The 65923-nt window shown below is 42.2% G+C and overlaps 1 protein-coding gene across 1 annotated transcript; it reads left to right on the forward strand.

Moving 5' to 3' along the window:
- The first annotated feature begins 29312 nt into the window (after positions 1 to 29312).
- On the forward strand, positions 29313 to 58769 carry DUSP16 (dual specificity phosphatase 16). The gene is made up of 6 exons (XM_009701307.1): positions 29313 to 29543; positions 30748 to 30886; positions 46096 to 46259; positions 52679 to 52838; positions 53535 to 53658; positions 57593 to 58769. The coding sequence occupies exons 1-6, from the start codon at positions 29313 to 29315 to the stop codon at positions 58767 to 58769; spliced, it is 1995 nt and encodes a 664-aa protein (XP_009699609.1).
- Positions 58770 to 65923: the final 7154 nt, after the last annotated feature.

Below are 65923 nucleotides of genomic sequence, written 5' to 3' on the forward strand. Positions count from 1 at the left end.
TCTCATGGTTGACACATTGTGAGCATGCTGTCAGCTTCTCAGTCCTGCGTTCTGCTGGTTAGGTGACCCATGTTTGGATACAGAATCACAGAATCGATGAGGTCGGAAGAGACCTCTGGGATCATCGAGTCCAACCTTTGCCCTAACACCACCAGGTCAGCTAGACCGTGGCACCGAGTGCCACCTCCAGTCTTTTCTTAAACACCCCCGTTCTTACCATCCAGTTGACAAAGCCTGTTTCCTCTGTGTGGCTCACTTTGCCTGTCTGCTGTGATTTCCAGGTGGACCTATTTGAAGGTGCCTGAAAATTCTGTTTATCGAGCCCAGACATGATTGTATGAGTGGCCTGGTTGTTGCCTGTTCCCTCTCAAAATATCACCGAAAGAAAGTTAACTCCTCCAAGCATGAAGTGGAGGAAAAAGAATAGTAATACAAGTGCAAATCTCCAAGATACTAGTCAGGACAGCAAAAGAAATATCGAAATACTAACTAATACTCATACTGTCATTGCACGTTTTCCCAAGGTACGCCTTCCATGAAGAGACCCACATCTTTCTGCTCCTTCAGATTTACAGGACTCGAATATTTTTCTCCAACTGAGGCTTGCATGAGTTGCCATCTCTCCTGCATGTGTGACCTGTTTTGGAACGGGGAAATGTGGGGTGTCTTTTCCCCCCGCTGCCTCATGTATGGTTAAACCTATAGAAAGCTGTAGAGGAAACTCAAGCATGCTGTTCCTCTGACAGCCTTCTGCAAATACAAGCTATTAATGACCATTGCCTTTCATGGGCAAAAACAGTACTGGCAATTCCTTTGTGCACTTTATTTAATGGCGTAACAGGCAAGCACATTAGCTATTTTTATTCAAACACCCAGACATAAGCTGGTACGGCAAAGTGGCTATGAAATGTCTGCATAGCTAAGTGAAAATACAGCTGCTGTTTAACACGAAATCTTTTTCTTTTAGTTACAGGATTTTGAGAGGGTTCAACCAATGATCATCTAATCTTTCTAATTGAGTTGCGATGAGGATTTTCAAGATTTTGCATGAAAATAGGCGCAATGTTCTTTTCAGTCGCTGACTTTGTCTACTGTTTCAGTCAACAATAAGGAGGTAATGCAATAGGGGAGGTGGGTGGGTGGGGAAGGGGGGACTGATTCAGGTTAAAGGTTCAGGTCTTGTCCTTTCGGGAACCTTTGGGACTATCTGTTCCTACGTGCTGCTTAGTGGCAGGCACACAAAAAAAGCTGAATACAGTGACACTGTTAGCAAATGCTAGCTTAGAGAGACGCAGTGTTTGTTTTGGGAATTTTTAAAGGCTGCCAAGTTCTTCGATGGTGGTTTTTCCTCTTTTTTTCTGTTCGTTTTTTTTTTTTTTCTTCCCCCTTTTCCTTGAAGAGGCTGTCTACTTTGGCAGAAAAATGCCTTTCATGGCTTGATGAATGAAATAAAAAATTCCAAGATGGTGTTGATGATTTAAGTCTTTGAATATTTCAAAGCCAAGAATTTATGTTGTGGATTAACTTGGGAGGGATTTTGAGCATTTAATTTTTTGTGTGTGTTCAAGCTAAGCAAATAGTTACAGCTCAGTATTGACATGCGTGGTCTACAGTACAATTTTGGTTTAAAAAAAAAAAAGAAAGAAGACAAAACTTTAAGCATATGATAGATGTTAGAGGTCCTAAGGAAAAAAAAAAAAAAAATCACTTAGTATTATGCTTTCCCTGACCTAGAACCTGCCTGATAGTGCAGTAGATATCCAATAGTAGCACATTTTTGTATATATATTTACTTAACTAAATTATAAAGTACACTTACAAAAATCTTCTGGTTATATCCACCAAAGTAAGGCATTTCTACTGAGTGCTTAATATTTGGCCCAACTGGTGAGATTGCTTTTCAGTACAGTCGAACATTATTCTTACTTAGCTATTTATTGCTTATTTACCTGTTTTTTACAAGTGTAACTTGCTCCTTGAAAGGGGTTTCCCTTTCAAATATAAATTGTTACACGTCAAAGCACAGCTGGAGAAGTCAACCTGTTGGTACTTTTACTATTACTTTTTTTGGACAGGTGGAGTGGGACGGGCATCAGGTAGATCAGCTGCTTTGGGGCATGATGAAGGTAAAGTAGTTAAACCACCAACATAAACCCACATCTTTCGGCTTTTCCACCAGCAGTAAAATAGGCTTCATTGAGTTCAGAATTCTGCAGAATTTGTTCTGATTTATGTTTAAATGGTTAACTTGAAATGCAGTACTATCTTCTGATGTCTGTGGACAGAGCTGTGATCCTTCTGCTTTTACTCAAAATGTGGTTAAATTGCACTAGAGTGGAAAAATATTCAGGCTTACCACTTTCTGGAACTGAAGTTTCAAACTGTATGTCCAGTTTCAAAAGTTGCGTGGTATTAGGGTCAACTTCTGTCATTGTGAAAATACTAGAAAAGGGAGGTGTGTGTAAGGAACAGAACTGGACAGACAGAAAGAACAGGGAATAATGAAAAGAAGAGGTATTGATTACATGTTGGGAAAATATACATATATGGGCTAAATAAAGGAGGGGAAAAAGGAAGAAAGTAAAATCAACGGAGGTGAAAAATATTTTTAAAAAGGAAGGAAAGTTCTGCATTAGTTGCACATGAAAATGAGCCTTTTAAATCACAGAAAATGTAGTTCTAATGTGACAACAGGATAGGATCATTCCACTTTGGCTAGTAATACTAAGCCTGTAGTAGCAGGTAACAGAAGACTTACCTTCTGTGTGTACGAGGAAAAGCTGTTTGACGGGCTATCTAAATGAAGTCTAATGACAAGTTATAGGAAGTATAGGAAAAAGTGTACCTTCCAGTGGGTTCATAGTAGTAAATACTATTTGTGCATGTAGAAAATGTATATTAAACACTAATGAGTTGTGCATTTTGTCTTTCTGAGTCTGTATTTTGGTTTATAATTCATACATATTAGAAACTAGAAATACTAGATTAGAATATGTGGTGGCTGTTGAGAGAATATTGTGTGGGTTTGTGTATTCAGTCTTTATAGCTAGGCATTTGTAAATATTTAAAGAATGAGTTGATTTCAATGTGTTCCACTATAGACCATATCTTCACGTTGGAAATTTGTAAGGTTCAGAGACCTAAGCTTCAAATAGCATGCTCTCGAGTCCACATAAAGATGTGTCTTTCAGTGCAACTGAGAGAGTGGGAAGGAGTGGGGAAAATGATCTAAGTATTTCTGTTGTGAGTTGCCATTTTTCTTCATGCTGTTAGTAATTTATTGTTGGCTTTTTTTAAATCGGGTATGTATGTAGTTACTCTGGATAGACAAGAAGCTTTTATCTTTAAAAAAAAAAAATTGGTAAATTTTGTGTTTGCTTCTAGAATAGGTGCAGTTCAAGAGGCTGATGTCCTCTAGCTACATTGCAGGTACAAATGTACCAGCTTCCCCCGTGTAACGTTTTTGGGTTATGTTATATGCTGCTGGTGGTACGAGTGCTTTCTAAGTACAACTGGTCAGTGCCACAAGGAGCTTTAACCTAAGTACAGAAAGCAGAAGAACAGTAGTCTAAAGGCTAATGACAAAGTGTCTTTTTCCAGCTGTGCTAGTAGAAAAGTTTACCGAGTCCAGCTGCTTGACACGGTCCCTCTGCCTTTAGCTGCTGCCCTGAGTCTGCTGCTTCGAGTAGTTTTTATGACTGCTCATCCTTCACTTGAGGCCGAGTCAGAGAATGAACTGACAAGTAGCGTGTTCTGCTGTTTGAGCTAACCTGTTTGTTTTTTGTTTGAAGCAGACCAGAAATCTATCATACTGTTTTCTCCATAGGCTCTGGGTGGTCATTTGCTCCATGCCAGACCTTAAATTACCTGCCTTTTTGACACAAAGGCAAACCTAACTTAGAAGTAAAATACTCTGTAGACTATCCTCTCCTTTCTTCTGCCCAGCTTGCTGTTACCCTTGTTGTCCAAAAGAACTAGGTTCAGTAGCAGTAAAAGTGAAATGGGAGAACATTAGCGTGGATCCACTGAAACTGGTGGAGCAGGTCAGTGCAATGTAGCATGTGTTTTTATGGCAGGTAACGCCAAACGCTCACAGTTACTGTGATTCTTTTCTTGTCTTCCCAGCCACTGTCATTGCAAACTCACTCTTTTAGTGGCTCTCAGGATCCCACAGTGAGCCAGAGCCAGGAAGCAAAAATGACTGAAAATTGTTTGAATGTGGTTTATTTATGTGTTTGTTTATTCTACTTGTTTGTACAGTTAGTTTGTGACTGATTTAGCTCTTTGAGTCAGCTCACTGAGTTAACATCAGAGCTGGCATAAGGGACATAGTTCCTCTCTGTTAGTCCTGGCTTAGCTTGTTTTAAGCTGTTGTGGAGCGTACCCCCTCAGTCTGCCGTGTTGGTTGGATGCGTGTGTGTGAGGCTCTGAAGCAGCAGTTCATGGAGCAGCCAAAGATATGATGGGCTTTGCCTCCTGTTCATGTGTCTACCTGTTGAGGGGGCAGGAATGGGCTTTGTGGTTTAGTAGCCAGACGTACTCCAGCAAAAGAATTTCCTCTCGGTCCAGAGACCTGGCTTTTGGCCTTGTTTGGGGGTTTCCGATGCGCTTGGCCCGCAAGCCAAGTCTTAAGTTGGGGTTACCTATGTCCTGCAGTGCAGGTAAGCCCGTTACAGTCCGTGGCAATCTGAAAGGAATTGTTGAAACTTGGAGGAATTCCTTTCCAAGCTTGTCTTCTGCAGAGGCAGCAAGAAGTATATTCATTACATGGATTTACCCCCTGGAATCTAAGGCTTGAACCATCCATTCAAGCAAAAAAACCCGATTGCCATTTGTTTGGCGTTGTGCATTCAAGTTGGGTTGGGTTGGGTTGGCTTCTGAGAACTCCAAGAGCTTTGTGGTCCATTGGAAACTCTTGCTTGTTTGCTACCTGACAAGTTTAGATTTCAGTGCTGTCAGGGTGTTTTTTCTTTAAAACAGTGGCAGGACATATAGATATATGTGTGTTTGTGTTTATTTTTCTATACATAGACCCACATACAAACTGTGTACCTATACAGACATGAACATGCACGTATCTATATATAAATGCATACTCTGTCCAGAGCAGCTTATATCTTATAAAACTTTCATGGAAAGTGATTTCTTGATATTTTAGATGATAAGAAAAGCAATTAATTAGCTAGCGAAGCAAAACAGCCTTGCAGATAAGCCTTCCTGGGCTCTGTCTGGGTATAATGAGTTGAGAAGATCTGGGTACATGGTCTTCACAGAACAAGTAATATGTAGTTTTAGTGGTTATCTGCCTACTTCAGATAGCTATAAATTTTATGCATTCAGTAGCTCATGGTGTATCTGTTTGAATATGCTTGTGATTTCTGACTGTTACTTTGTCTTTCAAAGGAAATTGAAATTAAAACCTCATCCATTTCTGCTGAAAACTTGAAAGCACTTCTTTTGTATCATACATTTTTGGTAAAATGAAAAATCTCTTTTCTGCTTGGAGAACGGATAGCTAGTAATGTCTATTTATTTTTTACCCTGATTTTTTTTGTTCCTTTTCTTCTCATATTAATTTAAATGGTACCAGGGTCTTCAGAGTTGTCATACGGAACTCTCATTTTCCTCGCTTGTTAATTGCTTGTGTCATCTTTGCCCGCTGCTCTGGGGGAGGTGTTGATTAAAGCTACATCTTTAGGAGTTTTAGTACTCCTATTCCTCTTTGGGGGGGCCTCCTGATTTCTTTTTAATCATAACACTGTATTTTTTGTTTACTTTCTGTCTCAAAATCATTTGGGTTTTTTGAGTGTTCGTTACATTTACTTTGAGTATATAGTATGCTGATACTAGGGTCATCTTCTTGGGGTCCTGCCTAGAGTAAAAGGGTTCTGCTGGTTTAACTGGAGCTCTGCAGAGGTGGCTGCTTGCGTTGCTGTGATGCAATGGCATCCACGCTGGAAGAGATGGTGTTGCAGAAGATCATGTATAGGGCAGGCAGGAAACCAGAGCATCCTACTGATGAAACTGCTGTCCCTACAGCATGTCGGTGCTAGTCTTGTTACTGGTGGCATTTTGTCAGCTGAGGGCTTTTGTCATTTAGGGAAGAGATTTTTTTTTTTTAATCCTAGACCATCCAGACTGAGTTTTGCTGACTTCTGATCAAATTTGCATGTGGGTTTGTGCAAACAAGTCAACTGAAGTAGCCTGAGTGTTGACACAGCTCTTCCATTCAGCCAGGTGCAAAGCTAAAGAATTAACCTAAAAAGTGGTTCATTTCCAATAACTTTGTCCAATATTGTTTCTATCAACAGAGACATCAATCTGTTTCCCCCCCCGGAATTTTTTTTCATTTCCTCGGTGGTGGGGAATGGGTGTGTGCATATGGTTGTAAATACATTTATCTTAAAATTTAGATTCTTTGGAAGTTTTTGTTATAGGCTACAAAATGGATTTACTAGAAAGTCTACATAAAATTCCTTTAAACAATTGAGTTGATGTGCTCAAAGACACATGGGCAAATTTAATGGTGGGTTTGGGTCAAATGGAGAAGGGTGGTTCTGTGTCCTCCCTCATTTCTTGCCTTATGCTCCTTTATGCCTATCATCAGGTCTGCAAGAAGTTCTGTGTGGGTAGTCTTAAGTAAGTTTTTCTAGCACTGAAGTTCACAGATGTATTTTTTTTCTTTCTTTTTCTTTTTTCTGTCACCTGTAGCATGTTTTACAAACACTTTGTACCTATGCTGGAATAGCTCACTTGAATGAGCATTTCATATTTGTGTTTTCTGCTCAGCCCTTACATTCTTTAATTCCCTCATAAATCTTGAGGACATGGTGGGTTACTGTTAGTTAAATAATTTTTTTTTAAATTCTCTTCTTTTGATACATCAGTCCTGACAGTACATCATCTTAGTCCATCTCAAACTTATCTTTTGCCAGCATCCTGTCTGGGAGAGGCTCTTGCAAAGGAACCTATTTTTGCTTTCTCAGCTATTATTATCTAGTTGCCAGTAGCAAATGTAGTTGTACCCTTCTGTTTTTGTGCACCAGCTCTTAGGATTTTTCTTACTGTTTTGATACGTTGTTCGATCTGATACTCTTTGCTCTTCTAAAGCTACCCCCCCAACGCCCCCCCCATCTGCTGTCCCTTACTCGCTTTCTGTTTCTTTATCCAGGCTTGGATTCACATTTTTCTGGGATATGCTCATTTGGCCTGTGTAACCCCACGAAAATGTTACCGTTTGAACATAATGACTCTTTTCTTCCCTGGCTTCCTGTTCCCTTTCCTTGTGAAGCGGTATGTATACCTTCCGCAACTTTCAGACTCTGCTGGGAGGTAAACATGCAGCTTTTAATTTCCTCTCTCTTCTTGAATTGAGGATCTTTTGGACTGGCGGTGTCTTAATCACCATTTTCTGAAACGTAACGGCACGGTACTAGTTTTGGTAGGATTCTTTCCATGAGTGAGGTGAACTCGGTTGTATTATGGCCACTGTCGTTTAGCGGTGAGCTACTGCAAACAGTAAACTGCCTTTTCGACGTTGTACTGAGATCACCCTAGTGAGGTCGCAGGGGGAAAGCTTAGTTTCTTATTTCCAGGTAAAGAACAAACAGGGAACAAAAAATCTCCCTTGGCATATCCTGCTGTGATTCAAAGGCTAAATTGAAATGTAGATCCTCCTTCATCAAATTAAATTCCTCTTGCGTCTGGCATGGTATTCCCCTTACTTCCTTCTCTAAACCGTGTTGGCTTGACTCTTCCCAATTTTCCACAGTAACTGTGTGATTCCTTATTTAGTTTGTGGGAATTGCAAGAGCTCAGATCTTTTCCTGAATTAAAGATGCCAGATTTGTAGTGATTTCTTCCTCCTTCCTGTTGTTCCTCCCTTCCTCCCGAAAGCCACATACGGACTCTTTTGGGGGTTGGTTTGTTTTTATTTTCCCTTAGGAAAAGACTCTTCCTCATCAATCTTCATGGCAACTTATGGTTCCTCATATATGGTGTGCTTCAGTTGACTTCAAATGTAATGCCAGTGCCATTTTACCACCTAAAGGAGTAAGAAAGTCTGGACCGATAATACAGTGTGCTCTCCGCTTCTGTATCAGCTGTCTTCCCTTCATTTGGGGAGCATGATTCTCTAAATTCCTTCCTGATGGGTTTCCATTTTGAAATACATTATGTCCAGAATCACAGGATATCTCTGCAAGCATAAAAGTGTTCTGAAATGCTAAGCACAGAGAACTTGTTATCAGAATACTTGTTTCCTCATTTTTTTTGTTAAGGTCACTGTTGTGAAATTGAATGATTTAAGAAGCGTTACTCCAGAAGTAGAGAAAAGGTATTGGAGATTGCATCTTTTTTCCTGCAAAAAACAGCGCTGTCTTGAGACCCCATTACTCAAAACCAAGTTGTAATGAAAATATACTAAAATCCTCGGCTTTAGCTTGGTTGTATCGAGTGCTTGGTAGAACTCCAAAGTGGTAAATAACTCAGTTATTTTCTTTATGGAGTACTAATCTTGTTTGCTTTGGCATCTAAAACCAAAGTTGCAGCTTGTTTTTTTTACTTAATATACACTTTTTTTAGAGTATCCCTTCCATGCGGTGATACAGATATTTATTACAGAACCCAGGAGGCCAGTCACAGACCATGGGCTCTGCTGTGTTTGGTGGTCCCAGAGGCAGAGAGGAGTGGGGTTCACCGAGGCAATTCTGGTCAACGTAATGGTCTTAGTACTGATGCCAAAGTCCTTGGAGGCATTGTGGCAAAGTAGTGGTTTTGAAGCAGTGTTCAAATAGGCGAGGGTCTCATGTTATCTCGTATGGCTTAAGAAGAAAGTAAAGATGCAGCTGGTCAAAGGAACAGGTCTGGAAAATTACATTTGCTGCAACATTCTGCATAGGTGTGAGCCCGCATAGCCAAGACCAAAGGAAATGCTACTGTGCTTCTAGAAAAAAGCTCGTGTGCCTAGGTGAGCGTTTATTCATCCATCTGTGTTATTTAAATTGTCTTAATACCAAGTGGAAAAATGGGCAGGGTGCAGCTCTAGCTTTGATGTAGAAGTCTAGGGAGAAATCCATCATGAAACGAAGTAAGTTGATGGGAAAGGGGAATGCAAAAAGAGGAACCTGCTGGCTGTAGCAGATTCTTTAGTTCCTTCAGGAGGATACTAGAAATTATTTAAACATGCAATGACTTGATTTATCATTGGCTAGTGATGCGTTTTTCTAGATTGGCCATCGGTTAATCACGTTTTCTTTCTGTCACCTTTTTTATTGCAATGCAAAAGAAAGTGTAGTAACATCTTAAGTTGCCTGTCTTTTCAGTTACTTCTGTTAACAGCAAGAATTTATTTTTGTTGATGACTGCCAACAGTTGGCATGCACAAGATGACATCTTCAAAGTAAATCTTACACAAACAAAACCACGTTTCTTCTGTAACTTCTGGTGTTAATTCCCGTCTTTCTACTTTTTCTTTTGAGATTGTGTTAAAAGCAGTGGTTGTTTCCTCAATGTATGATTAGATTTGCTGTGGAGGTTTTAACAAAGCTACATTTTGAGACAGCAGTCTAAGACGAGATGAGGTGTCAAAGTGATGGGTTTACACGTGGTAGTTCCTGACAGTCCCCAAGTCATAGTTCATGTAAACTTGTTTCTGCTCCAGCAGGAGACATCCCTTTGACCACTCTTGTTAACTCTGTTCTCTGTGAACTTAGTGAAGTAGGGCACATGTGTGTGTTAAAATGAGATTTGCTTTCAGAGATTGCAGGGTGGGGTTTTTTGGTTTTGTTATTGGGTTTTTTTTTTAGGAAACTCAAAGCTACAACAAATTGGCAAGTTTTCTGATTTGCATTTTCAGATATAACTGTGTCTTTAAAAGGCCCATCAGGTGCCGATATGTAATGCTGGGTTTTCACTGAACTATTTGTATAGGATGTCACAAATTCATTTATTTTTTTAGTGTGGCTGTCAACCTCAAACAATGTAGCTATGTTTATAGTTTTATAACGATTTAAGTAACTCTCCTCTGGATTCCAAAAGTAAAATCAAAATGCAGTTGATCATGATAATAATATAAATATGGTAACAAAATTACCAGACCTTCCAGGAGGCTTAATCTCTTGTTCTTTATGGTTTAGTTGAAACCTAAAAAAGGTGGCCCAGAGTTGCTCTTCTCCTTCGTAATTATTTAATTTTAAGGTTTTCTTAATTGTTGTGAGACAATTAGAAGATGCCTGTGTCACTAAATCTGACAGCAGTGTCACCTCCAGGCTCCTTGCACGTCGGCTGCTCTCTTTGTGAAGTTCTGAATGCTTCTACCATGGTGGATGCAACACACTGTTCCTACTTGGGGCATCAGTAGTCTAGAGGTGGATTTTGCAAGTTTGTCTGTGCCTGAAACTGTTGGTAATCTGATAGTAACTATCGATAATCTAATTGCTGCGTTCAGACATGGAACTTACTCTTTAGAAAAGCTTTCTCGTGGATAAAGCTGAGTCCATTTAAATGTCTGAAAAGAGCAAGGGTTGGGTAGAGTACCATGGGAATTGCCTTCAGCCTTGCTGGATGGGTAGACAGTCTGTGAAAGGCCCTAGGAGGATTTGATCATGCCTTAAAAATACTAAGAGAAGGTACACATATTTAGATTCTTAGTCTGGTTGTCTGCAATCGTGTATTCCTAAAAAGAAACATGAATTCTACGTCCGTAAATCATTTACTTGATGTCAGTTTTTCACCAAAAGAATTTTGGATATGACTATGGTTTTGTCAAAATAGACACGTGCTAAAAGCTACTTACCTAGACTACTCAGCGGCCTGTCTTGGAGTCACTGCTTTAAGTCATGGGAGGTATATAGTAGTAGGGAGTAGTACGGGAGTGGTAGGTGCAAGATGCAGTGAAGGAGTGGGCCATTTTATTGCACATCTCTATCTTTGTTGAGTGGTGAGAGTATGAGTGTTTTTTTCAGATATTCTTCTTGGAGCTGGTGAGCTTTGTCTGTTCACTCCTTTTGGAAGAAACACCTCAAATGCCTTTAAGGAGCTAATGCAGAAAGGGATTATGTTTTTCTGTGGCTACAAGCTCAGGTGCTGGTAGTAAAGGTATTTCCCAGGAGTAGGCAGAAAGGGAGGCTGGTGTTCGTGGGTAGATGTGCACCACTTCAATTGCTGTCTGGAGTGGGGCAGTTTCCCTTGGGAGTCCTTTTTGTGTTTGTGAGGGGCTAAAGTACAGCAAGAAAAATTTTCTTCCCCGCTGTTTTCCTCATTCCAGTCTACCTGAAGCAGAGAAACCATGGTTCCAAAGTTGTCATTAAGCTTCCTAAGAATACTTTTATTAGTTGTAATTGGCTGTACAGTAGAGTTTGACAAGATTAGCGAAGCATGGAGAGCACTTCCTACTGTTAGGCTTAAAGTTTTTCTTTTAATGACGAAGTTCTTTGGATTTGGCACGGTTGGTCTGCTGCAAACTTCTGAAGTACAGACAGTGATGACCTGGCAAGCAGCTCAGCACTGCTAAGAGGATATTTGGGGCAAGGACTTGTAGCCAAGCTCTTACCTTTTTGCATAAGATTTTCTTTAACAGCACTGCAAAGCAGATGGGATCGTGGTTAAATAATTACTTCTCGGTTGAGAGAGTACTGCCTCGAGGAAGGTGCTTATGTAAGGAACATCCCTATCGTGCTGCGTAAGAAGAAGGACACTACGCTGAGACTGCGTGAGCAATCATCATGCTGGTGCTTTCGCTTACTTGACTCTACAGACTTGTGCTGAAAGGAGTTATTAACTTGAGTTTTATCTTAACACACCAAAAAACTATGGCAGTCTAGCATAAGGGGCAATGGTGTACTTCGCACTGTGCCACAGCGCTTTGGATCTTTAGACCCAGACAGCAGGCGCTGTCTGTTTGTACCAGCAGAGCAGGAATTCTTTGTGAAGTCCCCCCTTCCTATTCAAGCAGTGCATGCTCTTTTTAAAACCAAAGGTGTATCAACTGCCAGGGACAACTGTAGGTTTTGTGGATTAATATCTGGTGGCTGGGTTCATCTTTTTGGGGCAGTAGTGTATTTTTCCTCTCCTCAGTTATTCCAGCATACTTCTCACTCAGTTCTGTATACAGACCACCCCTGCTGTCAGCAGCGACTTCTGTGTGCTGGTGGTAAGATTATTTTCCATTCTTCATGCTGTCTGCGTGTCTGAGCAGAAGTAATATCGCAAGCTGAAGAGATCATCTGCTTTCTCTGGCGCTTGGTACTGTAGTGGCACACGGCAGCAATTGGAGAACAAATCGTTCTGGATGTGGCAGTGAGGGGAACAGCGCAGCTTGAGATGCTCAGCGTAGTCCATCTGCCCTATGCCGTGGAGAAGGTATTTAGTCTGGGTATGGAAATCTCTGTAGCTGTGCCGTCAGGTGAGCCTGCACAAATAAACCCTCCTTTCTATCACGGCTAGTTTGAGCACCAAGTTGGTGGTTTGGTCCGCAGCTGGCTCGTGAGTCTTAGATTTAAGCATCTCCTCTGCACACTGTCTGTCCGTGCACTGAAGCATGCATGGAATATCAGGAGAATTTAGCTGCCAAACACGTTAAAAATAAAAAAAATAAAAATCCCTGCAGCTTCTTGCTTTTTGACTAAAATTTAGGCATATGGCTGTAGGCATACCTTTGATGCCAGGTGGTCTCCCTGCCAAACCTAAAGCTGGTTCTCAAGAAGATCTTATGTGGTTATGCTTTCAGTAGAGTGCCAGAAAGCTGAACCTTGGCAAAACTATGCTTTAAGCTGATGGTGAGAACAAGATTAGGAAGAATGTTTTAGTCCTGGATAGGCATTGTAGCTACAGGTAGACTAGATAAATTTTCTTCTAGGTCTAAGTCATAATTGTGTGGTTTTTTTTTTTTTTTATTTTACCTGTTCCAAAGCAGTCTAAGCTAAATTAAAATTTAGATGCTCTAAAAAATTATTTTGATTTGTGCTTGACTTTGCTCAGGTCCCAGGTCATGGATTATTTGATTTCGGAAGCTCGTGCCCTAGGCATTGACTGCTCTAGCTTGAGCCTGGTGGGATGGCTGCAGGGGAAGAAGGCTGAAGGGGTGGGAAGAGTTCTTCTCCTTCCCCTCTTTACTGCTGACCTCCGCTTCTGTGCTTGCGTTCAGCTCTTTTCCTCCACATTTTGACCTGTGCTATAATCCTATCAGAGAGGGCAATTGCAGTCAGGGATGAAGTCTTTTCTGGAAAAGATTTCTCGCCTAAGTCTGCGTATCTGAAACGCTTTTGGCATTCATTGGTAGAAATCGTCTTTTCTCAGGTGCTTTTTTGCCATGACTCCTCGTACTCTGTTGTTCAAACAGCCAGGGTCCCTCTTTTCATGCCACTCAGAGTTCCCGTGGAGAACCTACTGTTTCTTTGCAATCCAAATAAAAAGCCCAGGTAACAAACACATCGACTGCATCTATCACTGTCATGGCTTTATAAAGGCAAATGTGTCTAATCTCACCTCCTATCTTTATCACTGATACCTGTAAGTCAATTTGGAGCTGAAGGAAAAGAAAATAGATTTTACTTTGAAAGAGCTAAGTTACTGCCTCCTTGTAGCATTGTAGAATGAAACTTCTAGTTCTGTAATTTTAAGTAATGCAGTACATTTTTAGTTGTAGCTGGAAATGGTCAGACTTTTTCAGTAACCTTAAAAATACTTTTAAGGCAATTATCATTTTTGTATGGGGTTTTTGTGTGCTTTGTTTTGCTTTATTGTGTTGGTTTTTTTTTTCCAGAAAATACAAACTTCTTTTCAGACAAGCTGTAAGAAAGATTTGTAAGGAGAGGGATTTTATTTTTTTTTTCAGCTGTTTAAACTAATTAGTTTGGGGAAGACAGGCAGGGTCTAAGGAACACAAACCCCACTTAAAACTTGAAACAGAAGCAGTGAATATAGAGCTAAATCTAGGTCAAGTTTGAGTTAATAATAATAAACAACTTGATAATCCAGAGAAAAGTTTGTTTATGGGAAAAATGTACCACAAATCTAGTAACTCTGTGATGACTCCAGGATTTTCTTGTGTTGATATTAACTGCAAGAATTTGGGGAGGGGGTAGTGTTCTTTCTTTGACGATATCTTAAAAGTTTCTTTCCGTCTTTTATCGCTTATTTTCAGTGGTGTGACTTCAGCCAGACAGTTTCCATGAGGAATATGATTCATTGGGTAATTTATGACATACTTCGGGATGTGCTTTGGACTTCTTCTTTTCCTGTTTGGGAAGAGGGACAGGCTGGATGTGGAGATGTTTTGGAAGCCTTGGCTTTTGTTTCTGTGTCACGGTTTGGTTCTGTTTCACATCCGTGTGTGCGAGGAAGGGCTTGTGCTTTCTGGAGTTCATGCCCTCCCTCGTCTTATTGCTCCGTATTAACTGGTCTCATAAAAGATGTCAGCTCTCCCTGCAAGAGTTGCCTTTCCTGGGGCAGTTGCAGATACAGCAGTAATAGTGGTGGGGATCTGTTGGATACGCAGTTCTTGTGAACCATGTCTGTATGTTTTCTTTCATAGAGTAGCTGGAATTTACTGTGGTGCTGGAAATGACTGTGAGATAATGCGTCTTTTCCTGAGACGGAATGGGATGCTTTTCTAACCACATCAAGGATTCACGGAATAGCATTGTTCCATGGATGTATAATATAGGTTTGAACATACTGATGTGATAGTTTAAAACAAACAAACAAAACCCAAATAAAAATATATTTGTACCAGTTGGGAAACACAGCACCATGAATAAGAGAGTGGGAGAGTCTGGGCTAGTATTATATCTCTCGTAGTGTAGCCCCAAGAGAAATCCTTTAGCAGCATATAAATGGTCGTCATCTTTTCCTCTTTTGCTTCTGCTCCAGCTGAGTGTTTGTGAGGTAGAGTTTTTGTGGTGGCTGGTGCAGTGGGAAACACAAATTGGCTGCGGTTACGATGCACACAATGTTAATTATAGATATTTAGTGACAAGCATAAACGAGTTAAATGGTGAGAATTAGGGTCGCTAAGAATGAGCTTGCAGATGGCTGTTTTCAGTGATGTGTTTTTTTTATCTACCGTTGTCTTTTTAGATGACTTTCCTTTACTCCCACCTGAGATTTTTTTTGTGCCCTGGAGTTAAGAGCGCAGCCATGCAGAAGGCTGAGTGGGTCTATCCGAGAGGATGAGGGGAAAAACAGTGGGCGAGAGGTAGGGTGGCACCTCAGAGTGGGTCTTCTGCTGGCAGGCGAGAAGTGGAAGGGACTAATAACTGCTTTTAAAATACCTCCTTTATCTTTTTCGGTTTAATTTTGCCATTCAGGCAAAACAAGCAGTAGTGGTGGTTGAAACAGCTGCTTCGCTTAGGTCTAATTAAAGATGCTTGCTGGGTCCAAGGCTCATTTGAAGTTTTGTAGCTAGACAAACTTACAATATCCTTGTGCTTCACAAGCTGTCATTTTTGCTAACATGCTTAAAAACCCCACGGCAAGTTTTGTGTCAGAAATAGTCATAAAGAGATATCTTCCTTGAACATCAAAAGTTATGCCAACAGATTAGCTTCTGTACATGAGTGTGCTTTGGTTTTTTTGGGGTGGCTGCATAAGAAGCATTTCTCTACGAAGTCCCATTTCAGTGGGATGGTTTGCATCCTCAAGAGTTAGCTGAATTTGGGTAGAGTACAGGGACATCTAGGATTTCTTTAGATCCTAGGATGGGGAAATATCATAGAATGGTTGATTGGAAGGAACCTTTAAAGATCGCCTAGTCCACACCCCCACCATGGGCAGGGACACCTCCCACCAGACCACGTTGCTCCAAGCCCCATCCAACCTGGCCTTGAACACTTCCAGGGATGGGACATCCACAGCTGCTCTAGGCAACCTCTTCCAGTGTCCCACCACCCTCATTGATAAAAAAAAAAAAAAAAAAAATTTTTTAAAAAAAAAAAAAAAAAAAAAAAAATTTCTTCTTTATGTCCAGTCTACACCTACCCTTTTTCAGTTTAAAACCATTGTCCTTTGTCCTGTCACTGCAGGCCCTCGTAAAAAGTCTCTCCATCTGTCTTAGAAGCGCCCTTTAAGTACTGAAAGGTGGGTTGAATTAGCTCAAAGCACCTGTTTCCCACACCCTTTAATGGGCAGTTCTCTTCTGGATGTTGTCTAATGAAGGGGAGGCCTAAAACAATAACCAAAATGTGGCCACATGTTCTTAAACTTCTAGTCAGTAAAGTATAAAACAAAAAAAGAGGACAAACCCCCCCCCAAACTGCAGTACTTGACGGGAAGCCACTGTAACTCCCTTGAAGCTGGAGTGGCATGCCTGAGTCAGTGAAGTATGAGCTCAGAATCTGGCAGAAGCCTTTTGCACAAAGGAAGGCTGAGAGAGTCTCTCAGGAAGCCTCTACGCTGCTAAATGTGGCATGTTTGAACATGAGACTGACATCATCGTGAGTTCATAGTAGTGAAAGAACAAAGTATCAGCCACAAATTAGACTGACCTAATTTTTAAGTCACTTCTAAAAACTTAATAGCCTGCACAGTCTGTTGCTTGTGCAAGCTGTTTATTTCTATCCGAACCTCCGACTCCTTAATTCAAACTACAAGTTAACCCTCTAAACCGTCGAAGGAGTTGTTCAGGAAGGTGTGTGTGTATGTATGTTCGAGGGGTGCTGCAGACTTCCTTCCTTGGCTCTTTTTTCCACTCTAACTTCAATCTTTGCATAAAGGAAGTGATTAAGGACCACCCATCATATACCTTTATCCTTCAGGATCAGTTTCCTGGAGGTAAAAACCTCAGGATTGCATACCAAAACCTAACTCGTTCCTATGGGCTGCTCACGCGCCGACTGGAAGTCTGTCTGAAAATGATCAGAACACTTGCCAGCGGTATCAACAGGAATTTATGTATAATCGGTAAATTATTATAAAACCAATCAGTATTATTTATTGATGTATCTGTGATCATTGACAAATAACTGGTGCTTCTTCCATTGCCGAATACCTAAGAAATACAAGGATCTTGCAGTTTGCAGGTGAAGTACTTCTTTCCAAGTATTTTAGTTGGCTCTGTGTGCACTGAAGTTGATCCGTTCTGTTGATATATTACTTCAGTTATTGCAAAAGTATATTGAACTCTCCTAGCTTGGGATTTCTTTGACAACAATCAATGCCTTTCTAGTTGCTTTTTAAAGAACTGTGTAAAAGAGAGCACCTCTACAAATTCTGGAGAAGCATGAAATCGTGTTTATAGATTTGTATGGAGCTGTGCGTATGTGTAAACACACTTCAAACAGGATAATACGAATGTCATTTAAGGGAATACGTTTTGTTTCTCTTTGCTATTCAGAATCCTGTTAGAAGCCCAGCGAGGTTGCTACAGAACATTTCTTGTTGACCCTGGTCTTTGACTAAGGCACATACGAGATAATAACAACAGAATTTACTCCCTTGGTTTGGTATTTCTTGCCTTTGCTCTTCAAAATCTAAAAAATCCTGGTCCTCTTTAATTCTTGCAAACTAGATGTAGTGGCGGTCACATTTGTCAGTTGTTCTTAAGGGGGATTAATGTATTTTGCGGTTATGTCACTCTTCTTCCTCTGCTTAAATGGTAATGTTTACAGTGATGCAAGAGGCACAGCTGGGGAACATAAGTCACCCTCTGCTCTCTCCTTCCATTGTAAAGATATATGGCTTCTCTTTTCAGCCATGTAGTTACCATGCTAGAAACGTGGCTTTGGCACCGCTGCGGGTCTTGTCTAACACGATTCAAATTCAAAGAAACACTTGGGATCCTTTGGGAAAGACGTACCCGGGCATGTTACCTGGAGCGTAGCTCAGTGAGATACCGTGACTTCTGCTTTTGTTCCTGAGCTGAGGCCCTATTGGTACCGTCTTGTTCATTAAATTAAAATTTGAAAGTAATTGTAGTAAGCAGGCCATCAGAATTACCTTTGTGGCTACAAATTAGGTGTGAAAATATGTTCTGTTCCCAGTGTGTGAACTATCAGGAGTCTTACACCGTGGTGAGAGATTTGGGTCCCAGTCGTCTGGATTTAGGAGTTTGTTAATTTGTTTTTAGGGCCCCATCTGCAATTTCAGCAGTCAGTTCCTGTCACAGCCCAAACGCCTTCCTACTCTGCACAGCCCAGAAGGGAAGACCTCTCAACAGGATTACTGCAACTCTTTCATTTCTGGGAACACCTAACAACTTGGATTGTTCTACCGTGTTCATTGGGAGCCGTTGCTGTACGTTATATACCTCTATGTTTCCTCCTCTGCCCCCACCTTGAGATAGTCGGGCTGTACTGTGTTTGTGGTCTCACTGTTTTCCACCATCTGTTCTGTTTCCTTGCTATATAAAAGTCATTTAAGGAGAAACCCAATTAAACTTAACTGCTTTACTGAGCTTATGTACGTGTAAATGCCGATGTTTTATTTGGCCCAGCATCCCTTCTGAAGATGGTTCTGTGTGCTTTTATCGCTATGCAACATACGCTGCACACAATATTAGTTTTGTTTTGAGCTTTTAAAATGAGTTTGACAACAGATTTAATGAACACTTTTTAGTTTTTTTAAAACTTCTAGATGTTTCTCTGTACAGCTGACAGGACATGCATGCAGGGCAGTGCAGCACTGTATTTTCAGACACAAGCAGGAAGAAACAAAGTATTAATGTTGACAGTTTTAAAAAAAATAAAAAAAACTAAAAGAAATTCCTTCCAAACTTTCTCATGCCCTGATGTGAAGGGGTTGAATGTGCATGTTGCCTTCCTGGAGAACTGGTGTCATTTCCTCAAATGGGTGAAAGACCAGAACATTTTAACCCATAGCGTACTATTCCGTGGAAGCAGTTTACACATCTTTGTTCTTAAAGGAGATTGACTCACTGTGATCTTTAGTCATCCCATTTAATTTCAGAGAAGAGTCAGTAAAAAGTCTGTTGCAAGAAATTCACCCCTGCCTTGCCCAGAAGCTATTCTGATTTATTTCCCTAATAAAATTACCATCATTATCCTCTGCCTTTAATCTGTCCTGGTTCTTGTACGAAGGCTTCAGATCCACCTTCTGTTTTCATCACACAGTGACCACAAAGCAGATCAGAGTGACGCTTTTTTGTTGTTGTTTTATTTTGTTTTTAATTTTTGGCTCCTTGTTTGCAGTCCCATGTTATTTGAACATCTCCCCCTTGAAGTCTCTCGGTAGGCAAAAGGCCCTAAACTTAAAGGCTAACCATTATGTGAAGACTCTGAGGTCCCATCTTCTCTTTTCTCATGGGAAGCCTTTTAAAGAAGTAGCACGGACTATTACAACTGCTGTGCTTGATGTATTTAGCACTACTCTTGAGAGCACTCCTCCTTCTAATCTGTTTCTCAGCAAAAAGGTGACCATGTAAAATACAAAAGTCACCGGTCGTGTTGGTCTGTAGAGCTGCAGAACACAGTCGATCGATTTGGGATGTGCGGATTGCGTAGTAGATGGAAACCTTGGTGTGAAAGGGGCTGCTGTAAAGTAGTCTTGTTCTACAAAGAGTAAGGGTATGGTGGAATCTCAGCAGCTTGAGGATTTATGAAGTAGTTCAACCCTCTAAGGTTTTCCCTTTTTGTACTTTGTGTCTTTGAATAGAAAGCTAAAATACAGTTGCTGATAGAGACTGGCAGGCGTGGACTTTGCCAGTTGTCACAATAAAATTATGAATCTTCACCATTCAGTGTACAGGATCCAAGTAGCACTCTGGTGTGTTTTGTAAGGATCGGCAACTGTCCTCTGGTTTTAATTCAGTTTGTGAATTCTTACTGTGCCGCTGCTGTGGCTTTGGGTTGGATCTCTTCAGACTCGGATTACATAGATAATAAGTTATAGAATTATTTTATTTGTAAATTTTATAAATTTTATGCCCGATGCTTCATACAAGATTAGATTTTTAGGAAAGGTAGGATTATTAAAGTTTTAGGAAAGGAGAGGTGGGTACTGAGGTCCTTAGAAGGATGCTGTCACGCTTGGCTCTTGAGTCTCTCCCTGGCTTCTGGCTTGCTTGGTGCACCACAACTCTGCAGCTGTGGGAGGAACGCTCCGTCTGACCCGACTGGTTGGGTTCCTTTAGCTGCAGTTTAGGGAAGGCCCTGGGCAAGAGAGGAGAAAAAAAAAGGCTTCCATTTCTAATTCTGGAAAATAAAGAAAGGTATTTAAATAAGGCCTGGAGGACTTCTTATTTGCCAGCAATAAGTAAAAAGGCAGGTTTATATCCTTCTGTAATTCACCCTAATTGAAAGGATGTATATTTCTTTTCCTAAAGTCAGCAGAAAAATCCTAGCCTCTTAATGATGAAAGACTTTTTTTTTTTTTTTTAAACTTTCTCCTGAGTGCAAGTAGCTGAAGTTTCCAGTTTAAACTTGGGTGGCTCATTCATATTTCACTTAATGGTAATATGGTATTCTCTCTCTCTCCCTCCTCCTTCTTACCACCAAGGCTAGAAAGGAGGAGGGGAGATACAAAATGTTTCTGAAAATTACAGGAAATGTCTGTTCCTTTAACAGCATTGCCAGGGAATTTCCAAATGCACTTAATGCTTATGGCTGAACTTGCAGCAGCTCGGTCTTCAATCATGAGTGGATCCTAGTCTAAAAATGTGACGCCTCCTTCCAGTAAACTATGTTGAAATTAAGTGTATGCTTTGATTCTCATCTCCTCTTCCGCAGAATTAAGTGTGTCCAAGGGTGAAATGAGGGTTCTTGGGGGCTGCTTTAAACTCCTGGCGTACTTTTGTTCATTAAAGTGGGAAAAATAGCATATAGTTTCCTGAGATGGTACCTAGTTTCTTTGTAAGGACTTTGGAGAGGCATCAATGGCAGGTACTAGTGAATGTGAAGACCACCTGGCAGTTTTCAGAGAGACTTCAGAAACTGCACGTGAAGCACTAAGGAACAAAAAGGGAGATACTTTTTGTCCGAAGACTTCGTTCCCTTGGACTGTCGCAAGGTCATCTCTGATCATAGGGTCTTGTCTCTAGGCAGAGCCTAATCGGTGTTAAGCACTAGCTTAGTTTTAATTTCCAGGGATGAAATGAGAAAACGGTATAGTGACAAATACGATGAGTAGGATGAGCTTTCTTTTCATTCTCCATTGCCTTCTGCTGGGCACAGAGCTGGCACAACCTTCAGCAGACTCATCCACCTCTCCACCCTGCTACTCTTGCGTACGTACACCTACGTGCCAACGATGGACAAGCGAGAGGCTCTCCAGCCTGGGACCTCCTGGCAACAAAACACGCGGGTCCCAGTAAGGTGTCCGTCCCAGCGAGCAGAGCGTGTTCTGGGTGGCAAACTCTTTAGTTATCTGTCTGAAGGGCTCTAGCTCCGTGTTCTACTGTTGGCGTTGGCAAGGGTTTTAGAGCAGTTTCCTAAAGACAGAGAGGTGATTCTTGTAGCTCCTTTTGTCGCAAGATGATGCGGGTTTTGAATCTGTTCACCGACTGTCGTGACGTGCTCAGCCCTCTGCTGCAGTGGTTCTTCATGGTTGTCCTATCATTTCCTACATGGCTCGGAGCCGCTCCTGGGTTGCGTAATAAGGCAATGCTTGGCAATAATTTATTATCGTGGCTTATGTTACAGTGATGAAGCGGAGCTGTCATCTCATGATAGCGATGATTTGAATCTTGGTTTTAGCTGCCCAGGAAACAGTTTGGAATTGATACTAATGTGTTTATTTTTACTTCCTCATGTAAAGGTTGTAATTTAATTTGTTCATGTAGGAACAACAGGTGCTTTGTATAGAAGTTGTATGGGCATGACTATACGTAATGATTGGTGACGCCAGTGTTAGCAGTTTCCAGTGTTGACTTTTTAAGCGTGTGGGGAGGTGGGATTAATCACCCAAGATGTTCTGTTTTGTTAGTCTTTGTCCATGCAAAAGGTAGCTGTAATGAGACTTATGGCAATCTCCTATATCAATAGATACTGAACGAGAGTTTGTGAATTTGCTTGAATTCCTGCGGATGCATCGCCCATGAATGCTAGTTACAGATTAGCTTTCTAGCAGGGAGATGTGTCAAATTGTTTGGAAGGCTACTGTTGTTTGGGGGTTTTTGTACGTTTGTTTGGGGTTTTTTTTAAGTATCTCCAACCTTTTTCTTTTTAAAGATAGTGGACAGATTTGCTATGTTATTTTTCTTTTCTTTTAGAAAGTCAGTATAATTTTCTATTTCAGACCCTTTCCATGTAAACAAATGCTAGCATTTATAAATATCTTCTTACCTAGGTTTTCATGTGTTTAGAGGAGTTTTACAGCAAACGATTGCACTGAAAGTGTCAAATCTGTTTTCTGTTTTGGTTGCGGTGTTTGGTTCGGTTTGGTTTTTTGTCTTGTAATAAGGATTTTTTTTTTTTTTTTTGTCTACGTTTAGGTATTTTCCTCTGCTGGCCTTTGTATGTGGACCACCCTCTGTCCTGTTCAGCCCATTTAGATTTTGACCTAAATGTAGGTGAGTAATTGCTTTTGACATGAAACAATAATGAATTCATGTAAAAGTACTCCAGAATTTTCAGTTGCTTTGATTTGCAAGTCATTCAGGGAGAATCATCTTTTAAAAATCCACTGACACTTTTCCTCGTTGCCCAGTGTCCCAGGCAATAGGAAACCAAAAATGTTATGCATCATAGTATTTGTTTGGAGTGAATTAGGTAAGCTTTCATTCTGGGTGTCACAGAACTATATGCTGTGAACCTGCAATGAAAAAGTATTTTGAAATGGAAAGAGCTTCTTGCTTGTATGGGTGGAGAAGGGAGTCCCCAGATAAAGTCTCTGAGCTGTTGAATAGAGTGATGTAACATATCAAGAGCGTGTTCTAACACTTTCCAGGAGCTCACATTCTATCAGTCAGGTTTCCCTGCTATAATACTTAATAAATGTTTATTGTTCCACAGTGAATGTGAAAGGTTGGCTTCTTGGTAAACGCAAGTGATGATAATCTGGCTCATTGCTTAGAGTTGGTGATGGTGCATGGATGATATTTGCTAGAACATTGCACATATTTGAGGGCTATGTTGAGTAGGTCAGCAAAAGGCGGTGTTTTGGTGGTGTGGTTTTTGGTTTGGTTTTGGTGGTAGAACACATTATGTTGTTTCAAATACCACTATTTGTGTCAAAAGCAATGTCTTAACTGTTATCTAAAGGGAAGGTCCATTCATCTTGCTTAGCCCAGCTATCTTAGAGGCCTGGTGGTAAAAATGTTGCTAAGCAATAGGTGTAGAAATAGAGGGAGCTTAAAAATCTAAACTGGAGGTCTTTTGTGCAGCTTATTCGTGGGAAGTTGATTTCCTTTCTGACTCTGTCTCTCCATGTCTCACTTTTCGAATTGGTGAACACCATGAAGTGGGGTGACTTTTCTTTAGAACTGGTAATTAAAACTGAGTAATTTGTTGAGTAGGATGAAGGACAGTAGAGTACTGAACAGAAAATTCTCCTTTATCTGTTTTTTCCAATAGATTTTACGCTTTTTTTTATGAATGTACAGCATGTAATCTAAAATGCATGTGGCTGCTGTTTCTACAAGGAAGAGAAAATTAACACTACCTATTTTGACCGCATATATAGATGCGCTGAAAGTAGGAGAGGAGAGGAGGGAGCACCCATTCTCATCATACAGATAAGCAAAGGAAAACAGGGTGAAATTCTTAAAACTGCTTCTCTTTTATGAACACAGTACATAAGTGACATGTAAAAAACAATTTAAAAATCTATGTGTTTCTATTTGAGTGAGTTCCTCACTGCTTTCCACTCTTGCACCAAAGTGCTTGAGAGGGTGGGGGAAAGTCTGTGTTCTTCCACCCGCCAACCAACTGGAGGAAATGATGTGCTTATGAGATGATGACACTTGCTTGAGTCATCTGAAAAGCCAAAAGACACCCTCGTTCCCCTCAGTTGAGGCACACGAGCCCTTGTTAACAGAACTCTTCTTTCAAATCACAGGCATTTGTAATCTCACTCCTGTATGGTCTGCACAATGGCAGAGAAGACATAGGCTTCTTGTAACCTCAGTTACTTTTTTTTTTCCCCCCAGACTTTACACTTTATTACACAGTTGTTGATCTCTAGAACTTATTGGCTTGCTTGCTGAATTCAGAAGTATGGCCGTTCCTCACTTTCACTTAGAGATCTTATTTCCCTTGTGCTCCAGAGACACTTTGTGTTCCCTCTACTGACGAGTAGCAACTTGAGCAAGGACCGTCCCTCTCTCTATGTGATTGTCACTCAGTCTCTAGTAGCATAGGTTACAAGCATCTGTCCAGAACAACTTTTATTTCCATCTTTCTGAGGCTGATGAGGGAATACTGTGGCTGTGATAGCTGTTGAGGGGGAAAAAACATCTTGGAAGAGTGGGAATTCACCCCCTGATCCCTAGATCAGGAGCTCCTCTCTGATCCAGGAGTTTGTGTAGGCGTGTTTGTTGAGCATCACGTGTGGCGGTGGTGATAGGGACTGGTGCTGATGGTGTTGGCACCGGCGTCTGAACCACTGGCAGCTCCCAGCTCAGTAACACTGAAGCCAAGTACTCCTTTGAAAACAGCTGATGTGTTAGCAGTGGTATGTGTCCTGCAGTTTAGGATCTCCTACCTCTGTGTTTTGATTTCAGCTCTTGGGTTTCTTTTTTATGCCGGTGCCCATCCTGAGAAACATGAAAATGAATTTGACTGTAGGGGAGGATAGTGTTTTTCTCGTATGTGAGTGTGTTTGCCTCTAGAAAGCAGAAAAATACAGTTTTAAAACATCAACTCTTTCGGGTATCTCAGGCTGAGTATGCAAAAGCTGCCCTTCAGGACCTTCTAATGCTCAGATGCTGTAAAGTTATTTTGTTGGCCTTTTGCCATGCAGCAGTGACGTATATGGGAGCATTGCTGTAGGCACCTGACAAAGCAGGCATTAGTGACGTCGGGCACAAAATTGTTGACCGTTTATGACACCAAAGGTCAACTTCAAGGTTATCTTCTTACATGAGGTAGAAGTCTTTCAGAGATTATAGCAAGACTTGCCAGTTCCTTAACTAAAGTAGAATGAGAACGTCGTTCTGAGAGTTTTTAAGATGTATTCTTACTCCATCTGCCTCTTTAAAAATAGTTGCTATCATATGAGCCAAAGCCTGAGATAACTCAAAGCAAGTGTCTTGCTATGATGTACAGGAATTGCTTGAAGTCAAAGTGGTGGAAGTAGAAGTTAATAGTGCATACAAAATGTGAATTATTTTGACTGAAGAATCAAACACACAACTGAAGTGCCAGGTTTGCAGTTATGTGGTTGCCTGCTTTGCTCCGTCTGAGCCATTGGGGATGGGGACAGCAATCCCCGAGGCAAAGAGAGATCCTGTAGGTCTGTGGCAGCATTACACATACATATCAGAGATCTACTGTTGTTGGTACGGAAGATGGCAGGGTTTTTGTTGGTTTGGTTCTTTAAACAATATGGAAAAACTGTAAAGATACTGATCGAGTGTGGAACAGGTCTTTGTAGCTTTACAGTGAGTTAAAAGTTTAATTTTCTTCTTTAAAAGAAGAGGTAACAAGCGGTGCTACATGTTGCAGTCCATCTCCAAGGAGGAAGAAGCCGTGCAGTATTACCAGTGTGTATGTGAATGACTTCATGCAGTCTTCTCATAGCTCGATTACAGATCACTTTTCTGTAATCCTGATTTCAGTGTAGAGCATCCTGTGACTAAGATGGTTTCCTAGCTCGAAGATCAGCAACATAATATCCTATTTAGGGCAAAGCGTTATATTACATCATTTTATGAGACACTATGGTGTCAATACATACCATTCCAATCTAAGTCGCAAATAGCAGGAGAAAGAGAACAGTCAAGAAACTGTATTTTAGCTTTTTACAATCTGTGATTAGAAATGAAACAGATATTTCAACACCTCATAGTAGCTGAATGATAAGAGCAGTCACCGGGAAGGGGAGGAGAGCTCTAGTGTTTACCTAAAGCAGGAGGCTGCCAGTTTCTCTTGTTTAGATAGGTCCCAAGAAGAGTCCCGGAGTCTGATAATACCAGAAACAGAGAGAACTGAAACAGAACAAAACCCTGTAATTGATAAAGATGTTGTTCCTCCCCTGCCCAACGGAGCTGTTCCTGTCAAAATAGGATTTTAATCACAATAACTTGAGGTGACATTACTGTTAAGTTTATTACTTTCAAGCCGTGAGCAGAATGCTTTCAGAAACCGAGCACATAGCTATACGTTAAGGTAATAGTGTTATTTAAAAGGATTCTTGACTGATAGCCCACTTGCCTTATGTTGGTTACATGTTCCTTCCCCAGTCACCATATATGACTGGTTTGAGTTCTTCTTAAGGGTCTTCTGAAACAAACTTGTGTCACTGGAGAGTGAAGGCTGAGACAGTGACTAGTAAGCATTTAGAAGAGAAGAAATATACCTGAACTGAAAGTTGCAAATTAAAGATTATGTATTTTTAACAGCCTCCATTTCAGAGTTCTGAAAGTTTCTCAGCTGCTTTATTTTTCTGTTATTACTTGGACTTTAAGTCAGCAATTTACCCATCAAAACAAACTGTCTAGTTCACGAACAAACTGTCTAGCTAGCAAAGGAGCTAGAGCCAATTCCCAGTAGAGCCAGTGGAAAAGTTTTCATTGAGTTCAGTGGGTTTGATAGCTGGCAGTCTTTGATGCAAATAAAAGAGAATCAGAATTCATGATAGGACGTGTTAAGAGAAATTTAAAAAAAGGCAGAATACGTTTTTCCTCTCTGAAAAAAAAAATAAAAATGGACACAACTATCAAGTTTCACTTTTTTTCCCCCCTTGCATAATGGCATAGTCTTTGGATACCTCCCTGAGGCCAGTATGTGATGACTGCTCTTTGAGGGGGAGCACACCTGCCACCCAGGTCACAAAGATAGGTTTGGGCTTATTTAAAAATAGGTTTAGTTAAGGCTTGGTATAGTCATTTTTCCAATAATTTTTGTAGTTTCGAGCAATATGCATTGCACTGCTGTATGCTTCCATTTATCCGGACAAGCTTAAAAGCACTGGCTCTATAGCACTAGAGTCAGGGCAAATAGAAAATCACGTTTTGTCAACCTCATGGCTGTTTATGTGAAACCTGGTGGTTTTCTTGTATTGCCACGTGAAACTCTCACGAAATAAGTTTCTTTCAGTTTTCCTTTTTGGGTTGTTAAAGTGAAGTTTGTATTTTTTTCCAGAATTTAGTTTATTTAAGATTTTGTATATGTAGATTTGTATAATATACCTAATGAGTAAAACATCTGCTGACCTGGGATTTCCTGTTGCTAAACACAACTTACCTGTTGCTGTAATGGGACTTTTAACGAACTATCTATAAAGTAGTTTGAATTTGTGACTTCTCTTGCAATTAAGATAAATAGCAAATGTTTCAAACTGAAGCGGCAAGTCAACACTATAAGTAAAATGTAATTTTTCCAGCTGAACCTGTTCAACTGAGTATGTAAAATTACTATTTTTTTAAATATATAAAATCTTCATCCCCATATGTACCTGCATGTGCATCAAGAATCCAGGAAAATGTATCCTCATAACTTGCTTCTGTTTACAAATGTTTTGCTGGCTCAAGAGCATCAATCAATTGGATTTTTCTTTTCTTCATCTGTCTGCTTCAGTTTGGTGGTGGTTGTGTTACTTTGCATTGTCCCAGCCAGCAGAAAGCCGAGACACAAAGGCTGTTTGGGTCCCAGGCTGGGTGGCATGGGCCAGAACTGACCAAAGAGTCACTTGAAGGTGCCCTTTGCTTTGGGCAAGAGGTGTTGCATGGTTTTGCTGACCTAAAATCGCTTTCCCAAGCAGGAAAAGGGGATGTGATGGTGTGAGACACTTAAACTGGAGAAATGTGGTTTCTTGCTGAGCCAGCTTTACCCTGCACTGCTTTGAGCCCAGATTGCTCATTTCCAAACAGTCTGCTGTACTAACGAGGTGAGGAACTTGTCCTTTCATGTACATCCCTTATGGATGAAGCCCTGTGGTGGCTCCTTTCTGAGGAGCGTTCCTACAGGGACTTGTTCCATCAAAGAGTATTTTGGGAGTCTCTGAAAAGCCCGAGGACAACTGTGAGGCAGTAATACAAATAGGTGGTGAAATAGGTCAGATGTTTTTACTGCTCTGCTGTTTTGGCTGGTGTGGTTCGGATGCTGTCGGGATCTAATTTTACATAAGTATAGTTTGCTTCAGATACTATTTAGCACGTGTGAAAAGTGTAACGCATCTCACGTAACTGTCCGACCTGCTCTGGGAGGGCCAGAGACAGTGCTGACTGCTTTGCCTTTCCGTGGTGTATTCACAGGGCCTCTGGCCCATGTCTGGTGATTAATTCAAATAAAATGCCTGTGTCCTGATGTAGTGTCTTGTTCTTCTGGTTTCTCTTCAACCATGTTCTTAAAGGAGAGAGGTGGATGTAAGTTTTGTCCTTTCTTTTGCACAGTTTCAGTTCCCCAACCTGTGAAATACTTTCCAAGACGTTAAACTTTAAAAATCTCTCTTAACTAATTTTACAACTTCTTACTAAGCGGTGAAGTGCTGAAATGCATTTAATTAGTTTTGCCATTGAAAGGAATACCATGATTTAGGGCAGTATCTCTTAATTATATTCTAACAAAGTCTTGTGAAGAGGCAGAGCTAGTGGCAACAAAAGTCTGCAATTAAGACAGGGTATGTTGCCTGAATTACAAGATAATTGTCCAGGCAAGATTGTTGGAATAGATTCAGAGACTGTGGATGCGAATACTCTCTCTAGGTGTTTGGCATATACAGCAGAGAGGGGAACTTCTCAGGAGCGTGTTTGTTATATTGTACAGACCACTGCGCAGTTAGCCTCAGAGCTGCATGTTTTGTTCTGCAAACTTTCATGGCCTCATCTGGTTTATGGTTGTGTGGTTGTTTTGTGTTTTTTTTTTTTTTTAATATCTTCCTTTTTTTACAGGCTCTTAGTCCGGTGTAAAGCTGATGGGTGGGAGCAAAGGTAAAGAATGATGTAATGCAGCAGCAGCCAGAAAGCATCTTTTGTTTGAATTGTGAAATGGCTACTCCATAGTCATCTCCCGATGAATCAGATGTGAGGGGCTGCTTTCTGGAATGAACCCTTTGTAACGGCACATCAACTGGAAGCAGGAGGAGACATTCAGTTGAAGAGCTCTTTCTGAAAATGGGTTTAACTTTTCTTTTGCCAGTCACTACCAGCATGACCTCATACACTTCTAATACAATGGTGTGGCTAAGCCTTTGAGTACACAGCCATTACATCATCGCAGCAAATTAGAGAGGGAGGTGGTGAAAGAGGCCTTATTGTTGTCATGGCCGATGAGATGATCAGGACTCAACTCATTGTCGCCGAGAAGTTGGTGGCTTTGCTGGAGAGTGGTACAGAAAAATTGCTGCTGATTGATAGCCGTCCCTTTGTGGAGTACAATACCTCCCACATCTTGGATGCCATCAACATCAACTGCTCCAAGCTTATGAAGCGAAGGCTGCAGCAGGACAAAGTTTTGATTACAGAGCTCATTCAACATTCAGCAAAACACAAGGTAAGGGTCATTTTCCTCTTATTCCTTCTATTTGTTTAAAGGAGTGCCTGGAAAGCAACTTGTAATAATTTTTCTTTAGGTTTTTTTTTTTTTTTTTTTTAAAAAAAAACCCCAACAAAACGAACTAGGGGACTGAGTTTTGCTGAGCTCTTACCTGATCTAAGAGAGTATTGGTTACTACTGTTTATCTTTGGGATTCTTTGTAGCCTGCTCTCCCCTAAGTGACAGAGTAATGGGCAGGGATTTAGAAATCACTCAGAAAGAACTCTCTCAGCGTTCCCGTCTGTCTTGCAAAGCACAGTCCCTAAAATGTCCATAATTAAGGCAGAAACCATTCTCCTCCTAAACTTTGAAGGATTCTTTGGGGTCTGTGGTGGTGGGGATTGCTTAGCAAGTGGTCATACAGTTTGCAAAGAAACTGTAGCTCTGTCAATCCTGGCTTCTACTTGCTGTTTAAAGTGCTTTTTGTGTGAGTCGTTTGATGGGTTTTGGTTGTTTGGGTTGAGGGGGGGTGATGTGAGACTTTTCTGGGTGGTTTTTGTTGGAGTTGATTTGTTTGTTTTTTAAAATAGTGTTATCAGTGAAAAGGAAATAGCTGAGCTGTTTAAACTTAATGTGTATCTATGTGTGTGATTTGATTTTTTTTTTCTAATCCATTGGTATTTGTTTCAATTGTTTTGGGTACAAAAATAATCTATTACATTCTTGCTTTGACATGTTAAAAACTGAGGCTTTTTAGGATTATTATCATTATCTAAAGCATATTTTATACATAAAGTTGTATAGATGGCTAAAATGTGTCTGGCTTTAGGCATTTTAGGGTCTCTCTACTGTTCATACACAAAAACCTCAGAAGCAGAAACTGAGGTAGGGCCTTCTTTTAAAAAGCTTAATTTTTAAACCATCCAACCAACCTAGCAGAAGGTAAAGCATTGTACAAGTGATGTAAAATGACCTAATGGTAGAAATTTGAAGAGTGTGCTTCAGCTTGGAGCAAATAATCAATTTGCAAACTCTCAAAGGAATTAAATTTGATCAGGCATATTAAGTATAAAATAAAAACTGGTTTGTGTCCAGCTCTGTAAGAAATCTATATATCTGAACTGCTGCATAGCAAATAGGGGGACCCCTGATGTAGGTGCTAATGTGGTGCTTTTAATTATCTTCCTCCTTCCTGTCTTATTCGGAATTACTTGTCTTTCAGATTGAAATTGATTGCAAGCAAGAAGTGGTGGTGTATGACCAAAGCTCTAAAGATGTGACCTCTCTCTCATCCGACTGCTTTCTTACTGTGCTCCTGGGCAAACTGGAGAAGAATTTCAGCTCTGTGTATCTCCTTTCAGGTATGATGAACCAAGGGCGGGGGGGGGGGGGGGGAAGCTTGAATAAGGAGAAAAAAGAAAGTGCTATCATTATAGCAGACGTGTACACAGTTTTGCAACAGTGCTGGTATAAACTTCAGTTATGGCATAGCTTTTTCTGTGGTTCTTTATGCATATAGTGACACTCACAATACATATAATGCTTAGAAATTGCATCTTACAGGGGATAAATTACACCATTAGTGCTGTGTAAATGGAAATTAATCAATTCAGAGTTTTTTAGATGCATGTCTGCTATTTTAGGGTCAAAAATAGTAAAAGAAATGGGCTTCCCTAGTCTGTTAAGTATTGCACATGCTAGGAGGAAAATCTCTTCCTTACTGAATTGGTAATTACTGCAATAAGAAGAGAAATATATCTTCCAGAGTTATGGAGATTATTTTGTGTGACTTTTTAAACTTCAGCTCCTTAACTGGTAGTACTCTACTTAGGTCTTCTCCCTCACCACCCCCCCTCCCCCTTTTTTTTGTTTTTTTAAAAATCCCAGGTCAAAACATCCATAGAAATTCAAGTCCTTCTGATACAGGTTTTGTTGGTGTTAATGTGCGTTTGGGTTGTTATTTCTGTCATGGAACAGTAGACCCAGTGTTCACAAGAAGGAACAAGGAGGGGCATGAAGTAGATCAAGGGCTGAAAGAAGAGGGAATGACGAATACAAGTAGGAAATCTATTGCAGTGACTCGATCAGTGATCTAATGAAGTGTATACGTAGTCTCTGAGAAATGTTAAAACTACAGTCAGAGACTGAATAATGATGAGGGAAAGGGAAAGAACTCCAGAGAGATGCTTCCTCTTAGCAAGAAGGTTTCACTGAGGTTTGTAGTGACTTCAGATGAAAGTGACAGGGAGGTGGTTGTGTTACTGAGAGAACTTTTCCCAAACTATTCTGAAAGTGAGTACAGAGAAAATGAATAATTTCTGCACTTGGACGGGTGCATTTGATACTCATGTGAGCTGCACTTAGAGTAAACTAAGTAGGGTTTTGCTTTGGCTGTGTTTGGTGCTTCCGTTTTCTTTGCTGTCTTGGTAAGAATTACACCTGTGGGTCGTGGGCCACAATTTTAGATTAAATAACTCTTCTTCTATATGAGCCCCCAAGTAAATGTGTGGTGTCTAGGCACAGTAAATGCTTAATGTAAGAGTGCTGAAATATGTGGTTAAAACTCTCTTAAATTTAAAACTGTTATTTAAAAAATAGGCCAATCTAGCAGTTCATGTCTCTTAAGAAATCGTTTTATTGTTTGAGTACCCAACTCTGCTCATCTGTCCTGAGGTGGTTTTTTTTTAACAACCAGACACATATTACAGCTCCATGCAGCAATACAGACTGTTCACAACTTAATTGCCCTGCCAGGAAGAGGCACAGCTCTTCAATAACTGAGAATTAGACCTTATGGCAAGGAGGAGTTGGGGGGCATCCTTAATGAGGCCAAGCAAAGGAGAGTATCACAAAACGTCCCTCTATAGATGAGTTGTGTGAGACATGGCCTTGATCTTCTTTTTCCTCTTCTGGACTCTGTGGAGGAGGTGGTCAGAGTGTCTCCATCCTCAGACTTGTTTGTGGCTCCTGTAGGAATGGGCAGTAGGAGGAAGAGGAGGGTTCCCCAGCTCCCCAGTGCAAAGTCTGGGCAAACACCAGTTGCCTGTATCATAATGATGCTATGAGAAATTGTTTTGTTTCGATTTCTAGCACCTGGCAGTTGTCTGTTCAAACTGAAAATGCAATTTAAACCACATGCAAGATATTAGGGCACGTTAGCTAGCTGAGGTGAACTTAGCCACGTGCAGCTGGTAAGGATTAGTTTGGGTGTTAGAGAGAAAGGAAGGGAAAAATGTGTTAAAACTCTCCTTATAGAAAGGAAGATTTTTTTATTTTAGCATGTCAAATGCATTTCTCTTAGCAAAGATTAGATTTGAGAATTTAATCTTATTTTTGGTTAAATAGATAGTGATGGGGATATTTACGAACGCAGAAAGAACTGATGGCTTTAAAACCAGTGATAGAGGAGTATAAGAACAAAAGGGAAATGTAAGGCAAGTGTTTACTACTGATCTATTACAGGTAAGTGCTTATTTCAGGAAATATACCCAACTAAGATAAATCAGTAGTAGTTAACGTCAACTCTATTCCTTCAGCTCTCTAGCATTTCCTTCTTTTATAAGGAGTTTGCTCTGATTTTAATGCTTACATAAGAAAATGCATTTCACAGTCTTGTAGTTTTCTTACATCTATTAAAAAGCTAGCTACTTAACAAATACACACACGAAAGAAACCTTTTGGGATGTGGGGTGAAGGAGAAGGTGCTACATTTGATTTTATGGCAAGTTCCTCGGAGATTATTGATACGTGGCTCTAGGAAACTAGATAAAATATGTTGTCTCAGCAAGCTGATGACGAACTCTCATAAACCTTTATGGCCCATAATGAGAGTAGGGGTCAGTGCACTGTGTAAAAAGGAAAAAACCTTTGGACTTGAATTTTCCCTATGCCACTCAATCTGGTTTATTTAAAATAGTGACCTTAAATAAACATTTCGGGGTAGGAAAATATTTTTTGTTGGGATAGAATAAGGAGCAATTAACAAATATCTGAAATTCCCGCATCTGTTCCTCCTGCCTCCCCCCCATTACTGAGCACTCAGTGAGGTGGTTTTTTATTTAGGTTGTGCGTAAAGGTATGCTCTACCCTGGAGGTTGTTTTTCATTGAAGCAAGTAATGCAAAGACCTCAAAGGAACCTTTACCAATTAGTTTAAGCTCTCATAAAAATATTCATAATCTGGTGGGGAATGTTTTCAGGAATTTAAATATTTGTTTTGGTTCTTAATTTTTTAACAGTGCACAAAATACTGAAATGTGGGTACTGAAGGCTTAACCTCACTCCCATTATTGCATCTACTCTGCTGTGTTAAATAAGATTTAAACACAGGGATGTGACTTGATTCCTTCTCTTCCTCTATTTTGAGAACTGGGTTTACTTTCATGGAGTCTTTTTCCTAGTTGCGGTATTTTTATGCTGTTTCTGCTTGCTCTGCAGAAACAGTTAAGAGAGACTACTGATTCTTGCTTGAATTAGCATTATGAAGGTGGTAAATGTCAAGAGTCTTGCTTAAATTCTGTTCCACTATGCCAATGGAAATCATCCATGTTTTACTTTCCTAAAACACTTGCTCTTCCCTGCTTCTCTTAATCTGGCTTACTCCTACTCATGCAAGCACACGTGTCGTTGTGATGGTTACCTTTCAAATGTTGCCTGTGAAGAAGATGAAGCATAGCTTTCTATTTTGGGGAGAGAGGGTTGGTTGTTTTTTTTTTTTAATACAGAAGACTCAGTCTAAACAGAAGGATTTCTGAAAAAAAAGTAATGCCTACCTTTCTGTATTTCCAGCCTGACATTAAAAATTGTAATAGCCTAACAGAGAAATGCTGTACTGGCTCTGAACTGAAACCAAAAGCAAGAATTCTTGTCCTCAGGTGGATATGGAGCCATGGTAAATGTCCAAGGACTAGCTAAACTTCAGAGTACTGTAATGCAGGATCACAGAAACAGTTTCACTGAACTCTCTAAGAAGTTTTTAGTGCTGCAAGACCAGAGTGTGTTTTGCCAGCAAACAAGGAAGGACGTATTTTTCTGTCAGTGACTGAATTGCCACTTAGACTTGATGTACTGCAGTATTCAATGCCGCAGAGAACAACCAGTATGGAAAACGTACATAACGTACCAGATTATAAAGTGTATGGGCAGAAGGTGAGTTAAAGATACTGGAAGCCTTTTGTGAGCTTCTGGAATTGTTTGTACAGTTTTACCCCCCCCAGTGCCTGTACGCTGAGCTGTAGATTTGTACGTGGCTGCGTTCCACTGGAGCTGTGCTTTTTATTCAGTAGCATTGGTAGATGTCATCGGGGTTATGTATACTTAAATCTTGTCTGTAGAACACTTGCTTTGTGGTTGGAGATAAAGCTGCCATCCTTCAGTCAGATGACCGCTGTCTTGACAAAGGGGGGTCCATAAACTTCTGTGTGCTACTTGCTACACAGGTTATCTGCATAGTTCAGAGAATTACTAATAAAGAATTAGAGATTTTCTAGGTGCCCAGCATGAAACCTGCATCTGACATGCAGAACCGCTGAGCACCGAGCTCGGGAGCCTTCCTCCCAGAACCGTGGTTGGACTGTGGGTACAGTCACCATGTAAAAAAGTGGTGTTGACAGGTAACCGAGGCCCAGGTGGTGAATTGCCTACTCATCTTTGCTACCCTTCTGCCTCTGAAAAACGTTGGCAGTAATGTGATTTAATGGATTTAATGGATTTTGCTTTCACAAGAGCTCTCTGATAAGCTTCTACAGAGCACAAACCTACCATGATAAGCAGAAAGACATAAATTAATAATTTTCTATTCAGTGACGAATGCAGGTGACATACGCAGCGGATAGTGAACGAAGTCATAAGCTGAGTGAGTACATAAAGCAACAGCAGACAGAAGGAGTTCAGTGAGGCTGGGTGAAGGTCCTGGAAACAAAATAGTGAGTGATTAGCCAGGGCCTGTTGCAAAAGGTGTGTTTTTGCTGAAACTTCCCAAATTGTTTCTCTCTGACCTCTCCCACACCTAACAAAGTGTGTGTACAAAATGGAAGACTTACAGGGAGGATGCAAGGAGAAGGAGACAAGTCAGGAACTCTTGTACAGTCTTGTTTATGCTGGCGTTTTTCTTAAAAATACTTGAAATTGCAACCCCATTTAAAGGAATCCTAGTATAAAGATGCCAGTATCTCTCGGGTACATTTACCGTTGTGTTGGCTCTACTTGCCTAAAGCAAAGCTGGATGGAAAAAAAGCCCAGTGCTCTCTCCCTGCTTTGTCACCAGAAAAACCATGCTTTGTGGCAGAGGAGCAGGAAATCTTAAGAATATTCTCTTATAGGTAGAGCTGGTCATTTCTGTCTCCTGAAGTGACCATGGCTACGGGACTGAGCTTTCTTCCCCACTTCTGCAGTCCCATATGCCAAATAGGAGGGTACCCAGCGGGGACTGAAAGATGACATGAGGTAGCTGTGGTTTGTGGTGTCTGATAAATTCCTGTCTAACATCCTGCCACCTTTTAACATTTGGATGTGGAGCTTAATGACTTTTGGTTGTGGCTCACTGAAGTTCTGAGCGTTCGCTCTACGTAAGTCTTTGTGGAGTGCGTCAAGGAGAAGAGCACACTTTCAAATGGTGGTCATTGATTAAAATAATCATGTTATCTGTAAGTTGAAATAATTTCAGCGAGAACGAGCTGTTAAATGTCCTGCCGGTGTTTAGAGAAGGAAGGATAGTTATGCAATGATGCCAGCTTTCCTGATGTTCCGATCGGTTGATGCCATTAGAAACAAGTCTCTACTGAAAGCGGTAAAACTCTTGCCAAGGGAGTGCAGTGTTCCCCAAATGGTCCCGTAACCCATGGAGTACAGCCAGCGTCGGTGGGGAGGAGATGAGAGCGAGAGAGGAGCTTAGCTCTGAATCACCCTCTTCAAAAGTCTCCTTCTCCATCAATTTTTAATGAGGGCGTAGAAAAACTAGTACCCTCGGCTACAGCCAGTCCTCTGCGAACATCCTCCCACCCTTTGTACTTAAATCGCAGTTTTGAGTGTTCGTTTAGTGCCATGATTGTTTTAAGCACTTGAAGAACAGGAGTAGGCTTTATTACTTTCATATGTGTATCCACTTGCTGTCTTGAGGGCGAGCAAAGTTTGACTAGTGTGGAGCTCTCATAACATTTCTCAAACCCAAGAATAACTCGTTAAGTTTGCTTTTGTTTTGGATACCTCTGGATGCTTGTGAAACTTAATTGACTGAAATTACGATGAAGGTATTTTTATTACTTTTCTTCCTTTAAAGGCAGAAAGGGCAAGCGTGAGTGTCCAATATGCTCTCTTTACTTGTCGTTAATCTGACTTGTCTATATACCACTTGGGTGGGAGGGGGGCCGTGACCCCATTCCCACCCCCCCAAACCTTATTTGCTTAACCTGCCTATTAACCTTGTCTTACCAAAGGCAGAAACCCTCCAGGGCAAAGAACTTCCCTTGCTACTGTGCTTGTAAAACACCTGGCATAACGGGGCCACTTTCTGAACGCCGCCATAATAAAAACACCCCTAACTTTCCCAAACCGTGAAAGTCGGAGTCCTGTGGAAGGACTCCCCGTGGCCGATGAGAGGGGACGGGAAGGGGAGCGCGGGGATGGCAGCGCTCCGAACCGGGCTCTCCAGCCTGAGCTTATGCAATGGAAAATGGCAAGCATCCCTGTGGAGCTGAGCTGGAATGCGTGAATTGTAATGGCCTGTGGAGGTCTGCAGCTCGTTTAAACAGAGTGGAAACATTGTAGATTCATAAAACTTGTGAGTCAGAAAGTTTACAGCTTTCCTTCCTTACGGCAAGGGAAAAATCTGTACTGCAGCTTTTAGATAAAGATTTTAATGTTCGATGGGAATGCGACTGTGAAAGTGCTGCAAAGTCACAGCATTAAGAGCCTCTGATCTGATTTGAGGCAAAGTAAAAGTTAAAGTTAGGGATTTGTATATTTTCTCTTTGCTATAGTGCTGTTTGGTGGGGTTTTTTGGGGTTTGGCACATAGTTTTCAGTAACGTTACGTTAAGTGCCTGGCACTAATCGGTATTTACAGTAACAAATTCTAAATTGCTATTAGAAGAGGGAGGGTAAAAAAAAAAAGCTAACCATGAATGTACTCCACTGCATCTCTTTGATGAATACGGAAGGTTGGTAAGGCTTACTTAAAATTATAGAGTCTAAATATTATGTTGTAGAGGTAGTTGCAAATTTTCCTTCTTTTTTATTCTTTTCCTTTAAAAAGGAGTAGCAACAGAATATTTATTAGTATATGGCTATATAAAAATATGAATAATTAATGCCCTTATCCAGAATTTCCTTCTTCGTTTTAAGGGAGGTGGTGGAATCGTCTGTCAAATCCACAAGCTTCAAAGTCTCCTCCTTGTCATCCTTTCCTAGTACATGCATGTAGTCTTTGTTTTTTGACTCATCACTTGGGTCTTAGACCTTTTCCACTCCCGGCTTTAAAATAATTGTGTTTGATGCTGAGTTAACACTGATGAACTGGCAGACGTTTAGGTCTTGTAGGAAAAGGTAGGAAGTTGCTTCTAGTCTGTTTTCAAGAATTCATTGAAGAAAACCGATTCCTCCCTTTGGCTTTTTGTAAACAGTCAGAATCCAAAGCAGGGGGGAAAAGGAGCAGTATCTGATTGGAATGGCCCTTCAGAGGAATGCCAGAGTTTGCTCTGTTACCAGTGTGCACTGTCCTTGGGCTCTTCCAGCAGACTCCGTGACCAGTGAAAACCGGACACGTTCACTGTCTCCTCCATCTCCATCAGGAGCACAGGACGGGATCTTTCTGTGCATCCCATGTGAGGCACACGGAGCTGCAGGGCCGGCTGGATCTGCAGGGATGTTGTATAAAACACTCCGTAGGCTTTTCTGAGCCTGAAGTTTTAGGGAAGCCAGGCTCATAGGAGTTACCATGTTGTCTGTCTCTCTGCTATGAACCCACAAAAGATGTTTAGGCTTGTTGGTTAGCTTCAATAAGGTTTGAAAAAAGGAGGAATTAAATGAAAAAAAATAATGGAAGTTCTTGTAAGCCCTATGGAAACGAACACTGGTACAGTCCAGAACCTCAAATTAGTGTCTCCTCTGGGAAAGGGTTGAGCTGAGCTGGTTGTGGATTTGCCGGTGTGACCAAGCTGCAGTGCTGCATGGGCCCCAGCAAGGCAGGAAGGGCCCGTGGGATCCCAAGGATCTACTCTGAGATGGGCACCGGTGCCGGGTGGGATTCTTCGGTTCTGCAGCCCCTCAAATTACTTGGTTGAAAAACATATTTGCTTAGTGTGAAAGTGGAAAGCTGCTCTTCTGGCCTTTGGAATTGGTCTGTGTTAGTTGGAGAAGGTGGCAGAGACCTTCATCTCGGTTACCAACCTCTTCTCTAGCTGAATCTCTTCTCCCCTTCGCCTTGGCTTTGCGACCAGGCTCTGGGCATGAAAACAATAGCTGGGGTTCTCCTTCAAGCTTTAGCTGACAGGCTCATAGGAAACACGTGAAGTGATGTGAACACCTCTTTTCTCATCTTTTCTTTCATTCCAAGTTAATGTTTCATAACTGCCTTTACAAAGAAGTAGTAAGAAATCTTCCCAGAACAAATGCAGTGTAAGCTTGTTGGTTAGGTTTGTTACTGTTAGAATTTGGATATGCATGGAGGTCTTGTCTTTGTAGGAGTTGTCTCCATATTTGAACAGCCGTATAGAAAAAGGAAGGTACACCTAATGGAAGATCCCCTATTTTCGTGTTTCCCTTTCACTGCAGAGTTGTGGGCACGTCAGCTTTTGCACTTCAATTTCACACCCAACCTTAATCCACCTTGTCCTTGAAGTACAGGCAGGTCTCTGTTCCTTGCTGCGCTTTGTCAGTACGCACTTGCCTGATTAGCAAGAGCAGCTATCTCTAGATGATTAAGGATAAAACTTCTGGTGCACATCTCTGCAAACGGTTGAGGATGGAAAGGAATTACAGAATTGCCTGTTTCAACAGTAATTTTAAAAGCAATTTTAAAGAGGTACCAGGATTGCCTCGTGATTGATTTTTCTGTATGTTAGAAATACGTGCAAGTTGAGACATAGGATGAATGTACGAGGGAACATCTGTGCTGTATTCAACATGCAAAGGAAGGATGTATAAATACGTGTGGATGAGGGAGATGTCACCGAAGCAGGCCTGTTTGGCTAACGTAACCGTTGGTAATTACAACCAGCCAACAACCTGGTTACTGTAGGATGTCATGTAAGCAACGGTGAGCTGCTCAAGGTGAACTTTGAAAGCTGGCAGGAGGAGAAAATGGCATTCTCCTCCTACAGAAGAGAAAGGTGTTTGGGGGAGGTGGAGGGCAAGAGAGCAAAGGGGGTACGGGGCTGGTGGATGGGGGGAAGCGTGCAGGGTAGATGCAGGTATTGATCTACTCAATAGCAGATGAAATTTTACCGGACCGGCTGTGATATCCTAAAGCCGAAGCTGAGTAACCTGTGTTTGTGTGAGGAAGGGATGTGTGTTGATGTGAAGGAAGAACAACACCTGCATTTTGAAGATAAAATTTTTAGTAGATTGGTGTTTCTGCTTAACTTTTTTTGCTCTTGTCCTTGCCAAATCAGTCTCACAAGTACTTGGTCTTCTATAAGCAAAAAAAAATACTTTTAGCTTTTAATTCCCAATTACTATGTTTCCTGTGAAACTGTCTTTTCTAATTTTGATTGGTTACATCCCTGAGTGGTCTGACCTATTTGAAGGAAATATGAAGACAGGGAGAAGGAAGAGAAACCAGCATAACATGGAATGAGCATAGGAAACATCTACCATTTCCCCCCCCTGCCAGTTTTATGTCCTATTATGGTGCCATTTAACTGGAATGGTTTTATTGAACACTGGGTAACACCAGTAAAATGTTACATGCACTTCACAGCTCTGTATTAAGTGTTCAGATCAAGAGCTTAGGGCTTAACTAGCCTTTCACTTGCAAACCTCTGTAGCGGTTTACAGAGCGGTACGGCAACTGCCAGCATGGTGGAATGCTCCTGGTCTGGTTCCATATAAAATAACAGAGATGAGCTGATGTAAATGCTTGTGGTTCTCAGTAGTTATTCCTCTGTATTAATTTAGGGTTTGTCTCTGCTGGTTGTTAAACTAAATAATCATAAGGATCTGGATGGATTCTGTTCCCTTAATGAAAGGTACCTCTTCCCAAATCAATATTTCTCTGGCTATCACTTGTTGCCACCTGATCCCATCTTCTCTCCCTCTCCTCTTCCTGCTGCTGGCAAAGTTGGTTGGGAGTTTCGTTTATACATGGATTTGTGCAATGAATCTATAAGAAAGAATAACTTTCATTGTGGAAGTTTGCTGAAACTTTTTCATCCCTTCTGGGTTTGGCCCTATTTTTGTTTCCTGAGTTGGCTGAGGCGGGAGCTGAAACTTCTGATACCAAGATTCCTTTAAGGATCATACCTTTTACGATCACAGTCGTAGTTAGGAAACGGTAGTGTCTTGATCAAAGAAAAGTCTGTAGTCACCGCTTTGCAGAGCCATAGCAACAGGGTAATTGAGTAGGTTACGGGATCTTGCCAAATTTCTGCTAATGGATGTGGAGGAGAAACGCAGGCTTTAGTGTAAAAACCTCGGAGGTGCTGGGTTGTCTGCCGCACACACAAGGTTTAGACTGCACAACCACTGACAGCTTTTGGCACCTTAATGTGGTTTTGTAGAAACTCTTGTGTGAGTCGCAACCGCAAGAAGTAAACGGAACAAGTCGGCACTGGAATGGGTACGGTACTGCTGTTGGTTAAACGTGCTGAAATCTGAAATCGTTTCACCAGTCTGTTCATTTTAACAAGCCACCTAAGCAAGAGCTGAGTTACAGACAGTTGAGACAGCTACAGAACTTTGAAACCTTCTGATGGATCATCTAAAATCAGAGCAGAGTTTAATTAATTGATTTTTGTCTCAGAAACGTAAGGGACAATCAGCTGAATGTCACAATTTACCACTGCTACTTTGATATCTTTTCTTTCATGTTGGGAAATACATTGGATGATAAAGTCTGAAATCACTTCTGGCTCATACTGCTTTCATTTGCTCCCATAATGGTGGAACTCATCATCCCCAAAGATTTTTTTTCCTTCAAACTTGGGTAGGGCCTATTACTCAAGTAAGACAGACTTTAAGAGTACTGTTAGCTGTTTGCTACCAGCGAAAGGATACGATGACGTATGTTATGTGCAGTCATAGCAGAAGCAACCGCCTGTTTAAAACTGAAGGAGGAGGTGCATTGTGCTGCTTATCCTGCTTGACCATCAAGGTTTTCCGATGTGATGCAGCTATTGAATGAGTGGTGATGGAACACTCTTCGATCTAATTCATCGATAGCTGAAAAAGTAGAGTGAAAAACTTAAAAAGCCTCCAGGGGGACAGGGGCGGGGGGGGAGATCTTTTTAAACACGAGCAAAATGTTATAGATACGTGTATAATACATAAAAGTTACTCTGTTTCCTCTTTCCTCTGTCCGTAACATTCAAATGGGCAAGAAGTGGTTTCACCCTGTTGAATGTCAAGAGAGCTCTTTCAGCTTGGCTTCACCATCAAGAATACAGAAAACCCGTATGGTTTATAGCTATTTAGGAGAGAATATTTTGGAGTTATTTGTCAGTCATCTATTTTCAGGACCCAGTTACGTTCATCAAAGTTCTGTTAATGACCTGTAGATATTTTTATCCGCCCCCCCCCGCCCCGCTTTTGTGATTGATTTATTATTTGCAGAGGCTGGAGTAGTGGTGGGAGAAAGGGTGTTATTTAGAAACTAACTATAGAAGAAGAATGTATTTTCTCTTACTAAATCAAACTAGACAGTGCTGCCAATAGCCCTTTTCCAACTGAGGTAGGTAAGGAGATTTAAAGACGAAATCTGCCTTGATGCAAAGGTCATCCTCAAATTATGGAATTTGAAACTAAACCCATTCCATCTTTCTTTTAAGGTTCAGTTTTCTATTCTGCATTCCCACCTGTAAACTAAATTAATTTTTCCAAATGTTTAAAGTTTGGTTTTTGAAGATGGTCTGCTTCATTTACAGCAGAAGCGTACAGGTAGTCTGCGTGCCTAAAACACTTTTCTCATAAGAGGCTCCTCACGTAGACTGTGTGTAGACACATGGCGACTCCTGGGCACCGTAACCTGTGCTAGAGAACAGAGGCATGTGAAATAGATACCTTTGTTCTACACACCTTTAGGTGATTTTTAAAAAATATCTCTATCTATATATTTTTTAAAACAGATATATTTTGTAAGTTAATGCAAACAAATACTGATGAGTACAGTTCCTTAGAACAGAAGTTAGTCTTATAATGACCCGACAGCTCAGCAGTCGTACACGTGGATCCTGTTGTTCCAGAGCCCTGATACTACATTTGTTGCACTAGAAGAAATCGGTAGTTTAGCAGGATGCATATATGAGTGTGTTTTGTTGGTATGGGCTTTGTTTATTTGTGGGTTTTTTTTAAAGCAATTTTTGAACGTACACTATTTAGAACGTGTTTTTCCTATTGTGAATGCCATAAATCAAAGCCAGATTTGTTGAAAAGCTACTAACTTTTTGAAATGGTTATAAAAGATGGCAGGGAAGGTAGATTAATATTTGAAACAAGTCACCAAGGTCATGCTTTTTCAAGTCAGTTCACTAGTGATACTACTACCAGGTTAAGATATATTCAAAGGAAAGGAGGACTCACTTAGGAGCATGTGTTAGGATAGGTAATATAACATCAGACTTACCCAATTTGAAAGTTTTGTGGTTGTAATTCATGTTTTAAAGATACTGAAGCAACATGTTACTAGGAAAGTGTGAGTAGAAAGAAGAAACAGGACTTTGAAAAGATGAATGTCCCAGCGGAAGTGTTGAAGCATCTAATCTTGAATCACTTAAAATTTGCCTTGACAGAGCCCTAGAATAAAAATAAAATAAAAAATTACTTTTTAAACTTATGATGACAGAGTGTGGGTTCCATCTCCCAAAATCTCGGGTTTTTTGCGTATTAGCTTCTTGCTTAATTTCTTGTTGCAGTGTTCATACAGAAGTGAGACCGATCCATCGGTAGTTAGGAAAATTCTTTTGTGTTGTTGTTGAACTTAGCCCATATAGTCGTTTGCGAAGAAAGCACAGATGTAAAATCTTTGGTCGTGCTGCTGCTTTGTAAGGAAGAAGAGTCACTTCTCTGTTTCCAGCTGTGTCAGAAAACAGCCAGCAAGCTTCCCAAGAAATAAAGAATAAGCAAATGAAACAGAAGACTGAATTTCATTTCCCCTTCTTCCCCCAACCTCTCAAGGAACTGCTGGGCACCGTATCTTACATTAAATGTAATCCGAGAGGCATATAATGCCTATAAATTCAAGGATCGCTTCCTATAACAGAGGGGAAAACATGATGCCATACGGAAGAAAATTTAGCAAGTATGCGAGAGAATTGTTTTGCAAACTCCTTCTGTCATTCAGTTGATACCGTGAAGAAGCAGCATCTGTGCTCCTGAACAGGGAGGTTGTGATGCCAGGAGGAGGAATCTCAGCTAACAGGAACAGAAAATCCTGGAGCCAAACCTGTCCTGTGTCCCTAGCCTAGGCCCTTCAGTTCAGGGGTATGGCTCTGTGATGCGCAGTGCCTTCGCTTAGCGGCGTCAGTCCAACCTCAGCCTCATATTCTCATGATAAGCATTGTCATAGTTGTCTAAAATCACTTATCTAACAAAATAGACAAGTGATTTTTTTTATTGGTTTTTTTTTGGTAAGTCGGGAGACTGGACAGGAATTGCTGGTCACGAAGCTTTTGTTCTGAAATCTGCTTGCCTGCTGTTTGGTTTATCAGATAAAATGGGCATTGTTTTTTTTTTTGGTAAGTTGGGAGACTGAACAGGAATCGCTGGTCATGAAGCTTTTGTTCTGAAATCTGCTTGTCTGCTGTTTGGTTTATCAGATAAAATGGGCTGATACACACGTGGCTATTACCTTTTCTACATTTACTAAAGATACAGATTTTAAAATCCAAGGAATAGGCATTATTCAGGCAATGGTAACGCAAGCCTTGACAAGACAGTGCATTATCTTATTGCTGAATAATTTTAATTCACATCTTCAAACTGTAATAATAGTGAACATAGCACTTGGCAGATTTAGCACGTTAATACTTCACTTCCTTGGTGATAGAAAGGTGCCTCATTCTGGACAGGTTATAATTACTCTTCCTTCAGTTAAAATTCCGCTTGTCTCTATGCTTTAATGTGAGGAAATAGCTGGGGACTTTCACTGTGGTTCGCGACTTTCACCTTTACTGGTTGGCTGTTAAACGGTGAAAACGGTCAAGAGAAGCCTATAACATGCTGATTTAAGCGGCTACTGCCTCCCGTTCTTCAGACTAGTTTGCGAAGATGAAGTATGAGCATGAGCTGAGCTTGGGGTTTACCTAGGCTTGGAAAAAGCTAGCTAGCTTTTGTGAGAATGTGTTTAGTCAAAGTATAAGTTCGTTACTGGAGGTTTCTTTGGTTTTGTTGGGAGGGTGAGGCCAGTTGGAGCACAGTTGGTAGCACAGATTCATAATGCAGCCCTTGTGATGGGAGGGAAGCCAGGAACTAGCCGAGCAAGAAAAAGAAATGGAGCTTCAGCTGCGTTGTATGTATTTGTGTCTAGGGAAGTCTCAGCCCCGCTTTTTATTCCCTTCGCGTTCCATAGCAACTGTGCCATGCTGATGGGGAAACAGCCAAGGAGCAGTTTTGATGGCCACTAGGATTTTAGGTCGATTTAAATGTGTTACCAGTCATTCCACTCTAGTTTTCTAGTGGTGAGAAAGTGGTGAGAAACGGTAGTGAAAATGTTTTGGAGCCATAATATGGACAGGGCCTAATAACTTGGAGATGAAGAACCAGCTAGCGGTAAAAGGAGTGGAGACTTGCGGTGATTTGCTAGGGGAGTCCATGGCTGGGTGAAGTCTTCCTCTGTAGTTCCCCCTTGAGATGGAGAAGCCTTGGCTTGGTGGGGTTTTGAAAGATGAAATCTCTTCCAGTGTGTTGGATGAAATATATTAATTATGGAGCAGCAGAGAAAATAATAATGTAGGATTTTAAAAGCAAACATTAATAACTATACATTGATGATTTTACCAAATTGAGTAAACATGACTCCTTCTTAATGAAGTCTAATTATAGACAGGAGAAGGAGATGTTTAGAAAACAGCTTGCTGGGGCAGAGGAAAAGGTATGTGCGCTTTTGGTGTGGTGGGTGTTGTGGCTGTTTTTTTAAAGTCTCATTTCCATGTATCATTAAGAATGGGAAGAAGCATCAAAAACTTCTGAGGAATGGAGGGAGAGAGAAATAAACGTTCCAGGCAGAGTGGGAATATGCAGCCAGGCCTTGCCTGCTGCACAGTCATCGTACCTCCAGAAGAGCCTTAACCTCCGTTAAAGCTTTCCTGCTGCCCCTTAATGCCTCCTCATCTCCTGCAAAAAATGCTGCTTTCCGAGAACGGCTATGGGCACCGATGCCTACAACACTGCACGTAAATTAAATACACGCTGTTCCTCTCGCAGGTGGGTTTGCTGAATTCTCCAGCTCTTTCCCCGGTCTCTGTGAAGGAAAATCCACGCTCGTCCCTACTTGCATTTCTCAGCCCTGCCTACCTGTCTCCAACATTGGCCCGACCAGAATCCTGCCTCATCTCTATCTCGGGTGTCAGCGGGATGTCCTCAACAAGGTGAGCGTTCTGGGTGTGCCTGTTGTTTACTTGGATGAGTATATAACTTCCGTGTGTCTTTGTCCATGCTTCTATCATACTGCATCATTACGGCTATAAAACATCTAAAGTAGATCTAGGTAATCGCCGTCTATGCATAAGCCATGGAGAGCTATGTGAGAACTAATGATATGCAGACCATAGAATTAATCCACGTGTCATGTAATATGAAACTGGGTCTTCTCTCCCCTTCATCTCACAGAATACCTTCCTCAGTAACCTATCAACCAACAGCAAACTTACCAAATCCACCATTACAGCAGGTCAGGTACATCCCTGTCCATAGCTCTTACTGGTTTGGTTTGGCAGGTCTTGGATGTTAACACAGTTATATTAATGGTTACAGTAGGACAAAGGAAGATGGTCTGGTGTTTTAGTATTTCCTTCAAGTGCTGGAAAAAATAGCACTTACATACCATGAATTGTATAACAAGGGACTGCTGCAAACAAATCCTTGTACACCTAATAAAATGCTCAGATCTGGATAATCGGTGAGGTCATTTAAAATGGGCTTTTATGGTAGCACTGCACTAAGAAACTTTTAGTGTTTCTAAATACATGCTCATTTTAATAATTTCTGTTCCTAAAGAATAGCCCAGGACATTTTGATATACTTAAAATAGCCAGCAAAGTCATAAAATGTAGCACTTGTAGGGTGCTGGACTATCAGATGTCTTAAGAGAGCTTGTCTCAGACTGCTACAGGTCTCTATTCCTATGTATATCCACAGATGTTTGCCTCCACGAGGAGACCAACTCATATTGCTTACAGTCTGTGTCTTGGGTCCCTTCACAAGGGAATTTTTATAATTTCTGCTGCATGTGCTCTCTTGGCTCCCATATTATCTGACAGTCCTGTTCGTTAGTTCAATCTCCAGCAGCCTTCATCAGCTGGCATTAAATACATGGATGGGGGAGAGGGGAGGCGCGCTTCACCCTAGCGTATTGCCTTCTTGTGTGCAAGGCTTATGTGTATGCTTTTTATCCATGTATAAAGCTTACAACAGGCACTATCCTAATAGCCCTGTAATTGGATCAAATTCATGTATTTTGACCATTATCATATTTTTCACCAGTTTCTTCTACTTTCATGCCATCCCAGTCTGGCCATTAATAGGCTTTAGAGTAACAGGTTTTAGATCTCTCACCATTGTTTTAAGGGGATTTTTGACACACAAGCAATCACATAGAAGGTAATTGTGCTTTAACAGAGCCCACAGAAAAATCTTTTATACGGAGGATAGTCAGCAGTCATTGTATTTACTTTGTCCTTTAAAGTCTTCTGTGCCTTTGCTGCCAGGTAGCAAGTCAGCAATTCAAACGTGATTTACTTATGATGGATGTCAAAGCAGCTTATTACTTTTCCTACCATACAAGTAATTTGTGGTCCCCAGAGGAAAGCCAGCAGGAACTAAGTAATTAAAAAAAAAAAAAAGGTCCTTGCTTTCAATGGTAGAGTATTAGAAAGCTGGTTTTTTTCAATGTGTGAATGGCAAGTGCTATCCTAGGTCACAGTGGGAGTGAGGGGGCAACTTGTTCTCCTCATTCTTCTCCAGGGCCAGGGATGTGCTGCTTCGTTTGGGATGTGGCTGGAACTCTGGTGCTGTGTCTCTTAAGTGGTGAATAATGCCAGAGGGGTGAAAGAGGCTGTTCCCTTTCCTTGCCAGAAATTGGTGCCTGTGGACAGGTATTGGGCACAGGCACAGCATGTGTGCCTCACCAGGAAAGGAATCCAAGTGGTAGCGGCGGTCAGGAGTTTCATTATAGGGCTGGAGGAGGCTAAAACCACAACTGCTCCTGGTGAGCCTCGAGTGTGGCAGAGCCGGCTACAGGAAGAGTTTAGAGCTGGTGGTGGGTCTCTTGGCTGTTAACCTACAGTCTGGGTATTATTTCGGCATGCATTGAAGGAAGCCCTGCAGCTGCAGATACTTTAGAATTAATGTAAGACCCCCAGGAGCTGGTCAGATTTGTGCTTCCTCGCGTATTCTTAGAAGTTACTATCAAGGATTACTGTTTCCTGTTTTGTATGGAGAACCACAAAAACGACAGCATACAGTCCACAGAAAGTTCACTAAGTTCTTACTGCTTGGTGTCATCCTTGACGGCCAATCTTTTGGAAGTTCTTCCACTGACAACTAAAATACCTCTTAGATTTCTTACCCACTTCAGGACAAAGACACATCTTATGATTTCAGATCTATTTGTTGTTTTGTACCTTTTTCCTCTTTGAACAAACGCAAGGCAGTGCTTTATTCTGAGCACGTCACTTGTTTACTGAACTGAAGTCGACCTTAGTGTTGGTGGCTTACCCTGCCTCTTCAGTTTCAGTGACTGCCTGTGGAAAATCCAAAATATCTTTTAACATTGGTACCTTTATTAACCTAAAGAAGGTATGGGAACAAACGATTTCTACCTCTTAGAAGCCTGGATCCTACGGAGGGGTATGGGCGAAAAGCAAGGAGGATGACTCTTACTACGCTGAGTGCCCAGAAATACCAACACGTGGTAAGAAAGCTGGGAAGTGAAGAACGTTCAAAAGGGGAGGGCAAGAAACAAAACACAGGGATAAGTAGCAAAGTTCTGTCTCTGTTAGGAAAGTCCAGGAGCTGGTGAGTGGTTAAGTTTCATGCTCTGGTTTAATGGCCTTGCTGGGGACAAGAAGTCAGCTTTCTATTAAGATTAGAATAGGGTTTTTTTTATTCAAGTCCAGATTTTTTAAAAATAATTTTCTGAAAAATTCTAGGAAGATTCCCAAAACTCTTAAGATGTAGTTGTATACATTGACCTTATTTTTGCCTTCAAATGCTGTTGGTGAGTTCCCATGATTCCTTCCATTGACCAGACATATCAATTTCTCTAAAATTTAAAATGTCTCAAATATCTGCAAAAAGAACGCGTAATCTGCAGTACTGTTCAACCTGACAATTTAAAGATGCGAATTTTCAGCACGTTTCATCAAGAGGGGCTTATCTTTTCAGGATCTTTATGAGCTTACCTCTGAGTGCATGGGTAGGGAAGTGCTTGTCTTGTTGCAGGACAACCTGCGTTTGTGACCTTTTGATGCTATTTGCCATTAATACCTCTGCTGATAGCGCTTTATTTACGAAACAGATGCAAACACAAATGCTTGGTTTGTGTCCTTTAGCAAAGTTAACGATTACTTCAGAAAAGTCTGAGGAGATTTTTTTTTATATTTTTGCTTTACAGATTTCTTTCCAAAAGCTTAATTCCAAAACCACTCATAATATTTTTTTGCAGTGTTGAAATACTAAAAACCTCATAAAAGGTCTTCGTAAAAATTCTAACAGAAAAGTTTGTTTCAGTTTTGGGGTGTCGGTGTGATAATACTGTGGTTCTCTGTGTGCTGTATTGGTGGCATGGCAAGAGGGTACTTACTTTTACAGATGATCTTTGTTGCTCTTTGTAAAAGAGAGGCAAACTAAATCCTTACCTACACGGGAGTGACGGTGTCCTTTCGGAAAGTCAGTGTAACAAAAAAAAAAAAATCTGTATTGTGGTTATGGGCCTGAACGAGCCTCCTACCTACATCTCACGTTTTGCACCAGCATTTCAACTGTAAAACTCTCTGTGTGCTACTTACATAACTATTCTCTTTCTTCTCTTCCAGAACTGGATTTTATTTCCTGGAACAAAATAACATGTTAGGGTGCCATTAATTTTCAGATTAAACAAGTCATAAAATGTAAATAAGCTGACAAAAGAGCATTTACCTTCTTTTCACAAAGTTGTTAGTATTAGGATTTCTGGATCTTCCTCCCATCGTAATTTACTTCTTCCTCTTGGGTGCCCGACAATGAAGGCACTGTTATGGTTATTATATCGGAGCGTGTTGCACAGGGAATGATTGATACTTTAGACCAGGAGGAAGCATAACTTTTTTCTTTAGCCTTAGTCTCGAAGACAAGCACTAACACCTTTTTGGGTGTTTTTTTGGCTCGGAGATTTCAGACTTGGCATCCGCAGCCTCCTGGTTCTCATTTGAATAATCAATTCCACATCAAGAACCTTGCGTAACTGTGGAATCGTGATGGTTGGACTGTGCGGCCCAACAGTGCTTACGCTTCAAAAAAAAATAATAAGGTTTTCTATTCTTCTTTAAATTCAACAGCCTGCCAGCACCCCTTCACTGTATTTGAAAGAAACGTGCATCGTGGCAGTCAGTTTGTGAGTGATACCTTCATCCCCTACTTCTTACAGCCCTCCTGCTTTTAAACTTCTTAGGTCTATCGGGGTAGGAGAGCTGAGTGTCGTAAAGGAGGGTGCAACGGAGTTGGCTGTGAAAGGCCTGCAGGGCTGAAGGGGGCTTGCTGGTTGAACTGGGGAGATGTGAAGGAAAGGAGAGAGGGGGAACCCAGCGATATATTGGCATTTGTTGTCATTGATGAGGAGCTGAGCTTTACTGGGAGTGGGACCTAGGAAGCCGGCAGGGTCAGAAGCAGTAAGGCTGAGAACTTACTTTAACACATCCAGCCCTTTTTTTTTTTCTTTCTTTCTGTCTTTTTTTGACTATTGCTGCAAATTATATTTTTGCTGATTTGCTTTGCACATAATTGGTTAATCATGATAATAATAATCTCCTCTTCCCCTTGGATGGCTATGTTTATGATCTGTTGTATGTTCATTAGTTGAAGGTGCCCACACCTTCAGGTACCTCTGCATGTGCTGATGTGAGGGGACTTTGGGTGAGAGTTTGGAGGAGCTGCTCATTTTGCTCCAGGCAACAAAATTCAGCTCGCTAGCAGAAATTCCTGTAAATTCCTTGTTTGCAGCCGTCACTGGCTGGACTTCATGCCCTTTCCTCTACAAATGACGGATGTAGCGTCCCTTCTCCCCTGCAGTCCTTTGTTCTCACTGAACATTTAATTTATGCATGCGTATACCTCTGTGCGTGTCTTCATCCCTTCTACATCCACCCCGTACCAGGCGCGTGGTGTGCCTGCGTACTCCACATCACGTATTATTTAGACTGCTCTGATTTGAACAAGGTAGAGTTCTGACTCTTCAGCTAAATAGCCATATCCCTGTTTCTCCTCACCAAAACATCTTTATGCTTGCAGAAAAAATACATACGGGGAAGAAGCGGCCATTTGGCTTCATGACTGTATTTTCACACTGGTAGATCTCCAGTTGAAATCTGCTGTGTAAGAATTCATTCTTGCTACTGCTCCCATGGATTGACATAACTTTTCTTTTTTATATAATTGCTATAAAAGCAAAAGGATTAAAATCAGATTGTTTTTGGCTTTTTTTTATGTTTCAGTTTAGTTTCAGACATTATTTTCCATAGAAATCTGGCCAAAAGCTCCCCAGTGTTTGTATTCCGTGTTAACTGCTGTCCAAGCACAGTATTGCTTGTCACCTACTGCCAAGTCGTATCTGAACCAGAAAAGCTGTTTGATCAGTATTACCCCAACCTGCTTAATTGCTTTTCTGTGTCAAGATGCTTACTTGCAGGAAACTGAATGGTTTTGGTAGATCCATCCCTAGTTTTCTAGTACTTGTTTCGCATGTTTTGGCACTAAGGTACCATCTACTGCATCAGATACTGCTTGGCACAACTCTAAATATAAAGAGTATGGTAAGGTGCAGAAAAGAGGAGTCTTTTTATTTGCAGTCATGAAAATTGACTTATTTAAAAAGCCCCGTTGATTCTTACATGTTTAGTCTCTTTGCTTGTTCCTGTGACAATCTCTGAGATGCGAGAGGACTAAAGACTGAGAACTGCAATATCTGAGCAACTAAAAGGTAATCCAGAAAGCGGAACTCCTATAAAACTGCAGTTAGTGCTGCGTGAAAATGGTCTAATTCAAGGGCCTCAGCTTTTTCTCTCCAGGTTTTGGGTGAGTTTTGCACATTGCCTTAAAACAAGGAAGTCTTGGACCCTCTAAGAGGTGACTGCAGGAGGCATCTGTTTCATTTCATATTTCTTACCCATAGCTGTGATGAGGCAACCTCAGTCTTAGATACGTGATCGAGAAAACACGTATTCGGGTCAGCGAACTACACGTGGGAAGTGTTTGCTTATGTTGTCAGCTTGCACCATGAGAATTTCAACCCAAGTAGCAAAAAATTCATTCTTTTGGAAGTGATGATTCATAGTAGCAGAAAGTATCCTACCCTTATTTCTGTTCTTTGTTAACTTTGTTTTTATGGGCTTTGCAGTCCATATGTTATTTGGACACTCTGGATGTCTCATTAAAAGTTGTTTGAAGAATTAAAAGCTGAGTCATTGTCTTTTTCACAAATGAATGCCCCTAATACAGCTAGAGCAATCGCAACACAAATTTCAGTTTGGTTTTTAGCTTTGTAATGTGCCAAAGGTACCATTTGACTTCTCTAGGCTTAATCTTTCTTTCCTAGGAGCTGATGCAGCAGAATGATATTGGCTACGTACTGAACGCCAGCAATACTTGTCCAAAGCCTGATTTTATTCCGGAATCCCATTTCCTGAGAGTGCCTGTGAATGACAGCTTTTGTGAGAAAATTTTGCCTTGGTTGGATAAATCAGTCGATTTTATAGGTGAGAAGAAAATTTAAATTCTCTCTAACAGTTTCTGGATTCCTTTGTGTGTTTGCCTTGCTGTTTTGGCTGGAGAAGACCTGGATGCTTTCTGAGTGGTGTGAAAGTCCCCTAAGGATCTACGGACATGATCACCATCACTCACTTTATAAGCACAGAAGCAAAATAAAGGGCAGATTCTGCCGCTGCATGTTCCAGCACTTACAGAACAAAGACACTTTTTAAGAGCACAACTCCTGCTTTCTGGCAGCCTGGCAGATGCCCGATATATGTCTGCAGAGAGCAAATTAGAAAAATTGGAGATCCGGATCCTGTCTTTAGCTTTGAGAAGTAAGCTAGCCAAATTTGAACTGGCCAAATTGTTCCATCACAAATGCTTCCTTTTTACTTGCATATAAAATTAGAAACAATCACCTTTGCCAGACACCTAAATAGGGTTGTTTATGTGCACATTAAAATGCGGTACGCTGTAACTGCGGTATGTTTCCTGTGTGTAGTCACATGCTTTTTCTATACTCAATGCTGTACAGTGCCAGAGAAAATAAGTGATTTTTGTTTAAAGCTTCCATGAGATTTGCAATTAGCAGTTAATTGGGAAGTTTTGAACAATTTTAAATAACAGTCCTTTCTGTGCAAACTTTTCATCGTGGTATAATGCTGCTGAGTTTGACACTTGCCACTTTCTTTGCTATGTAGAAAAAGCAAAAGCATCAAATGGCCGCGTGTTAGTGCACTGTTTAGCTGGAATATCTCGCTCTGCCACAATCGCTATTGCATATATCATGAAGAGAATGGATATGTCCTTAGATGAAGCTTACAGGTAAGAAGACAATTTCCCTTCCTACTAATTCTGGTGCCTGTTGGCTTGTTTTTAAGGTGAATGATATAAAAGGTTGTATGACCAAGGGTAGAAGGAGGCGTGTTATTTTATCTGGTAGTTCACTGGCTTCTGCACACTTTTGTTTTAGATGTAGACTTCCTCCGTAAACAAAGAAATGGTGGTGTGTAGACGTCACACAGCTAACATTAATTGCCTGCCTGCAAAATGCTGATGTTTGTCTTTGCTCCAAGTACGCAAATACATGGAATTCAAACCGCTTATTAAATGTGCGTGTACGTACAGCCATACAGCCAGCTATAGCACGCATATAACAACATCTTGTAAGTCAGAGAATGGAATGGATAGGGTTAAGGAAAGAGAACTGAGGATATTTATAATCACGCTTCTGACAAATGCTAGGCTGGCTCTGTTGACTGCAGGTTGGTATTCGGTAATGCTCTCAGAGAACTGCCTGCAGGTAAAATGTCTCGGAATTAAGCAAGCTGCTTTGTTGCTGTTAAAGTCAACCAAAAACTCTGGGAGAAGGTATTTTGAAGTATCAGCCCTTCGTGGCATTAGGGAATTTTTGTGGAGACCCCCTTCCTTTCCCCCCCTTTTTAACCGTTCAAATCCCATTTTTTCTATACTTGGGCTTGTGAACCCTTCCCTACATTCCAGGTGGCTTGGTTGCAGTTGTACCGTGACTTCTGTATTTCGTTGTGCTGTACAGAAAAGGATGGTTTTTCTTTTTGATGGGCTCTGTAGGCTAACGGCACAGCTGACGCATCACGGTAACGTGCGTTGTGCAGAAGCAATGTGAACAATTGTGCTGGAGCGGGAGGAGAGGCACACCTTCAAAATCACTACTGTGTTTGCTACCGCCATCTCTAAAACACCGATGAGGACAGAAAGATGAACATTTGATACTCCCTTGTGGAGTGGGATTTCCATAGGGCGCTTGCTTTTCTTTTAGGCTGATGAACGTAATAATGTATGCAGTGAAAAAAGTGCACATCAGAGGTGCCTGAAGTACAACCCTCTCCTGTTGCCTTTAGAAATTTTCCACGATTTCTTACTAGAGCCTGCTGCCAGTTTGGTGTTGTGTGGTAATTTCAACCAAACCTGTTTCACCATACACGTTAAGAGGTATAGCTGGAAGCTCCTGACCGTTAGAGAGGTATAGCTAATACGGATGACTTGGTGGATGGGGATGGGTACTGGGTGAGGTATGTGCCCGCATCCCTGAAAGAACCTGTCTGGTCTCAGGCTGTAGCGGTCTGGAGGTTGGAGCTGTCGAGGACTAAACACTTCTAAAATGCACGTGCTTCGGAGAACTTCTGGAGTGCTGCTACTAAATTACCCCATGAAATCTCTGCATTAAATTCCAGTTTGTTTCTTAACTGGAAGTGTGACTTGCGTGTGAAGGATTAATCATCCTAGGGCTTTTTCTCATTCCACTGTAGATACTGAACAACTACTGTGAAACTTAGATTACATTTTGCTCTCTTTCCTTTGATATGGCTTAGTGAGAGCCGTCTGCAGCACGTCAGCCATTGGTTTGGGATCTCTTGTTGGCAAAGCTTGAAAGAAACATACTTTTCTCTGAGTTAAAGAACGTCATTAGGTAAAATGTTTGTCTGACACTATTACTAAAATAAAAAGGTGACAGTGTTACTTAAGTGAAAGGTCTGAGGAAATAAGCGTTTTTAATCTTTCCTTTTCTATAATGGACTATACAGGTGTTGTGGTTTAACCCCAGATGGCAACTAAGCCTCATCCAGTGGGATGGGGGAGAGAATCGGAAAAGTGAGAAAACTCCTGGGTTGAGATAAAGGCAGTTTAATAGGTAAAGCAAAAGCCACACACGCAAAGCAAACCAAGGAATTGATTCAGCCCTCCCCATGGGCAGGCAGATGTTCGGCCATCTCCAGGAAAGCAGGGCTCCATCTTGCGTAACGGTGACTTGGGAAGACAAATGCCATCACTCCCAACGTCGCCCCTTCTTCCTCCAGCTGTATGTGTTGAACATGATGTCATACGGTATGGGATATCCCAGGGGTCATCGGGGTCAGCTGTCCCGGCTGTGTCCCCTCCCAGCTCCTTGTGCCCCCCCACCTCCTCGCTGGTGGGGTGGGCTGAGAGGCAGAAGAGGCCTTGGCTCTGGGTAAGCCCTGCTCGGCAGTGACTAAAACATCCCTGGGTTAGCAGCACTGTTTCCAGCACAAACCCAAAACGTAACCCCCTACTAGCCACTGGGAAGACATTTGAGACTACCCCAGCCAAACCCAGCACAAGAAGGGAAATAAACATCAAAATTAAATGTTATTGCATGTTTTCCAGTAGGAAAAAAAGAGTGTGCATTCTGAAATGAACAGCTTTGCAAAGCCTTAAAACTTCTCGGGGGATCCAGCAGACTTTCTTTTACCCTTCTTGTTTTTTAGAAAGCTAGTTTTAAATTTAGGAGTGCCCAATATTTTGGAGTAAGATGAGGAGAAAGTGGAAGAAAGAGAGTTTTGGAGAGGCTGCTAGAACACAGGCCAGAAACTGCAATGTTTGTTGTTTGGCAACTTAAAAGAACATAATTTTAAAAATGCAAGTTTTGTTTGATATTTCTCATGTGCTTGCCTGCATTTGTGCTAGTGTATACACAAGTACACCTTTGAATTCTTCTCATGCTGTTTTTAATGACTGCATGCTCACCTTCTGTACACATTGCCAGAGAGATTTTGGTTTTAATAATATTTAATTTTCCCAGTGATAGATTATATGTGTGTTTGTACTAGATTTAGCTCTTCAAGGTTTCTTCCCTTGTCAATTCCCTTGACATCTGGTTCATCATAGTTCCAGGAATGTTTTTTTTTAAAAAAAAAAAAGGCAAACAAAAAAAACCCCCACAACACAAAAACAAGACGAGGAAGGATTGGGGCAGCTTTCTGTTTTACAGTCTGTAAAAAGCAGAGTGTACTTATTTACTTATATTGCAAATCAGAACGGTAGGAAATATGCTTTTGTAATTAACTTTAACGTTTCTAATCCTTAAGTCTTTCGTACATTTAGAGTCCTGGTTCAGGAAAACGTTTTAAGTATGCATTGCACCTTCTCCATATTCAGCCGAGTACGTAAGTGCATGCGTAGATTGTCACGCGTAGGTGAGTCAGGCTGCTTCCTACAGGACTCGAAAACAGGTTAACGCTGCCAGTGATTTGGTCATACTGGTGCCCTTTACGGGGCTCGAGAGAACGTGTTCGGTTTAATGCTGCATTTCCTCCTTTCTGTTTTTCTTTTTGATTATTCTATCAGTGGGCAATACCCACATATGGTAGAAGTCGCTGGCATTTGCTGTATAAGGTCAGCCTATATCAGAGCTCCTTTATCTTGCCTGCCAAAGATAAAACAGGGTAGGAAGCACTCACCGTAGTAACAGCAGCTTGAGAGCGGTGAAAGGACCATGGGATTTCATCCCTTTGAGTGGCGGGGAAGGTGCTCCGCTCTCTGCGGCGCAGGGGAGGCCAAGGTCTCTCGGCAAGAGCTCTGATGCTGTTCCTGCAGAACCTGAGGAGCTCTTAGCGCTGGTCAGAAACCGAGGTAGCCGAGATTCCACTGGTGAAGTAAAATAAGGAAAATGATTCACTCAAACCTCGTTGTGGACATCATAAAGAGGTAAAATAAAAAGCTCTCTTTTCCCCTTTTTAGCCACCTTTAGGTAAGCTATGGAGAGAATTGAGAGCATCCAGCATTATCTTGCTTAAAAGCTGCCTTTTTTTTTTTTTTAACTCCATCCTCAAGTTACTTCTGCTTGACTGAACCTCAGTCCAGTCATCCCGATAAGTTAAGAACAGGCTGGCAGCATTCACAACGATTGCTGGAGGGTTATCTGCCACCTGAGCAGCAGGTCCTTAAACTAACTCTTGCTTTGTTTGTCCCCTCTTTCCAGATTTGTGAAAGAAAAAAGGCCAACCATTTCCCCCAACTTCAACTTTCTGGGCCAGCTTTTGGACTTTGAGAAAAAGATCAAGAACCAGAGCGGTCAACCTGCACATATCAGTAAGCTGAAACTTCTGCATTTGGAAAAAAGCAGCGAGCACGTGCTGGTCCCAGAAGGTGGGCAGAGCAGCCTCTCCGCTAACCAGCTCTGCATTACCGCTACCTCCGAGATCGTGGAGCAGAAGCCGACGGACTGCGGCAGCGTGCCACACGGGCACTTGTCCCCGCTGGAAGATGGCCCGCTGGTACAGGGCATAAATGGACTGCACGTCTCCCTGGATAAGGTGGAAGACAGCAACCGGCTGAAGCGCTCTTTTTCTTTGGATATTAAATCTGTCTCCTACTCGGCAAGTAGCAACTGTGTGACTGCTTCGGTGCAGGGCTTCGCCTCCTCCGAAGACACCCTGGAATACTACAAACACGCAACTGCTTTAGAGGGGAGCAGCAAGTTGTGTCAGTTCTCCCCTGTCCAGGAGGTCTCGGAGCAGACCCCAGAAACCAGCCCTGACAAAGAGGAGGCAAACCCACCCAAGAAACCCCAGAACCCCTGGCAGCTGGAGAGCCAGAGCAAACGGCAGCACCTGGGGAGAGCCAGCGGCAGTGCCACCGCTCAGCGGTCGCTCCTGTACCCCCTCCACCGGAGCGGCAGCATGGAAGACAACTACCGAACGAACTTCTTGTTTGGTCTCTCCACCAGCCAGCAGCATTTGGCGAAGTCTGCTGCTGGGCTGGGCCTCAAAGGCTGGCACTCGGACATCTTAGCTCCTCAGACATCGGCTACGTCCCTTACCAACAGCTGGTATTTTGCAACCGAGTCCTCGCATTTCTACTCTGCCTCCACCATCTACGGGAACAGCGCTGCTTACTCTGCCTACAGCTGTAGCCAGCTGCCCACGGGCTGCGACCAAGCCTGTGCTGTGCGCAGGAGGGCAAAGCAGGGCGATCGAGGTGACTCCAGGCGGAGCTGGCACGAGGAAAGCTCTTTCGAAAAGCAGTTTAAACGCAGAAGCTGCCAGATGGAGTTTGGGGAGAGCATCATGTCGGACAACAGATCCAGAGAAGAACTGGGGAAAGTAGGCAGTCAGTCGAGCTTTTCAGGCAGCATGGAAATCATTGAAGTGTCTTGAGGGGCAGCAGGCTTCTGTGACTGTATCGGAGTTGCTTCCCCCCTCCGGGCCGCTCCCCCAGTGTTTGAGAGGTCCCTGTAAATCTGAAAAGAACAAAAACTTTGTGCAAAAAGGGGGGGAGGGAAGAAACGCGAGGCTTCGGTGTGAATGCAGCGACTAGATTAGTACGGCAAAGAAATGACAAGCGAGCATCTGCCCGAGGAGACCCAAGCGTACCGCTGGGTTTTTCTCCTCCCCTTTCCTAGAGCAGGGCAGAACATCTCAAACATCTTTCCCTGACAGAAGAAACAATTATATGCAATGGATTGCACAGCCTTTCAGTGGTTTTTTTGAAAAGGAAGCTCTCTTGGTATCAAACCCTTTCTCTGGTTCCACTGAAACACGCTCCTACCCCTCAAAACTAGTTTTGTTTTCCCCTCCTCATGTCTTCACCAGTGCACCTTAGCCCTGACACTGAGCCAACCTCTGGAGGGAAACCTTTTTCCCTGTAAGAAAGGAGACCGGGAGCGATTCCAAAGGACGTAGGGAATGGTTACAGCAAGGCTGGTCTGAACGCACGCTTCAGACAAATGTAAATACCGGTGTAACTATTGTTCCAAGGGATAGGCTTTAGGTGATTTGCTAGAGAGCTGCTTCAGAGAAAAAAAAACAAAAAAAACCAAACAACAAACCAGTACCTCAAAAATATAAAAAATAAACTAGGGCTTTACGGCTGCCAGATGCTGGTAGTCAGTTCATAAGCAATGTGAACAAATAATGACTAGCCACATTTGATTTTTTTTTTAAAATAATTTTTTTTTTAAAGCTGTCTACGCACAAGTGTTTCAGTTGGCTCAGCAGCAATTCTTAAAAAAAAAAAACCCATGAATGAACCATACTTATGACTGTTTCCCCCAATCTTTTGAAACATAAAATAAGCAGTATTTGTATTTTTGATATTAAGCTGGCTTCTGGGAGAGGGGTAACTGCTTTGGCTTCCAAGGTATAACGGAGTGGTTAATACTTAGGGTTACGTGCAAGAGAAGCGGCTGGTACAGTACGGCAACATCCTTTTCTTGCCAATTGACAATTCAGTAGATGGCTTTTTTTAGTTCTGGGTTTTTTAAAGCTAAAAATGAGCTGGGATGGGCTTTTGTCCTTACCAGAGCGGTACCGTTAAGGACCACCTGCTCTTCATATATGGTTCCAGTCATGTGTGGGTTGGGGACAATTCAGGTGGTGGTGTGGGGTTTTTTTTTTTTTCATCCCAACATGGCTGGGGACTTGGGAGACAGACACTTCTCATCAGTTCTGCTGACTTCATCTGAGAAAGAGCAGTCTGGGTGGCTGGCCAAGGAGAAGAGAAGGGGACCTCCAGCCTCCCATCTCACAGCCTGGCGTGAAAGGAAAAGGGGGTTTAAGAAAAGACAGCTTTAAGGGGAAGCCTGCTCACCTCCCGCCCTCGCAGCTCCAAAGGAACTCGATCCTGGCCCTTGTCCTCTGTCCCAGCACAGGTTCTTGGCTTCCCAGCAGTTGGGCTGCAGACGCTTCTAGCTGGGCTACTGCCGGTGTCCTTCCCCTCAGCAACCCCGGGAACGCGCCAGCGCAAGGAGGTGTCACGTCCCCGCTGCCAGCCGGGGTGTTTCATGGCAGATTAGGGCCCGCCCTTTTTTTTTAAAAGGGGGGGCAGCAAAGCAGCTGCCACCCCTCCAGCTCGCTGTCCGTGCCCTACAAATTGTTGTATGTGTGCTGCAAGAGGCTTACGGTACCAGTGGTACCAGAGGCACAACGTAAAGGTCCGACGGGAGCTGCGCACCTGTTAGCTCGGACCCCTCACAACATGTGTATCGGGGGGGAAACTACACGATTTTGTCCCATTTCAGTGCAGGCAGCTGGAAATTGTGAATCATGTGTAACAAATACTTACCCCGGCCAACAGCTTTAAAAAAAAATTTGTCAGCGGCAAACTGAAGCCCTAATTCAAGTCAGCAGCTTGGGTTATGTTTGGGGTTTTTTTACTGTAAGTTTAGCTAGTTTGTGACTCAAATCTCAGGTTTTACTATATTGAAAAGCAGAGAAGATTTTGTCATTGTTTTGTTTCGGGGCTAGGATGTGACTTTAATTTCCTACAGCAGACTGTTGAAAATAGCACTGAAAGCTACAGCGTTGATTTAACTTGATCCTAAAAAACGTGCCAAAGGCACAGGGAGACAGCACCAGGAGTCACTGAACCGGGAGGCTGTGTTCGTGCGGTGCGGACGAGATGCTGGGAGAAGGGGTAAGGCCGGGCGAGGGAGAGGTTGACACCACGGTGGAAAGCAGCGCAGGCCTCGGCTGCTCATTAAACCACTTGCCTGTGTTTACGTATCAAGTGAAAGCGATTACATTACAACTATTTTCAGCCTATATACACACTCTGGGTGTGGATATACCTATATAAACGGTTTATAGTGCTCCTCTCAGCCAGATTTCCGTAAAAGCCCGTGTCTTTGATTTAAATCAGTTAATGGGGGTTAACACAAATCCATCCCTAGAGGGAGAAACAGAACCTTCCTGTCTTTTGTGCTCCTTCACACGTGCGTGCTCTCTCCCCTTCTCTCTGTACGTACAAATACATACCGTTGGGGTTTTTGTTTGGTTAATCACCTTCTGAGGAACCGAAATTGTGATTTCCAATACGCTACAGTCCCTGAATGAATCAAAGCTGTAGGCTCACTATTTTTAGAGGACGGGTTCCTGTAGGAGGAAGCCTTAACCCCATGTCCTGCACAGGGTGGTGTGGTGTCTCCTATCCGAACTAGCGGGTCCTGTACCCAAACGATGCTGGAAACGGTTTGTAGAAGTTTGGAAAGCAAAGCGGAGGATGCGAGGGGGGAGACGTGTACATGTTCCATATGAATATAGTGTTCTTTGGTGTATGGCAAGCTGTTTAAATGGTTCAGAGAGATGTGAGTTTCTCATCTTGTTGTGTCATGAGCATTACCTGTATGTTATGATGAAATAAAATTGGAAATGGTACCTGTTTATATAGAACGGCTGAGAAAGGAGCCTGTGTGCCTCTGGCTGTGGAGCGCGCGGTACCTGCCTGCAGCAGGACCTGCTCCCCAGCACCCGGACTGGCAGGGGGCTCGTCCTTACCGTGCGGATCCTTCCCGGCGGCTGCGTGCCTGTTAACAACGACACATGTTGGGTGGCTTTGGACCACTTCTCACAATCGGCGGTAATTTTACAGCACCGGTAACAGTTTAGGCCTCTTACCTGTTCCTGTTTACCCCACCTTCTTCTGCTCCTTTGAACAGCACCAGTGGCACTTCTCTCTCTTACAACGTCTGATACTCTTGTGAGTAAACTGTTCCCAAGGCAGCAGCGCTAGTCTTTCTGAAGCAAGTATTTCAAATTCATTAAGCTACCAAGAATGAACCCCATGGGTTTTCTTCTTGCCTCCCATACTTCTTATTTGAAGAAGAATGTAATTACTTGTTTAAATACTTGTTTTGACTGATTCTGCCAGCCCTGAAGCATTCAGAGTGACTTCTGATTGCTGAGGGAGGGGCACACCCCTCATCGCTCCTTCAGAGAACAGCTTATACAAACGTAGCATATATCCAAATTAAATCCTGTAGTAGAATACGGCTGCTATGGTTATATCCTTAGATGGCCAAGCCTGCAACTTTGTAACGGCATCTTCAAGTTCAGAGGTGGTAACAGAAGTTTTGTGTTGGTTTGGTTTGGTTGGTTGTTTTTTTTTAAGAGAATTTCAAAGCACAATTCCAGAAAGGGAAATGCAGAATCTTTGGCCTCTCTACAGGAGATGGTGCCATCAGCCAGAGCACAATTAACCACCTGTGTGACCCCGCTGTGCTTACTCTCTACAAACAAGCTGTCCCAGCCCTTACATAGAAAGCTTGCATCCCTCGCACGGTAGAACAAGAACCATGTACCATACTAGACCCAGATGGCATCAGCTTGTTAGCCTACCAATAGGCTGACTTGACAATCTGCTAAGATGTACCTGCTCGGGCTTCCATCATCCTGATCCCGGGAGGTCGGACTAGCTCTGTTCCCTCAAGTTCTGTTTTTTGAAGGATGCACTTGAGCATTCACCACTCCTCCTCCTGCCTGCTTTGCAGGACTTGCTCGGCTCTTGTTGCCTCCATCCCTCCGCTCTTGCCCCTGCCAGCAGACAGCTCTCTGAAGAGACAGCCCGCCTAACTCCAGCTCCAGTCAAAACCCAAGCGGCAACCAAAGCGTGCCTCATGCAGGTCATCAACGTGTCATTGTCATTTCATTGACCGGCATAACTGGGGAGAGGTCCCTAGGCTGTTGCTGTAACCATCACAGTTACACTCCTCGAGTGAAGTGGACTGAAAACAGGATGAGGTAGCCCTACTTCGGAGGGGGGAGAGAGAGAGGAGCAATGTGGTAATGATGTGAGCTGCTGGTTTTACTACCTGTATGTTCATCAGCTAGCTGCTCATTACGCTTTGACTCGCAGCACAAGTTATAAATTGATTTCTACCAGAAAATGGTGGTAGCAAAAACCCAGAGTAGTGGCCTGGCGCCTCTGGGGACAGCACCGGTGCCCTGAGGCTCTTACTGCCTCTTTTTAAATCGGAAATTACGGAGATTCAGCCAAACTCACCTACCTAGACACTTTAATTAGCCACACCCTGACTAACCAAGGACCAACCTAGCAAGCCTGTTACTTGTTCTTAAAGTTTCTGAGATAAAAGGAGAGTTATTCTAGTACTTTTAGGCCTTATAACATTGTAATACAATAGCACTATTCTGTTACACACACAAACCCAGGACTGGGAATTCAGGCAGAACGGTGTTTTATAATCTATCGGCTTAGTCTGGCAACTGCCCTTTCCCTTTCACCAGGCCTACAGAGAACTTCTTGGCCCTTGGGCCCAAGCGTATGCCCTCAGGCAACCTGAAGCGTTTCGGCAGCGAAGCCTTCGGCCCGTCTGCACTTTAAGAATATTACCGAGAGCCACTATAAATAGAAAAGGAAAGGGAGCTATTTCTAGCCCGCAATACCCACCCCTCTGGGAATGGGCTGCTTTCCTAGCACATGAAATGCTATAAACCAGACTTTTAGGGAATTGCCTGGTTGGAAGGGATTGCTCGCTTTGAGGTGTGGATTTCAGCTGCTGTTCACAGGGTCCCTCACCAAGCACCACTGCTGTACAAAGCCAAAGCGTGATAGATTACAGGCAGTGATGAGGCTGGGGCATCAGATCACTTCAAAAATGGAACAAAAAACCCTCCAAAACCCCTATACATTTACCCCTCTCTGTTCAGCACCCCCTGTGCAGTTGGTGAGAGTCCATCCTGCTTTGCTTTCCCAATGCCAGGAGAACAGCATTCAGCTGCAGGTACATTCATCGCTTAAACCAAGGATTTTTCCAAGTTTATTAGAATAACCTGTTTCCTGCAGGAAGCAGCTCCATCTCGGGATGTTCTCAAAGCTGGGCTTCCCCAAGATGACCAGGTCCCCAGGAGATGCTCATGGCACTACAGCAGGCTCCTGCCACCTCCCTGAGAAGAAATGCGCACAGTGATCATAAGGCACTTGGCAGCTTACAGGGCTCTTAATGCCTGCCCACATTTGGCTCCCCAAAACTGGGGCAGGGAAGCCCTTTTGCTACGATACAGCGTAAAGCTGCACCGGGCACTTGTCTCCAATCCATCTCTGTATAGACTAGCTGTTCACATACCCAACGTTTTGACAAAATCTCATTTATTTCTGGTTGTGTTACTGTCCTATGGTAGGCCGTCATATTTCACTACCTTCACAGCTTCCCTATGAAGTCACTGCTCACTCTCCATCTGTTAAAATACAAAGCTTTTAAAAAGACAAGAAGGGTTATTTTAGGCAGCCGACATGAAGAATTGCCCTTGGAACGCTCCTCTCCTCTCCCGTGCCTTAGGAGGACTAGCTCTGTAAGGTTGTAGGTCGCCGAGCACCCCCATCACCACCCCAGAGCTACCCCGGGGCTTTGGGGACCGCAGCTTGAGCTGTTCGCCGTTCTGTGTCACCTTGCTGGCCAACAGGCTGTCCCGTGCAGGCTCACGTTACGAAGAAGTTAAAACCTAACTGTGGCAGCTGAAAGCAAGCCAACAACCCCCAGAGAAGGACAGCACACCAGCTGAAAAGAGGCTGAACTTTGGCTAAAAGCGCAAACTGCCCCATTCAGCGACCTGTGAAGAATGGGGAGGAGGAGGCGACGAGCCGGCAAAGAACGGTGTAAAACATCTGTCAGGACATGGTCTCTTTTTGACAGGGAGATAAGGGGAGGCAGAAGAAATGAGAAATACTTGCTGCTCATATTTAGTCTTCCCGCTGAATCTTAAGAAAGCTGTTGGGTGCACGCAAGGTGCAAGCACCCTAACAAAACAAGCAGAGGGTGTCTCGCACCCCAAGTGCTTTGCACAGGGAAGCTGCCGTCTTACACAAGTGTCCGAGTCCGTCAATCCCAAACCCTCTTCCTTACCTCCAAGAGGCTCCCAGCGCAGAAAAGGTCAGCAGCCAGCAGCACTACAGTCCCAGCCCCGTTGCTGGCGAGTCACAAGCATCACTGCGCACATCGTTTATTTAAACTGGACATCAGTGCCAACCAGAATTAGGACAACATCCAAAAAAACCCAACATTTATTTTCATTCCAGGACAGACGTTTCCTTACGGTCCCAGGGCAGCTGAAACCCGCCATCTCCAGGGCACGAAGGTGGGTTCTGCGTACAAAGCAGTAAAGCCAAGGTACGACCTCCCACGCTGAAGCACGCGTACTGTCCATAGACCTCGCAGCAAGAAGCGGTACGCTGCAAATGAAGAACACGCAAGGCAATCGGAGAAACACCACACTTGGAAAAGAGCAAAACCAAGCGTTTTAATGCTGGAGTTGTGGAACACATAGCACGTAGGGAGCTGAAAGCAGAGCAGGTCTGCGAACAGGATAACCACCCATAAACCAAGGAGCCCTCAGCCACAGGGCTGGTAATCAAAATACACTCTGGCAGCTCGGGAACTGGAGGGACCTTACAATACCTCAGGAAACCACCGGCACGCAGGCTGAGAGAGAGGGGCTGGCTCATGCGATGGCTGGGCCTGTGAAAACGTGTATGTCTACTCTTTCTGTGTAAAAGCTTAGAGGAGGGGGAAATATATTTT

Source organism: Cariama cristata, unplaced genomic scaffold, assembly GCF_000690535.1.
Source record: "Cariama cristata isolate BGI_N322 unplaced genomic scaffold, ASM69053v1 scaffold21715, whole genome shotgun sequence".
Taxonomy (NCBI): Eukaryota; Metazoa; Chordata; class Aves; order Cariamiformes; family Cariamidae; genus Cariama; species Cariama cristata.

Excerpts from the sequence above, each read along its gene's own strand:
- DUSP16 (XM_009701307.1), top strand. The coding sequence starts at position 29,313 with ATGGCCGATGAGATGATCAGGACTCAACTCATTGTCGCCGAGAAGTTG. Across the intron at positions 46,260-52,678 it reads AGCGGGATGTCCTCAACAAG|GAGCTGATGCAGCAGAATGA; the intron begins GTGAGCGTTCTG and ends TTTCTTTCCTAG. Across the intron at positions 52,839-53,534 it reads TAAATCAGTCGATTTTATAG|AAAAAGCAAAAGCATCAAAT; the intron begins GTGAGAAGAAAA and ends TTTGCTATGTAG.